The sequence below is a fragment of the Bombus pascuorum genome, chromosome 1 (assembly GCF_905332965.1).
Source record: "Bombus pascuorum chromosome 1, iyBomPasc1.1, whole genome shotgun sequence".
Taxonomy (NCBI): Eukaryota; Metazoa; Arthropoda; class Insecta; order Hymenoptera; family Apidae; genus Bombus; species Bombus pascuorum.
The window spans coordinates 2,771,816-2,828,836 of NC_083488.1; the positions used below are offsets into that span (position 1 = coordinate 2,771,816).

Consider the following 57,021-nt stretch of genomic DNA (forward strand, 5'->3'; position numbering starts at 1 on the left):
GAACGTTTGTAACGTGTTTCGTCGACCGCTTCTTTATTCTTTCGGGGTGAGAGGACCGTCGAGTTTACAAGGTCACCTAATAATACGCGCAGGAACCGACGTTTAGAATTTATTTTTGATATTTGTTATCGATTTGTTGAAAAGCGTCGATTTGATTTAATTCGTGTGTGGTTTTGGGGAAAGTTTTGTATCGGTGAAATTTCATTCCGTTTGAACTCTAGAATTACCAAATCCGCAAACATTGAAGTTATTACGTTTTATTCTTTTACAAAAAGACATTTGGGTATTTTTGATAAAATTATTATCGACTTTTATTATTCAAATAAAAATGTAATTTGAATTCGCATCATGTAAATATGCGCATTAGTTAAAAGTATTTTAATTAAAATCACCTATCTGTACGTAAAATATTTACTGGTTTTATAGAATAAATTGAGTTTAATGAAATTTAATGAAGTTTGATATTATGAAATTTAATTTCAACAGATTGTTTGATATTAAACTTGATTTACGAAATAGTTAATTATGTAAATAGATAGGAATAAAGTAACGAAGAGTTGAAGTTCGTGACACGAAGAGTTAATCTTACGTCGATACTTCACAATCATAAAATTACGCAAATGTTGTTATACGTTAATTATAATGAATTTGTGTTTCGTCTTATAGGATGAAACATTAATTGCGTAACTTTGTATTTAGGTTTACGAAAGGATGAAATATAACTGCATCTGGTTAAATACATAATTATAGGTTAGTCAATGTGAAATTGCGAAACGATTACAAAAGATCGTCAATAAACGATACGAACGTTCAATCAGATAATTTTAGGAAACAGTACGTCAGTCATGGTTAATATATAATATTTGTATGGTCTAGTGGTTACGCCATGTCCAATAACTTATACTTTCTTCGACATAACTGATACATATATTTATAGAACTTTCTCTCGATTATGAACACCATTGGAAATCGCTTCTTACACAATTCCAATGTACGTTTTCGCTATTATTAAATATCATTTTAAATCGCCAAGTATCAAAATATAATTCAATATAATGGTATTTATTTGCTTCCATTAATATTTCGTACCATTGTTATAGAAATTTCTAATTGAAAAAAATTACAAGGTTGACGAGTTAACATATCGTTTAAACGTGTCAAGTTCGTCGGTAGCTCTCACTCCATGCAGCAGTAGCGCTTTACAAAAGAATCGCGGGAGATCCCAACGACTTTCTCAAGGTCTTTCGACAATGCGAGTTTGCTGGTGCATCCACGGTCCCAAATTCGGAGAGAGCGACGATGGTCGCGTTCTCGAAAGCAAACAGAGTCTCCGTCGGCGACGTCGGCGTCTGTGCACATAGACGCCGAATACGAAGGGCCCAGGCGGTACGATGGTAGCATCTGTCTGTCCGCGTTTTCTCGTTGCGCTGTAGTTTGCGCTTCCCAGGCTCCACGGGATGCACCTGGTCTTCTCCCTGGTGCCGGTGCATTTGCCTTCTCCCCACTTCTCGCGGCTCTAGCCGAACAGAGACATGCTCTTGCGAACCTGAATAGCGCGATGGTACGACCCTGTTGGTCGGCTCAATGCCGGCGCGGTTCGTTCTACAGGCTCTGCCCATCGTTCTCGAGATTTATCTGCTCGTTCGTGAACCACCGGCGAATACTTGGAGAAGTTGTCGACGCTGCTCGATGTGGAACGGTCCAAGGGGGATGCTTTTCGCATTCGCAAACCAAGAATCGACGATTCGAAGCGGACGATTCTTCGAAGTTCTGCTCGGTTGGGGATTCCGGTGATCGATGGAATTTCGACCACGGGAACTGAGTTTTCGTCCGATGCTTTTCCAACTGGCGAACGATGATGCTTCTTCGTGTTAGGTTTGGCAGAAGTTTGCCGAGGGTGAAATCGCGCGGGATGCGACGCGAAGTATATTTAGCTTCGAGCGCGACACGATTCTTCGCATAAGAAGGCGAAGCGAATGTAAAATCTATCTAAGAATTGGTACTGGGAAACAAGAGCTACGCTTATGCTTGCGCCGGCTTAGAATTGTGTACAGGCATTTTCGTTCCGACCTTCAGTAGCTGTGCAGTTTAAGGTTTCGAAGAGGAAATGCGAGATATTGTTTGAGTATTCGCGGCTGGTCAACACATGGTCGAAAAATGTTAGCGTCGCGGGTTCTTTGAATTCTGGCTTTAACGAGCGTCCTTTTGGCAAGAACGGAAGCCGACAAAACACGGTGATGTTGAAATTTTACAGTGACGTAATTTCTGTTTAATTTTATAGTTCAAAAGACCTACTTGTGTCTTACGTCAACAGTTTTCCTATTAACAGAAGCTCAATTAGAAATTATAATCAATTATCGCTACATCGATGAATCTCCATATTTTCGTAAAAATACTTGTACTTATTTTCACGCACGAAATGTTATTGTTTTATTAAAAAATCCTATATACGTATACAATAAGATCGATTTGAAAGGAAACGATCAGGAGTGCAACTATTTTAAACGTTGACAAAGATTGATTAGATCGTCGATGAGTTTTACGTGTCACTCAGTTACCCCAAGAATTCAACAAAAGGGAGAGAAATCACCCCATCGCCAGATTTATTTAATACAGCGCCGAGCGAAGGTGGCGTGTGGGGTGGCACAGCGGTGCAAGTGTTGGGAGGTGGGGCTTGGGATGGCTGCAACCTGTTGAGTCAGACAATATCGCGTTTTTACTAATGCCACATCGCCGTCCCGTCTAGGGGATTCGAGGGGGTGGCTACATTTTTGCCGTTCCGCACGGGAACCTTTGAACGAGATCGTTATTATCGAGCTGGAGATTATTAACCCTTGAAAACTCTGGTAAATTCTTGCACTTTCGCAACATGCGACTTCATCGATCGATTTATCGAAATAGATACTCGAGGATCGTATATAAGTTCGATAATTATATCGTTTTATTTTGTAATTACTTGTAGTTTAGCACCCCGCTGGGGGTAGCCACCCACATGCTATATTTATTCTTATTTTATTTTTTTTCTTCATCAATAAGATGTAACACTTTACCAAATGTCCATGAGGACAAATTGTAAAATAACCAAAAGAAAAAAAAAAAAAAACTTGGTTTACTTTAAATTACAAAATGATGGATTTAACACCGGAGCTATCAGATCCATTGAAACGACGAATTTCGGATTTCGTTTTTATTTTCTACAATTATCGTTTACATGCAAATGTTTTCGATAAAGTTAACGTTGATTTTTTATTGAAATTGAAACATGATTATTTTACGTCATAAACGTGTCACTTTATTTGTAATCGTTTATACAAAATATTGTATAAGTATTGAATTAAAACATCATTTTATGTCCAAACGAATTTCACCAACAATTTTTTCGCAGATTTCCTTTCCACGTCAGTGATGTCTTCTTGAACGAGGTTGAACCGCCCTCAAACAATACTTTTTTCTTATTTCCTCCGCGCGCAAATACGGCATCAGCGTCGTTACGAAAGCGACGTGCCATGTGTAATCCACAAGACTTGACGAGAGCGAAAATCCCAATCAGCTGCTCGCCAGATCCTCGAGCAAACAAGGGATACCTTCGACAATGGAATTGTGTGTCGGTCGTGCGTGTGCACGTTGTACATCATAATGCGACACACGTGTATTTTGCTCGTATGGTACACACACGGACGCGTTTGTCCATTTCCTCGAATTTCACGTTCCTTCTCTGGTTTCGTCAATAATTCTGCCCTAAAATTATTTATTATACAATTAGTACATCTAGTAACGAATTTTTCGAATAAAAAGATTTTTGGTTGATTTTATTCAGTTTCAGAAGGTACGAATTTTTCGATAATTTTCGTAGCATCAACGATCCGATCCTTCGCGAAGCATATTTTGTCATATCATTTGCGGAAAGAAGAAGAAAAATATTTGAGCACCGGTTATGTATGCATTTTATTTATGCAACTTGATTCTGTACACATAGCGTAGTTGTTTTATGCTTCAAAATGAAATTGTTGGTTTCGAAAGTGCAAATATTGTTTCTGACAAAACACATTAATGCCGTGTATTCAAACATTCCTCTGTATACAACGAAACAATATATTTCTGATGACTCCCGAAACAATTAGAATGTCGTATAACTTTTTCATATTTTTCCTGCATATTTTCATAGTGGCAAAAACGACGATCCTAAGAATGCTTCGCTACATCTTTTTTTAAATCCGTCATAATTCTAAGCTCATAAATTTCCTCTACAGTAATAACGGTTTTTTTTCTACTTGTTGAAACTTCCAAAAATACCTGCGTAATTCGTGAAATTTGACGACTTTCTTCGACACGAAAACGTTCGATTCTCCTGCGTAATTGAAATCCATCCTAAAAAAATATTTTCCCACATGACAAATCTTTCTGCCCAAGATCGATACAATTTATTTTTCAAGAAGAGTTTACTTCAAAAATAGAAAACGACCCTACGAGAAAGCCTTTCGCCTAACCCTTTTCTGTAAAATCTGCAAGATCGCGCGTTAAAAAGGCAACTCGCTTCGCCCTTTCCTCGAGAGCACAAATCGCGCGAAGAAGAGGGCCGTTTACCGCAAAAATTGCCTTCTTTTCTACGAAATTTGACCTATCGATCGTCAATTCTCGCGACCCTCGTCGATTTAATCTTGATACGGCGAACCTTTGGCCTATTCGCTGCGGAGGGTTTCAACCCTTTCCTAGTATGATCGGCAAAAACGGTCGAAACCCTTTTCGCGGCAATATTTCACCTTTTCTTCGATAATAATTCGCCTTCCTAGCAGTCGTTATTACATATCAAAGTCGTGCAAATTTCTCGAAACCTTCTCTAACGAAGTCCAAGGGTCGTGACACGGTTTTCATGAAAGATTGAAGGGTGAATAAAAGTACCACTGTGATTTATGAGAAATCGTAGATGGAACCGTAGAAGACTCCAAAAGAGATTTAGTGTAACATTTTTTTCGTTGTCGAACGTTAGACACTTTTTCGAAAGATGAAAGATAAATATACCATAAATTGTTCGTTTGAAAAATTTATCAAAGATTTTTATTAAAGACGATCGTGTCTTCGGTTGAACTCTCTTTATACCATAGTTTAATGCCACTTCAAATTATTTCTGTAATAGAGTTCATCCGAATATACGATTAACGGTCTAATATTAAAGAATTCATCGATCTCCAATATAAATAATACCTACCATCGATTCTTCCATGGAAGATAAAAAATCATGCGTTTCTCCCTTAATAACGATCTTACCCCTCTCGTCGATCCCTTCGATATAAATGCCTGAACACACAGAGAAACAGGAGGAGCGTTTTTCCTTTTCTTTAGGAAATCCAACTCTTGCTTACCTCTGCTAGTCAGTTCCCACGGAATTCTTTCTAGCGTTTTCACGTTAAAATAAGTTTCGACGGTGATGTGTCGTGCGCACACATGTGCCTGTTGCAGGGGCTTGGTTTCGCCCGGTTAAAGGAATCCGTTTCGACAGGAAGCTACGGAAAAAAGGCTTGCACGCATTGTGACGATAGGGGTTGGACGAGAGGAGATCCATTTTGCGGGCAAATCTTGACGGACGTGAAAACGACGGGTTCGTGTTTGACGATCGCTGTTTCCACGCTAGTTTTAGGGGGTTTCTGGAAAAATATGGGATACGCGATGATCGTTGCCTTTTCATCTTCTGTATGTCCCAGAACTATTAGGAGTAGATGTAGCAACATATAACGAGAGATATAACAGAAATTATTTTTAAAAGATATTTTAGCACATATTTCGAAGGTTCTAACTAATGACTTAATAAATAAAGAAATAAATAAAACATTAAATTGTATAGAGAACACATAATTCTTATTTTCATTTTGACAGTTTTATTACAGCACTGAAGCAAATTGTCATTCAGGTCATATTCAACCGTAATATATCATGCAAGTCGTTTGTACTTACTTCTATCAAGATTGTAAAAGTCTTCCGGATGAGATACAATCAACACAGACCCTTGTAATGAAGTGTCGTTAGTTTTCCGAATATTACTTGTATTCTCAATTGACTCGTTAAATTTATTTCCTTCACCTGCCACTTTCGTACTTTTCTTAATTTATTTACGAGACTTGTATCGCAACTATTAGTTTGTATATTTATTGCATAACTGTTTGTATATCTATTCATAAAAAGAACATATATTACTCAAGTTCGTTAAAATGCTAAAATTACCATGACATACTAAACTGTATTCCTTCAAAGTTACTAAAGAATTTTCTCTCAAGGTTGTTGCAAAGTTTCTATATAAGAATCAAACACCTAACAGTATTACTATCCCTGAGACTTCAAGATTTTTTCTTTTTTCACAAACACGACCATATTTCACATTTTTCCACGGTAACATACCGATGCTGAGCATTCTTAGCGCATTAAATTCCGTCACGGATTTATTCGTCCTGGTCGTAGCTACGAGAATACCGGCGAAGGTAAATCTCACCGCCCCCGAAAATTTAAGATGACAGTTGTTGCGGCATACGGCGCTCGCAACCCCTGAAATCATCGAACCGGAAGGGGGTGTCTCCAAGGGCGGAGGCACGACGCAAGTGCACAAGATCCGAAGGTCAGGTCCTCGGGATTACTCATTCATAAACGCACTTTACGCTCCTTCCTTTTCTCTTCTGTCCCTTTTACCGATCTATAGACAGGATATCCTCCATAGTCTTGAATCGATGACCTACATCCCATGAAAATGCTCTCTTCTATTTTTCTTGCTTCTCTTTAGCAGCTCATGGGAACGAGAAAAAGAGCAATCAAAATTTCTTTTCGATCGATATTTCTATTATGTCATTTAATAGGTTTATAAATTGGCTTTTATTTAATTAAAATATATTTGCCGTAAGGGGGTGTGTTACTTTGTGAAACGAAAGTTCATATTTTATAATTTCCAGAATAACATACGGATCATATTTTATGCAATCGTTTGCTGTAAATGCAAGTTGTTGTATATTTGTTACAGACTTCTATTTTTGTCCTCATTGGTATTTATTAATATTTATGAAAGAAGTTTCCTGCAAGGTAGATTAATAAGTTTTTTTTTTTATTTTATTTTGTTTTTTTTTACAATTTGTCCTTATGGACATTTGGTAAAGTGTTATATCTTGTTGGTGAAAAAAAAAAGAATAAAATAAAAATAAATATAGCATGTGGGTGGTTACCCCCAGCGGGGTGCCAGCTTCGTTTTTTCCAAGTTATATCTTTTATGGTTTTTAATAAGTTAAACGGAAATTCGATACGAATGGAATACTCGAAACAAGTTACAATTTGCACTCTTCCAAAAATTGATAATTCTTATCTGCTTCGATCAATAAAGGAAACTTCTTAGAAACTCCTCTCTTCATTATCTACAAATTGTTTCGGAAGATTCCACTTACGTATTTATTGCCTTCTCGTTCCTCGTCATTTACGTACATTAAGAATCTCTAACGTTTCAGTCATTTGTGACTCTTCAGGGAGAATATGTTGACATAGGGAAGAGAGATACCGAATGCAAACAGTATTGATTTTACGTTGAATATTTTAAATTCTGTATCGTTACCCTCTTTCCTATTCTTATCACTTATTTATGCATTGATAAACAAATTTGTGGAATGTATAGTATAAGATTACCAAAAAGGAACGTGGTCGATACAAATGCACAGAGTTACGTATAAATTAGTTCGAATAAATATATAACATTTTCACGAAACTACACACACGCATGTGCCAAAAATTCGATTTAAACAAACGATTTCGTTCGTATATATATTTTTCGTCCGAATACGTTCAATCCACGGAAAGAGGCTTAGCTGGCAAAAACTTCAAACGTAAACAAAACAATTTCACTACAGTTCAACGACGTAAACAGAACGTTTTTCTGTCCGTAGCAATCATAGCGATAATAAGTCACGTTATTTAAGAGGACGCAGTTCGCGTCGTGGCATGGAGAACAGCGGAACGTTTATGCCGAACGCATCGCGATACAAAGTGTCCATCGACATGACTAGTGCAGTGGCCGTGGTTTATCGACAACCTGTCGTCCCGACCTCGAGACAACGTCGAAAGTGCAGAACCCTTTCTGTTCTACGCGACCTGACGAAGTTGTTCTACGCGGTAATACGGGCGAGTAGAAGTTTTGTTCAAGTTTGCACGTCGACTTCGATAACATCGTTCGATGGCTTGGTATCGCATCATGTACGCGTACCATTTATCTGACGTGAGATAATAGATTAGCGATGGAACCTAACAGTCTTGTTATATAATGTGGGATACGTACTCGTACGTCCCTAATTGCAAAAGATGGTTAATAGTTTTGTGAAAGAGTCAGTTATAAGGTACGTATGATAAAGTTTCGACGATTGAAATTTTTATAGATATTGCCTGAAAAGTGTCTCTTTTACAGAAACCTAATCTGTCGAACGTTGTGATTTTTATTTTGATAGAACAAAATGGATCATACGTAATTCGATAAAATAATATAAAACGGGAAATATCGTGCATCCATTGTTTCCTTATAAAACGAAAGAAACGTTTCGAACGACCTAATATTATGATTTTAACATTTTTACGAATTTCCGTGTCGAGGGTAGAATAGGTTTCTAAATGTATGGAAACTAATAACGTTAAAATATTTGGAAAATAAAACTGTGTATCACTTGGAACATTATCTAGAAAATATATTCTTTGAGTATCGTTATTTAGACAATTATTTAGAAAATGAATTGTTGACACGTATTTGAGAAAGTTTTTCAAATTCTGTCGAAGATTAAGATTTATTTTTCTATATATTTTTTAATAATATATTATATAAGGTTTCTGTTTGCTTGGCTAGAGTGCGTAGTATAAAGCTATACCAAAGCAAAACGACAAATTCAATAGTACGTTTTCGTTAAATTAATTTTATACTGATCGACTCTATTCAAACGGGACGTTCAAAACAACTACCTTGTTGCAAACAAAATTTGATCTCGGTGGCGACCAAATAAAATGCAAAATAGTTGTTTACTCGAATCCTTATACCCACGAAGCGGAGATAAACATATGAAAGGGTAAACAGAACGCGAACATACACGAGCTTGTTTACCATGCTCACGATAACCAGTTTTCTACCATGAATTATATATTTTTTTGAAAATACGATAGAACGAACTGACATAGATCGAACTGCGCGCACAAACCGTACATGTCCACAAACATGAACAAGTATTTATTGTTACTCGCTTTAACTAGCCGAGATGTACAAACATTCTCGAGCAGAAATGTATCGGAAATCGTTTACCAGCCATTTCGCGTGAAATCGTGTGCCATGCTTCTCCGTGTTTTCAGTCGCCTGCAAAATTTACATTTACTAAGTTTACGGTTCGCGGAGTATCCACATATTTTTAGTTTATGCTACCAATAACGCGAATTTCTAACAAATATTTCTAATGTAATAAATCAATCAAAGTATTGGAATACCTTCGAACGTTGATAAATGTATTTATATATATCGCATAGAATATAGTTTTCTTAACTGGTATTTCTCTTCTAATATTCTCCGCTCCTTGATGAAAACTCTAATTTTGAATCATTCCACGCGAGACGCCAAAATATTCAACATTCTGTGCCAGCAAATTAATCTTTGATTAAATAATATACACAATTGTATTCAAAAAGAAATATATATATAAGGAAATGAAATTTGAAAGAATAAAGTTACGCGAGCGTGTACGTCTCTAATAGAGCGCACAACGGCCTTCTTTGGCTGCTCTTTATCCGTTCATGCACAAAAGATCTTTCCTGCAAGGAACTGCGCGGCACAATACCCCTCGCTTCTACCCTTACTGCCGGAAGGGTAGTCGCGACAGCTTTCGAAGGCTCGTTTACGTCGATTAACCGAGCTGTTCTCGTTACAAGCCGTGATCCGCGAGATCGCCGGGACGTCGTCGTTGCCTCGTCCGGTTGCCACGAAGCTTATCGACAAGCTGTCTACCTGACACGACGGCCACGGGCAAGGAAGCGCCTTCGTCCAATTGATCAACGTTAACGGAAGGTCCGAGGTTTATGTTAAGGAGGCGAACCACCGACCTCGTTCAACCTCACCGACCCAAACGAGAGGCACACACCATGCAGGCGTGTGTGACGGCCACGTCGCATCCGCCGACCTTTTTGTCACCGTACCTCTGCGGTTCTCTGGTCGCGTGCCGGACTATAATCCGTCTCTCTTCCGCTCACGAACGTTCCCCTTTTTTCCTACAATAAGATGGTCAGGTCAAACCTGTGCGCAAAGAAGGGTCAATCGAGGATTAACCTGTTTACCACAGAGGGACCATATAGGAAATGATACAGGTGCCTTCCGGGTTTTAGTGAAAACGAGAAGCGAACGATGTTGACGCCCTGTCAAACGGGCGGTGTTTATTTCTTAATCCGTTTTTTCTATTTCTTTTTACTCGATCGCTGATAGATTGCAAATATTTTTACAAATTCATGCTTCACGTCTGCCACATAAAAGATATAACTTAGAAAAAACGAAGCTGGCACCCCGCTGGGGGTAGCCACCCACATGCTATATTTATTTTTATTTTATTTTTTTTTCTTCGCCAATAAGATATAACACTTTACCAAATGTCCATAAGAACAAATTGTAAAATAAATAAAATAAAATAAACAAAAAAAAAGTCTGCCAAATATTAAAATTCTATGATCCTCTCGTGCGAAGAGATCCCTTTTAACAAAGATTTTCCGTAATATACGTACATTATAAATACGAAACCTCCAACTTTCTATAAAAACTTTTCACCCACGTTTCCTGTCTACATTTATCGGTTTACGGAAGAGAATCGTTAAAAAAACGGAAGAAGATACGATCAGGGAATCGATCATGCGCCATTGTGCTATCCGACCGAGATCAACTGCGCGTACACTCGCAGGTGTCGCACAATTGCAAGGAAGGATTTGCAGGTGCAAGAACACCAGCTATTCAATTTAATTTCAGGAATAACAGTATCCTGGGGTTACCATCAGTATGCTCGGTCATCGACAGTATCTAAATTACAAGAGTAATTTCTGAGAGAAATAAAGATCTGTGAAGCTACGAGCTTATCTCTTGACCATACTTTGTAATTGTTCATGCTAGTCCTCTTTATTTCCAACGTAAACCATTGCATGCTGAAAAAACTTTCGACCCTTGGTGTACTTCGTTCGTGTCCTTTGCGAATATTCGCCGAATTATCAAGGAAGAAGAGAAAAAGAGAGGATTAACAATGGAATGGACGACGATCTTTGTGTAAACAGGTGAGTTCTTAAACGCTCTCCTCTATTTTCTTCTTTTTCTTTTTTCCTTTAGCCTCGTCTAGCGCTTCCGACGTCGCTTTTTCTTACAACCAGGGAGCACAAATCGTTGGGGCTTCCCTGGGTACTGAAAACTTGGTGCTGTTCGGTGTACTGTGTTGGCATAAAATTTACGAGGGTCCGGTGAAATCGGTTTTATTGGTGTGCAGTTAGACTCTTAGAAATCCCCTGGCAGTAAAACAATTAAAACCTTGTCCTTCGTCACACGTACGTGCACTTTACGTGCTACAAAGTTGACAGAAGAAGATACTTTAGGAATGCAGTTTAGGATTTTCCGATTTTTCGGAAAATCCTAAGTATCGAAGTACATAAGGATTGTAACGGCTTACGAATCGAGAATTGATGAATATACCCGTGACTGAACTTACCGAACAGAACATCATGAACCTCGACAACTTGCTAACTGTACTAGTGATTTATTAAATCCCCTTGTAGACGTGTCGGTGTAAAGCAACGCTCCGACAAATTTGCGCAGTAAATTTGCCCAGGAAACGAAGATAAAATGAGAGTGAGCGATACCTTGCGATTTACTGTCCAGTCGTAAAACGTGCGTAAATTAGAATTACTTAATTTGCGTGGTTATAGAGATAGCTGTTCCTCTTTCCAGCTGATATTTCGCAGGGAAACTGAATTTTCCGTTGACATTTTTATTACTGGAAAGCCGAGATTCGTGCGCGCAATATCAAGATTTAGATCTTAATGGGAGAGGTCGTAAGTTTAAAATAAGGGGCATTCTAGAAACACGAGATAACGATGTCTTTCGCAGATAAAAGAAGTAGCTACTTCTCCAAAATTATGCGACGTATGAAACGAGATTTTACTTTCGGGAGAAATTATTTACTTTCCGAAGAACTACGTCGGCAATGCTCGTTTCGAAGTTTAAGTAATTATAGACGATGGTATATATTCTGCCACTAACATCAGGAATTTTTCAGCAATTGGAATTTATCTATACGTATATTTATATCGTCCAAAACTTGTTCATCGACGTATAAAATTTGACACAACACGCTTTGTCAAGTTCGTAGCAGACGGAATTGAACGAGAATTGTACAGTAATCCCAGATGAACAGCTATATATTTTTCATGCGAACGAAATAACCGGTCGTTACCAATTTTCGAGGCACAAAAAGGGAATCTTTAATCCTCGGCTCGGCGAGCGATTTATTTTCATCAGGGAATCGCATCGTCTCCGCGATCGAACGGCAGAGAAACGTTACGTTACGCTAACAAACGTTAATTTGTGCCCTCACGGTCGACGTATCGAATTATTGTAGCTTTCAAGAGATCTTCCCTTGCCGTTTCCCCCGTACACTTAGGTCAATCGTGAATCAAATCGCATTAGCCTCGCAGATGCATATTCATGGGAAACGTATGGCAGATTACACAGGTTTCGTTGCACCCCGCCTACCAAGAGGGGTGTTTTGCATCCCTTGAAAAAGGGTTCCGAGCATATTTATCGAGGTAAAACGACGTCGTAAACGCTCACGATATCGTCCCTCTCTCCTTTCGTTACTTTCACCCCCCTCGCCTCTCCTACTTTTATTCATACCGTCTTACGTTTTTCACGTTTGAATCTCTTTCTTTCTCTTTTTATCCTTTCGTCTTTTTTCTTCGCATACGTAATCCCATTGATCGTACTTTGTCGTCGGTCGCGTTCCAACGGATGGAATTTGATCGACTTGCGAGACCCTCGAGCGTTACTCGTGACGAGACAACAAGCTTTTTCATTTCTTCGCGGGAGAAATCGTTTCTTCGTGATGGGACGTAACGGCTCCAGGGATCCTCGTGTTTGATACGGAATTTGACAGCGCGGTAATCGTGCTATCAGACCGACAGACGGTGAAAGCGATGGGGAGGAATATGGACTTCGGAGCGTTGCGTTGGTTTTATAATTTGATCGTGTACCACGGTACTCTTCAGGATTTTCGAATGGTACTGTCGAAATCTCTCTGTTTAAAGACACTTAGAAATTCTTGGAATAGAAATTTATAAGCTATCTCTATTAACGCGTTCACGCTACCAATTGCTCGTTTCTTAATTAGAAATTTGTGCGATCATATTTCGCACTATTAAAGTCGATACACGCGAATCAATCGAATAAGTCGATCTTAACTCTTCTATTATTGATTTCTAATATTATTGATTCTAATATTGATCCATTTTATTCTATTACTACAAAATGGATCATACATAAATCCATAAAATAATATAAAATAAAAGACCTTGTGCATCTACTACTCGCTTATAAAACGAAAAGAACTTTTAGGACAATCTAACACATTTCCCAAGTTTATTCTCCCATCTTGCATTAAGATATCCTTGTTACTTAAGGTATCTCAAAGTATCCTCATACACGTCAAAAGACCAAAATAAAAAATTCTACGGGACGAAACATATTCGTTGAATTCGCACAGAATCCTCGCAAAAGCGTTCTCTGATATTTCCGAAACTACGCACGGAATGTCTGCAACCCCCGAAATTAGTCACGGAAACGTCTGCCTCGTCGCCACCGGGGAAAAGTTAGATTGTTCCCCTCGGAAGAATGGAAAAGAAGTCTGCGCGAGAAAAGGAATCAAGCGACGAGAAGAAAGAGACAGAGGGGGTCGGATGATTATCCGAAGTTCATCGGTCCTCTTCACGAACTCGTGAGCCTGCTAAGCTACGCATTAGAAACATCCAGGCGGAGTTATTCAGGTCGTGCGACTCGTTTTCTCCTGGTTCGCGCGCGCCGATTTCTCCATCGCACGCGTACGTGTACGTCGCTCTCTTCTCTGTATTTCAATCTGTCCGTGTCCGTAACTCTCTGCATGTGTGTGCGTGATAAGTCTGATCGTGAATGCCGCTGGAGGATTATGGGGTGCGAGTGTGACGAGTTCTTCGAGGACCATCCTTGTTCTCCGCCTTCTACTTCTTCTTCTTCTTCTTCCTCTCCTTCTTTACACCTCGAGTCCTTACGACCGACGGTTACGCGAACATTGTGTCACCGATGGGATTATCCCTGCTCCCTTTTTTCAGCACAGGGAACAGTATACACGATTTCTCATCGAAAGCACGATGAGTCGCGCTAACCATTCCGAAACAGCAACAGCTTCGTTTCGTGCCGTCGCTAGGAGTCAAACTTAGAACGTTTCTTCTTGCGTATTTTAAAGGATGTTGGAGAAAAGAGAAAGCTGCGCAATTGATAAATTCTTGATGTTCTTCGTGGACATATTTTATACATGTTGACTTTACGGGACAATTTTTAGAATCGTTGGTAGAACGTCTTCGTATTTATAGTTGTGATATCGAGTAGCTTCTTACGATGTTATGAGCCACGGGTAAAAAGTTGCGAAAAGATCGAAGACGAAGCTGGCACCCCGCTGGGGGTAGCCGCCCACATGCTATATTATTTTTTTATTTATATTTTTTTTTTATTCTTCACCAACAAGATATAACACTTTACCAAATGTCCGCAAGGACAAATTGTAAAATAACCAAAATAAAATAAAAAAAAAAAAAAGATCGAAGAGAATAGAACGATGTTCTTTGAAAGTACATATATTCACTGTAGTTTAAGTAGCTTTCGTTCGTGGTATAGAAGAAAGTAAGTGTAATTAAATGTAAATGAGTGTAATTGAAAAATTAAAAAACAAATTGAACGATGACTAATCATCGAATAAAGAAATAGTTTTAATCGCAAGTTGTAAAGAATATTCAATAGGAAAATCACTGACAGAAAAATAGAAACAATAGGAAAATTACTGACAATACGTTTCGAAAAGATCTTGTTATTAATATAATATTAATATGGAGCTCTTTGGTATTAATATAACGTTAGAAACTCAAGAAAAGTAATAAATTTTCCTTTCTTAATACATGTCGCCCAAGATTATTCGGAATTATGATAAATAATAATTAATGAAACGTCTTTCAAATCCTCACACCGATACAGTCTTTTTCTAAATTCCTTTTGTTAAAAATTTATTAAAAACATTCGTTTTGTTAATTCAGTCATTAACGCAGACGCATAAGCAAGAAATTACTTGGTCCGTGAAACAGTCATAAACAAAATAGAATAAACGGAGAAATCCATAAAGGATGAAAAAACAGTTTTAGGAGAACCTTGGATAGCTTCGAGGTATATACGTTCGAACAGCGCCTGAAATAATATTTCGGCTAAAACAATAAAGATTTCGAAGGGACGCACGAACAATAGACTTGGTCGTCTACCTGCAGAATTTTCGTGAGGATTTCTAGTGTCCGAAACGAGCGACGAGCTTTCAGGGAAACGGTAATGCGATTAGTTACGCGGTGCAAAGTGAAGTATACGCAGGCACTGTTTGTTCTTCGACATAACTGTTAATTCTCTACGAATGTTATTAGTTCGTTCAGGGTGCGCTTTCAGCAGCCGCATTGCTTTACAATCGTAGTATTAATGTTGTTTGCGGATTAAGGCTGAGCCGATCGAACGTTTAGAAATAACGTTCTAACTATTTGTTAGAAATAACAGATTCGGATTTGACTAATGCTTTGTTATTTTCTATGAACTTTTGTACTTTCAAATTTTTTACAATTTGTCCTGAAGGACATTTGGTAAAGTGTTATATCTTATTGGCAAAAAAAAAAAAAAATAAAAATAAATATAACATGTGGGTGGCTACCCCCAGAGGGGTGCCATCTTCGTGTTTGCTAGGTTATATCTTTCATGATTTAATCACATTTAAAATTCATTAATATTTTTTTTTTAACTATCGGATCGCAGATTCCATTTTCATTTTCATTTTCTCTGTTCGCAACCTTAAACACGTTAACGCTGGGTCACATTAGCCTGTTCGACGCGACCGCAATTTTTCAACTTCGACCTCAATTTATAGCAAAATTACAAAAGCTATACGATTCCTGTTGGGTTCAATAAATCCCGTGGACTTCAACTAATTCATCGATATACCATAGTTTGTCGATATCAATTTGCATATATGTATAAATGTTAAATAAATGTGACGGGACCAGTTTTGACCCTAATTTTGTACTCTTTTCGATTTTTCTCAAAAAGTAGAGGTCTGACGCGAATTCTGACCATCGCACGCAATTCTGTGAACATTTTTCTATAAGAAACGTTCATAGCGCGAATCGACAAATTTTTCAATCAACAGGAAAAAAAATAGTCATGCATGTCCGTCGGATAACAACGCGCGGGTAAGCAACATTTTTTTTTTATAGTTTGATTTGGTTTTTTTACAATTTGTCCTGAAGGACCTTTGGTAAAGTATTATATCAGTTATTAGGAAAAAAAAAAAAAAATAAAAATATAGCATGTGGGTGGCTACCCCCAGAGGGGTGCCATCTTCGTGTTTGCTAGATTATGTATAATAACATATTGCGATCGTTGTAAGAGCCAGCCGGCACTCTGCCTAACTAGTTTTAAAAAATTGCATGAAGGAAGAAAATAATTATGTTAAGTTTATGATATTGAATTGTTATGATTTTACTATTGTATGTCTGCTTATAACGTTGAGATAAAATAATATAAACCTATTTTATACTACCTATTTTGTGAAATATATGTGTGACCCACCGTCGCCCCTCGGAACAGACACATTTGACCCACCGGTGGGTCGCGTCAGCGTCAACGTATTAAAATACCTACAGTTAAAGAAGAAATATTCAAATTCAGTAATATCCCTTTAGATCGAAGCATTAGATTCAACTAGAATCAAACATACTATGAACTCTTATAATTCAAGTTACAGTACCACGCCAAAATAATTTACTTATAATTCTCTACTTGTAAATAGTCTACCAAATAAAAAAAATTCAATAATAGACATAACATAATAATTAACAACCACCAAAAGCCACTAGTTATTTAATTAATTAACACGATGAATCAGATCCGTAGATTAAAAAGATATCACCCTCTATATTTAAACATTAGATTCAGCTAGAACTAAACATACGATAATCATTTATTATTCACGTTATAGTACCACGCCAGAATAATTTACTTATAATTTTCAACGAGAATTGATTGTAAATTACTTCCAAAAAAGAAAAAAATTTTCTCTGTAATTTCACGTTTCTCCCTGATTTTTGCTGGGTCTTAACTTCAGCTGGAAGCATCGATAACCTCATGTCATGCTCAAGTCCACCCCGACATCGTAAATACTTCAGAATGTTCGATGGTCGTGCATTCTCTGCGCTATTGTTCTACGCACCACGGGAGGTCCTTCCTTTTTCGCTAGTTTATCCTAGATCGTTTTCTGTGTCGACCATAAGTCCCTTGTGTTCTCCGTTTGCGTTCATGGAAGACCTCGTCCTCGTGCACGGAATTTTTAAAATGTCTCCAGTTGGAATCACATGCTTCCACGAAATTCTGTTACCAATATGACGTGCCCACTTGAATATGTATGCATGTTGGCGCATGCAGCCGAGAGAATGCGCAGACACTCGTTCATACCAAATAGCGGATATTCGTGTTTCATGAACGAGACGGCGCGTTTCAGAATTTTGGTAATTGATATAAATTTCAATATAAGGTTGACTAAAATCGAATGACTTCTAGCTTTGAGTACAGGAAAGGGAAGGAACGAGAATTTCTATAAACGTACAGATATACAGGTATTAAAATTATAACTTAGTCGAGCTTTGCATATTCGATCAATATAGTTCACATTAGCAAAAATTCGCAACAAGATACAGAGTAAGAATAGAAACACACCCGAATCAGCTGGCAGCTGAAACGTGCAACACAACAAAGATCGCAAGAAGACTAAAAAGGAAACACCCAATAGATCTCATAAAAGATATAACTTAGAAAAAACGAAGCTGGCACCCCGCTGGGGGTAGCCACCCACATGCTATATTTATTTTTATTTTATTTTTTTTCTTCACCAATAAGATATATAACACTTTACCAAATGTCCATAAGGACAAATTGTAAAATAACCAAAATAAAAAAAAAAAAAAAAACATTAGCAAAAAAGGTATTCCGTCTCGAACGATAGCAACCGCTAGGCGCGTGCCATTCGCGCGAGTTGCTTTCGCAGGAAATATTCAGAATTCAATGAGTTAAAAGGATCTTTCCTGGAAGAATTTTCGAATCGAACATTTATTTTCTTAAGAGAAATTTCGTTAGAAGGATGCTAGAGTAAAGTGTATATCTGCTTCGAAAGGAATTTTTTAAAAAGTCGGGAAATCACGATCAGCTACACTCTACAATTTTACATAATTGTTATACAAATATTCATTTTCCTCTTATTACGACGAATAAAATCAGATCGCAGTACATATTTAACCGTGGTTAACGGGGCAGATTTTCCGGGCGTTGAACGAATCTAAAAATTGGTGGAAGTAAGGAGTCGTTAAGGAGGACGAAACACTGTCAGGATTACAAAGGGAGAATTAACGCAGCAGAAGGATAAGAGAAAGAAACGTGAAAGAAACGTGAAAGAAACGCTTATGTACAAAGAGTCTCTCCTGGGATACTAATGAAGCTAGCCTTTAATGAATCCATACCGAGCCCTTGAAGATTTCAAGATAACGCTGATGGATACTCTCGCACCAGGAACTCTTCCACAAACGGAGATTACCTTACTCCCGCCAGGACTTTCTCTACGGTCTTTCCTTGGTCGGACAGTGTCGCTTTGAGAACAGCCACAATCCGGGAATTTCGTTGTCGTCGAATTCCTCCAAGAACCTTACTTGCATCTTTTTGCATACCAAAGCAAGCGTCGATAGATTTACGACGTGCTCTGTCCGGCAATTATCACTTGTCACGATTTAACCAGGGAAATCCGTGGTTCCCATAGCGACATTTCTTCTCTCCTTAACGAAATAATCCGAACCCTAATTAAGTCACGATGCACCGTGCGCCGACTCGTTCAACGAACGAAAGTAACAAAAGAACTCGAAGACGGTATCAATTATTTCGTAGACTGATTCGTACTGGTAGAAAGTTTGCGAATTACGAGAATTTTTATATCCCCAAACTGACCGTTTTTATACTGCAGCGGCTATTTATGAATTATGATGTAAGACGAGGTACCAAAGGGATTCTTAAAGTCAACCCTTGCACAATGTAGCATGAGAGAGACTCGTCAAATACGCTATAAATTACACGCTTTAAATATCGTTACATTTAATGCAATTATGATTAATGCTTGAGTTACTCAACCCATTTTCGCGTAATTGAATCACACCCTTAGCTAAACAATATCTCTTCGTCCCTTTCCACTCTAATTAAGAATCAGTTCATACGTCGTGAAATTCCGGGCGGTTCGACAGACGGCGCTTAATCGATTGTTACGAGGCCAGAGCGGGACTTCGTGTAAACTCGAGGGATTATTATTCCCGTGGACGTGTTGTTGGTCCGCTTTCGTAGCGAGGTACGAAAGACGAATTTCGTGGAGCTGTGGGTCCCGCGTTCGCTACGTAGCCACGGATCCAATTACACGATCCACGACGATCGACGTGGAACAATCGGCGACCAGGATGGAACGTCCAACGAGGAGGAGAGTCTACTGGCAACTCTTGCCATCCGCCTCGCCAACCGTCTCTCTGTTATTTGCCGAGCTATCATCGGGAGAAGTTTCGCGGAGGCAAGGGCCCAGGCTACGAGATTGCTAGCCTTCCGCGCGGCGTAATTACCAAAAATCAAGCAAAAGGACCGAAAAGCCATCACTGTGCTTCGACGGTGTTTCTGCAATTTTGGCGCGGGGCCATTGACACGCACTCGGCCACTCGCCGTTTGTCTTCGAGACATTCTCTGCACCGCGGCGATTCCTCGACGCGAACGTCGTAAACCCAGCGGAAAATACGTGGCAAGAAAGGAAACTCTCTCGTTGCATTTATACTCTGTTAAACTCTATTAACCTGTTGGTTGCATTGTTTCTTAATTAGAAACTCTTTTGGGCGGAGAAGCATAGATTTACGAAGGTCAATTGATCTTGGATAGATTGTTTTTAGACTGGTTGTTTTTAGGCTGTAATTATCACGTCGGACGGAAGAATGAAGTAGGTCGAGAGTAACGTAAATTATTTTTAATTGCTAGGCTGATTTATTCGCTACGCGGTCACTCGTGAATAATACTATGGCCGGTATTTATCCAATATATTTCTCGTTTTAATATCACATGTTATATTTATATCTAAAAAGAACCATCTTTCCTTGTATAGACAATTTTTCGTAGTTTTATTCAATTTTCCTGATTTTTCTCCGTACGATCAATCCCTCCATCCGTCCCTATCACTCGCATCGGCTGGCTCGCAAAAATTTGCCACACTATTCCGCTACGTCCAGATCGCGGACATTCTCGAATCCAAAAGAAATTACCCTGTCACCCCTGGAAGCGCCATAAATCGCGACGGAGAAGCCAATTAAGCAGGAGAACGAGTTAGGGAACAGGTCTCGCGGAAGGCGAAAGTGAGGCTCGCGCGATCGGCCGACGAGAAAAACGCCCGGCAGAGTAAACAACGGAAAAGTGGAATGGCCCGAGACAAAGAGGAAGGCTCGCGCGTACCCGCCTGCCTTCTTCGATGCGGTACAAAGCGACAGAAGATGGACAAAGAAGAAGCTGGCTACGGAAACGTGTATAATCTTCTTGGCTTGCACCGAAAGACAGACAGAGATTGCATACCACCTTTGCGTTCCTTCGGATACAAGACAGAGATGAAAAGAAAGAGGAAGGAAGACAAGGAGTAAAACGGGAAGAAGAAAAGGTAAAAAGTGCGAAGAAAGAGAAACGACAGCGTATACAATGCGCGGGACGAAGGAAAAGAGGAAGAGCGAGAGAGAAGCCTTCGTCGTTGAAAAAGGTTTCGGCTTAGCCTTTTGCCACCCCCTTCTGACCTCGGTGCAGCCCCTCCTCGGGCGAATTTTCTACCGTTCGCCACCCGCTGCGTCCCTCCTTGCTCCACGGACAATGCTTGTCCGACCGTTCACAGCGACAATCGCACGGAAATCGTGACGGTTTTACCATCGCTGGAAATCCATGCCGAATCTACCGGCTGCATTCATCCGGCTACGTTTTCCTCTATCTGCCTTTCCGCATCTCTCGTCCCTCTACACCGAACGTTCTTCAGAAGCGCGTCACGACGCTGCACCGACGGCCAGAGGGTGCTCTTTGCCGAGCAAAAATGAAAAATGTTGTTGGTTCTATTCCATGTTCAATAGATGTGAGGCAATCTTTAATGGACTAAGGAATTTGGGAGAATTTTTATGGTTGTTAAATGATCAGAATGAAGTCGTAGAACAGTGATAAAAGCATCTTTTTTTTTAGTTAACGTACTAGTCTGGTGAAATTGAAAATATCAGAAGAAACATCTATTTTTCTATGGATAAGACAAGAAGGAATATTAATACAATGCGATTTACAACTAATACGACTTCCATCTATATCTATTTGTTATATTTTTATTCTGTTGTTTCTTTTTTAAATAACATTCGAAGTATTGCGAAAATGTGTTTACAAGAAGAGAAAAATTCTCCGTACTTTCAATCGGGTTTCATATCGAATTTTGAAAAACTGTTTAATCTTTCTCGTTAAATTTAAACGAACAGCCATCAACTATTTCGTATACGTTTGATACATTTCGGTGATGTAACGCATACCTATTACACCTACATAATTCTCGACTTAAAAATTGTGACAACAAACGCAGAGAAGACAGAGAGCGTTCTGCGTCGTTCGTAAATATTAATTCGAATCCTGGCCGTATACGGTGATACACAAAACGCGCAGGATTCGCATTTCCCCATTGGAATTGACTCCGTTACATGAAAGCACGTTTGCGGGGGTAGGTGGTGGCAAACAAATCCCGGGATCGTGGCACTCTTGGGACAACGTCCCTTATTCTCGTCCGTATACGCGGCGATTCCGGTCCCCTTGATTTTATACTCCTTTTTTTCTGGAATATAAGGCTCGTTGATCCTGGACACGGTATAAATAATTCCTCGAACAAGATCCCAATGAATCACCTTCAAAGGAATTTCGTCGGATTGTCGCGACAGCTACGTAGCGAACTCGACATTTCCAAGCAAATCGTACAGAGTTTCGTTTATTGGAATACGGCAAAGGGAAGATTCGTTTCTTTTCCATTCTCGTTTTATTCGATTAAATAGAAGTATAATAATACGATAAAATATAAAATAATGTAGAACGTTTTCGACGGTGAAACAAGGGAGAATAAATTATTTCTTCTATCGAATGGAAAATTTACGTTCCATCGATACATCGAAATTCCAGGCAGCGGTACCAGTCATCGGTAGCCATAAGTAGCTAGGATAACGCGTAACAGCTTCATAATGACGCAGTAGCGAAAATGAGAAAGGAAGAGCTACTCTCGCGGCGTGATAATAAAAGTAAATCACGTGCAGGCCGAGTAGCACGTGGTTGCGGAGAGTCGTGGTGCTAATCGTGATTTCGGGAAAGCCCAGCCACCGCAAATGCGGGGAAAACTCGCCGCAATAAAAGCCAAACGGGAGAGAACCAGAGAGAAAGGGAAAAGGTGAAGGGAGAGGACGATGGTACAGAGAATAAAGAGACAAGAGGCCTCTACCGGGTAGAGAATCGGTGGCACGAGAGAGAAGGATGAGAGAAACGACCAAGAGCTAAAGCCAAAGAGCAACGAAGGCAGACATACGATGAAAAGTAGTAGGCACACGGTGAGTGCATGTGTTCGTTCGAAACGCGTTCTCGTTGCAGACGGAACCAACGGAGAGAAGAACGAACGGTACCAGAAAAAGGCGCACAATACACAGTTGGCGGGTCTGTGCGCGGCTGAAAAAAGCATCGAGGGTTGGTCAGAGGGTGGCTAAAGGTGGCAGGCACCATTTTTCTCGGGCAGTGTGCGAGAGCAGAAATATGCCTGCATCGTCGCAATTAGTTGCGCGCCACGAAAAAGGAGAACGTCGAATGGCCGACGGACGGACGGACGAGCAGGAAGCCGCTGTTAATCTTTGCGGGTCGTAATGGCGGGAAGTAACGCCTCTCTTCGCGGGAAAAGTGCACTTACTTGCAGCAGGCCACAGCCATGTAAAAAATTTTGGCCCGTATCAGCTTCGAGATAAATCGTAGCCTACCTCCGCTTTTGTGCTTCATGGTGAACATTGCTTAAACGTGAATTATGAGTTACCCTTATAATTGGACGTGTTGAAAAAGTTAGATTAAATGCTGTTTTCAGTCGTGATATTTTAATCAGGATAGAACGAGTATCAACATTTCGAATGTTAGAAAGATAGGAATCTTGTAGTCTTGCTCGCTCTATAAGAGGAATGGCGATGTTGCGTAAATTGGGTAGATTGGTTGGAACTGCTGAATTCGTTCGAACGCAACGCTGGGAAAATCCCAATTAGACCGGTTGAACGACAGTCGATGCTAATGTCGGGCGATTTTGGAAAGGTCGTAGCGGTAGAGGGAAAATCTGGATCGGAACTCGCTGAACTGAGCTCTAATCCCTGCTACCACCTGAACAAACACCGGTCACCGTGGTTCTCTTGTCAAAGAAGACTAATGATTCGATGGAATTTCTCGGTCGTCGCGTAAAACTAGTTCGGGGAAATTGTGAAGAAGCTCGAAGCCAACGGAAGTATTCGTGAAACCACCAACTCGTGCAAGTTTTATATACTCCATCAAACCGGTTACTTCAGAGCTGTACTAAATTCCTCGGCATTAATCGATCTTCTCAGACAAACCTTTCTTTCGCCATATCTTATCCCATAAATCGAATCGTTTTGGGTACCGCGATCTTTAACCCTGCTGCGTTCTTTCGAACATTTTACATTCAGTCGTGTTTTGTTTTTTTTTTTTTATCGTTAGAAAATTCCTCTAGTTCGAGGGTGTATAGAAGGAGGTACGAGAAAATTGTACTTGATACATCGCTTCTTGTTTTCGACGCGTGACAATGTTTTCTTTGAAAACATAGCTCGTTAAAACTGAGGTAGGAGAAGGAATACAAATTGGAAGATTTTAATCAAAGGTAATCAAATATATATACATATAGCTTCTTATCGGAGTATGCATTGCGATATTGGGATGTTTTATTCCTGAAAACGTCAGCTCTTTCGAATACGCATCCACTGTAACCATAATCCTACTTTCCGAATGTAAATTCTATGGAACGACAGGCAAAACGCTTTGGTAGATTGGAAGCTCGCCGAGTTATCCAACATAGGAAGAGTCCAGGCTTCGAAGGTGGTGGCGGACGTAGTGTGTGGCTATCGATCACTGGTCCACCCCTGTGGGCGATGGTCTCCTCCTAGCAAATTCTCTCTTCGTCTTTCGCTGTTGGTCTTCGTCGATTTTCCTCTCGCTCAGCCCTTGGCAGAACCAGCTCCTCTCTCTTATCCTCATCCCCTCGAGTTACACCGAATTTACCTAACGTAGGCGCGGTAGGTCGGTTCTCTTCCTCTTGTTCCTCTATCCGTCTCGCCTTCGAGCTCGTCTCTTCCGTTCTCTGGCCTTCTCTGGTTCGCTCCCCTGGTGCCAACGTCTCCGTAGCCCTGGACCCTTTGAGAGCTTTCCTCGAGGAGGCCTAGAGAGGCTAGTGCGAGGGAGAGATCTCGAACCGAGAGAGCAAAAAGAGGAGACGAAGCGTAGACAGAGAGGAACGAAGGGGGGAGGGAGAGAGGGAAAGAGAAAGCTTGTTATGGACGTGATGGACCCTTCGTTCGTCGTACATCTGGGCAAGTAGACCGGGCAGAAAGGGGGAAGAGAAGCTTTTAGAGCTTGGAATATTCACGAGGCCGTGGCTTGGACAAGCGAAACACATCCCTCGATATCTGCTCCTTCTTTTGACGTCACGCCCTGAAATCAAATCGGTTGAACCGAAGACACGGCCAAGTTGATCCCTGACTCCCTGAGAATCGTTCTCGTTGCGCGCTGGCCGCGTATCATGCAACCCAATGATAGACATCGATCTATCGAAAGCGACGAAATATCGTTTCCAATAGCTTCAACGTAGTTTAAACGTTTCACCGTTTCGTCTTATGTGTCGTTCTCGCGTGTTCATCGAAAACTTCCGAAACTACATGCGGTTCGTCAAACTAAAAATTTCTACAGAATTACAAACTATCTAAATCCTTTCGTCTAGAAATTTTCTTTACAAAAATTTGATCATCCGAAAATGTAGCTGTCAGAGTTCTTCCGTAGCTGTTGAAATTTCAATGAATGTCCAATTGAATTTCCGCGAAACTTAAAGAGCTTGTTTAATAATTGCAAGGTCACCATTAAGCGTCCATATGCATCTGAGCCGCGTTCAAGCCGAATATTTGAACTTCGTGGGCCAAGAACTTGTGCGCGTCCACGGACGCCTTTTGATTTCGTATTCAGGGTACGTTGTCCTCCGTGGCGCTGAGCATTGCCTACCAGCAGGAATAGCAAGGTTCTGGAAGGACTTCCTCGGCAATCAGCGATGGTCCGACGTCGGTGTTTGTCTTCGCGCGTGATTGGCGCCTTGCTTTGCCGCTTCTGTTTGGTTCAACGTTAAGGTGCCTCGGCATTCCGGTCTACGCGACTGTTTATTGACATTTAACTTCGGTAACGAGCGTACGTAGAGCTGACATCGTTGCAGGATTACTCGTGAAACACTGGTTCACAGAGATAAACACGTTTATACGTGTTTCGTTCATTTCATCGAAACAATTTACTCTCAGTTCACTGAGTAAATGTAAATTGGAAATGCGTTAAGGAAAGTAACATATACAACGTTTTTATTAATTACGTTCGATTATCACTATTGCATTGAATGATTTACAAGTCTCAGGACCAATAAAAATCCCCATCGTACTATTCTCGTGTACTATTATCACGCGCATTATCTTTACGCTCATCGACGAATAAACACCATACGTAGGACACGTGGCGACTCACGATAGAAACAGTAGAACGGTTAATAACAGCGCGCAAATCATCAGGAACCTTGACGAATTCCCCTCGGTCCATGTGTTGCAAAATTTATGGATTCCCTTCGCTAGGGCTGGAACAATTCACAAGCGTGCGAGAATTTTCCTATACGCTATCTCCCGCATGTGCGTTCATCTATGTCGTATACACTTATATGTATATATACGTTTATTGTATATACGAGTATATATACATCGACTATAAAAAAGTATTGGTGCACACCCTTATTTTCCAATGAATCGCTTTTTTATCGGGCTCTATATATTTCATTTTTGTAGTATCAAATTTTTGTAGCGATATGGGAATACTACTGTACGATATGAAATTTAATATATTTGAATCTAAGCAATCATTATGTAAATATAGTATAGTAAATACGATGGTACGCTAATAATTTGTATATCTACGGTATACTTACGTGTATATACATACATATACGTGTATGTGAATTCCTACATATATACACGTATATGTATGTATATACACGTAGACATGTGAAAGTACGTATACGTATCTGCGCGCATGTATGCGTAGGCATGTTGGTGCGTGCGCGCGTACGATATGAGGTCTTGTAGGAATTCACTGGCGGGCGTAAATTCTCTGCCTCTCTCCCGGTCACCCCTGCCATCTAGTCGCTTTGGCTCCCCTTGGGTGGACTCTAAAGTCCACCCCCTTAGCTGGCTACCACCCCACGACCAGCCACCCCATATCTCTCGCTCTTTTTCCTCCGTCGGCCTCCCTGTCTCTGGTGGACGCGTAGCTTTCTCTGACCACCGTCGCTGCCGCCTCCAGCGACAACATTCTGCAGTCGGACGAAGGGTGGCCACCCCTTCACCGAGAACAGAACGGACTGAGGACAGTGACGCTCAAGCTCGAGTAACTGATCACCACGACGATAAGGAACGTTTCTTTTTTTATCGTCGAGTCTCTTTTTGCCGCGTTACCGGATCCCTGCACGCGACATTACTTCGGCTTTATTGCTTTTAATCACCTGACGCGCGCAGGAGAAGCCACCAGGCGGTTGATGCAGGTCGAAGAAATTGTCGAGGGATGATGGCTTTTATGGGGAACTCAAAGTGTTACGCGAGTATCTTCTTCGATGTTTCCGAGACGATACGTTCCTTGAGTGACGTTGTTATACATTTTTTGCTTGGTCGAGGGCGGCATTTATACACGTTGATGGCTTCAGGTAGAGGAATATTCATTTAAAATTCGATAGAAAGTGATAATCTTTAAGACGAAATTTTAGAAAACGCGCGGTTTAAGACCTCTTCTTGAAAAATTAAATTCTCTGCATTTAAGAAACTTTCTGATAATAAGATTTTAATATTAATCTTAAAGCGACAATTTCCCAAATAAAATAATAATATAGCCGTGTCGTTTCGCCCCAGGCAATCATACATTTTAGATGTCTCTGTAAATTTCTAGATTTCTGAAATTTTGGCCCAGCGATGTGATATTATCTCACAAGGTCGACGAAGAATATACTTTATTGAAAGTTTCGTTTACCCTATATAATCTTCGATTCTCGTTTCCACTCATTTATTCGCAATGGAAAACAAAAGATCCACGAAATTACAATCTTAACGCGAATAAACTAGGAATATAATCGCATGACCTTATCGGTGCTTACAGATTCCACACACGTACGCACGGAGAACATCCTGAGCCCGGTAAGTGGCGTATGGAGATATCCGAAGGGGGTTGGATAGCTCGAATGGTTTGCGAGGGTGCCACTGAAGGGTGGTACTGTGCCAGAGAGAAGGGTGAAAGCAGGTGGATGGATACGGTGGTGAAGGAGGACGGAAGAGATGCGAGGACGGAAGACGATGCGGATAAACGAGAAGCAAGGGGGAAAGGAGAGAGGGTGGAACAAGGAGGAAGTAGAAAAGGATCAGAGTCAGGGAAGGTAAAAGCAAAGAGTGAGAGTGAAGGTAAGGACAGCGAAAGGGAGAAAAGAGAGGGGATTAGGTAGGGTCGAGAAAACGTGGACTTGGAAGATGGTTCTCTGGACCATCCTTTCAACCTCCCCTTTTCCTACTTGCCTCTCTTTTCTCGTCTCTTCTCTTTCTCGCACTCCCGGCATTCAAAATACGTCGATACTACAAGAGATTTTTCGTGTTCGCTAAATCATTTATGGAAACAAAATATTGGTCGTGGTAGAAGAAACGAAAAGTGTTTTTTCTTAGAGCGTGTAGTATGTGTATTATTGTACGTACGAGGTCGAAACGTACGAAACGTACGATTTTTAACGATTCTTGTTTCACCGATGAATTCTAAAATAGATGCGTTTATACATGGAAAAGTTAAAGTAAAAAATCATGGCTATACGTGCAAAAGAGAAAATTCTAGACTTGGAAATGATATACAAAATAATATATAAGAATGAAAGATAAGCGGATTAATATAATAAAACGAAAGAAAATATCTAAGCGAGTACGGTATCGATGACTATAGGCGGAACGATCGAGTCACAGAATCGGTTGATCTTCCGTCAATTACAGCGGCGTCTCGATCCTGTGAACGAAAGGAGAGCCGCTCCGGAGAGGAATGGCCAGTCGTTCGAAGGACGCTTCTGCTCGCGGGCTAATTCCACGGTTGAGCGACAGCCGGCTAATTTTTGCTCGGGGCCAATTCCGGCCGCGTCCTTGGGCGCGCTGTTGCCGGTTTAATAATGCAACACGCCACTGTGTCAGTGTGCCAATCCTTGCTCGGGTATTCGTGACAACTGACAAGTCGCTGCAACAGCAACCTTTCCGCTTTGGAACCTTTATCGAACGTGCCGGACCTTATTCCGCCTGCTTGACCGTTACTCATTTTCGGCGACGAAACGAGCTCATCCCGGAATGCGAGCGCTTCAGTGGGGGCGGGATCATTCGGGGGTCTCCCCGTCTTGTGAATTATTCCTAAGGTGACTTTGGGCTACTACTCTTACATTCTACTTTATCGCGCCGACATTCGCGAGCTTTAATTGCTCCGCGACGTACGTGCGTCTTAGAACTTGTAGTAAGCTGCGGAGGAATCGTGGAACGGCACAACGTAAAGTTTCGATATAATTCCGTAGTTTTTTTATTAAATAGAATAAAGAAAACTTGCTCGAGCGTCACTGTCAAAGGATAGTCTTGTAATATTTATTTGGACAACAGTAAAATAGATGAAACATGGGTTTACTTTAAACGCGACATTTTTGATTGAGATGGGACTGGAAAGTAGAGATTGCCGCAAAGAAATGGAATTTTTAATTACGCTACGTAAATTACGAGACATTGAGGAATTATTCAGAGCTGCATTAAGAGTTTAAAAATTTATCAAGGAAGAGCACTCGGTCGTTTAGATACATACATCCAATTGTTGGAACATATAATCTTTTATCATTGTATACTCGTGGCAAATGATGTTTATATTAGAATAGAACCACAATTAACACGTTCTCCTCTCTGCTTTAGTAGCTGTGAAAATTTTGAATTTATTTATCTCACGACTGAGCTCGAAAGGCAGGCTCGGCACTCCGTTGTTTGGTCAAGACAAAGGAAACGTTCATTAAGAAAACGCCATTAGGAGTGAACTTCTCTGTCTTCGTCTTCTTCTTCTTCTTCTTTCCTCTTTTCTTTTAGTTCTTTATCTTCTACTTCTCATTCGACCTCTTTGAGCTAATCCGTCAGATGAAAATAGAAATGCCTCCATACTAATTAAATGGAATTCTGCAGTGATCCCAAGACAAGATATATAGTATATTGCATAAATATGCATTATGTAGGAACACTTTTGTAGAAACAAAAGAACCCTTTCTACATTTTTTCAAAATCCTCTATTAGGTAATTCCTTTCTCCATTCTCTTCAACGGCCAAAGCGCGAAAACATTGAAAGGCATTACACCCAACAATATGCAATTGTACAATTTTATTTCATTTTATTAATATTTCTTTTTTTATAAACGACTCCAAGATTATATCCCATCTCTACATTTCTTTTCATTTAAATTTCCCGTACGTGCACAAACAACTAACGTCTACCTTTCAATCGCGAAGATCTAAAAGATCGAAAAGAGAAGAACATCGATCATTATTTCTCCAAACTTCTTTCAAAAATTCCAAATTCCATCGTGGAAACGTAGTGAATAGATCATCGATTATCAGCGGGTGTTTTCCGGCTAATTCGCGATTCGTAGCGCGTCGGTAATCGACAGACTTAATAGGGCGCGCCGGAGGAATATTCTGTTTGTGGCGAAGGCGCGCGCGAACGGTGCGAAAAAAGGGGTGTAGGACGAGAAGAAGAGGACGGATAAAGAGATATCAACGCGGATTTACTCTCGGTATCCGGGGCTAGCAGCGGGAAGTGCCTCGTTCCTCGATCCGGCCCGTCTCAAGGATGGAAGGATCCTCTGCAGATATTCACCTTCGAATCCTGAAGAAACGAGTGGCCGTGCCGAACTCGATCGGCCATAATTTACGACGTCGACGTACCAGCCGGAACGTTATCGCGCGATTCTGATCAGCGGCGAGAGACTTCGACCCCGCGATACAAAAAACCGTTCCGAGATCTCGTCGAGGTCGTTACTCGAACGCGCTCGAGTAATGAGGGGCTATCGAAAGCGAAGGCAAAGACGCGAGATTCGAGCGTTGCACGTGTTTTCTGCCCTGATCACTCATTAGTTAGCGGCGTGGATCGCGTACAACAGAAGAACGGAAGGAACTACGTCAGGGAAACGACGGTAAATCGAGCTGATTCGATTGTTTCGACGATCGCCATTATACTCGTATTTATTTTCTGTACTTTCCATTCCTCTTCTTTCCCCTCCGTACATTTATTTGGACTCTGACTTGTTCGCGAGATGCAATTGAATTTCCTAATTCACGATATTCGTTTATTTAAATTATGTTCGTTAGAAACTTAGAAGATATTCTCGATAGACGTGTTCTAAAAATAATCTTTTTCAACTAGCAATAATCGCACCTCGGTAGAACCTCATTGGTTACGATATCGACACTGCGCAAAGCTGTTCTAAAAATAATCGTCTAAGAATTCTCATGTTCATTTTTATGCCGTCTTCTGGCTCGTTTATGCGTATATGCGACATTTGATTGATATATCGTACATAGAAAAATAACAGATTCAGAGACTGAAAGTTACGATGAAAATTTAAAATCGCTTCACTTTCGCTTATTTTCCCATTTGCTCGCGGCTCTGTACCACGGCGAAAGAACAAGAACAAAAATCAATTCCCCAACTCGATTTCAACGCCAATAAACCATCAAAAGTCCTGGAAAACAGCTCACAGGCTGAAACTTCGAAAGTTCTACCCCTCTCGTTGTTTGTTACCGATCAAACGTCGTACTTTCTCTGTATCCTTCCTTGGATATCAAAAATCGCTTGAGCATAGCTCGATTTCCGCTTCGCCAGCAAAGTTCCGAGGCTACACGCGGAAACGCGTTTGTTGTTCTCGAAGCAGAAATTTAGAGATCATTCGTTAGCGTTCAAGCAACTCGTCGTTGTTCTCCCCTCGTTGTTTTTCAGTGATCGATCATCCGTCTATGCAACCAAAGAGAAAAAGAGAGAGGGGGGGGGGGAGGGGGAATCGAGGACAGGTGAGAGTTTTCTGGAGTTTCGCTTTGTCCTCGTCGTTTCTACCTGGCCCTAAACGTTCACAAGCAAGTGCATCAGCAGCATTTTTCGAAAAACTATTTGGCGAAACCGGCGTGGCAATGTTCCCAGCGGGAGATCCTTTCTTTTTTTGTCTCTTTTGAAACTGTGCGAGTAAGAAGCGAACACGCCTCTTTCTCTCCTTAACAGATCTTACTCGTAGATACCCCGACTTGGTTAAATTCATTTTCAAAGACCTCGTGTAATTAACGTCTTCTTCCATTTGTCTTCTGTCGTAGTCGTTAGGTTTCCTGGAAAAACAGCTTTCTATCTCGCTGCGATTCTTTTGGTTCCGGACTAACATCGTAGACGTTTCGTTGTAACTGCTGTGCTTCCTATTTGTGAAATTGTTTATTATACCAGATTTTGTGTGATAAAATCGAAAGACAGTTTGTTATGGCTGCATTGTTTCAACCAACTTGACGATGTAGCTAGATATTCGTGAGCGATTAGTATTCTTCTATTTCGTGTCATACGACTAAACTCAGTAAATAAGAAACTATTCGTAATAGTAAACAACATACATGGTTAACTCATTAATTTTTGACTAATTGTTTGTTGATAATCGTTTATGGAACTTTATCGTGTTACGAATAAACATTAGAATTTTGCACTGACAAAGTTTGTAGCGTAGATTATGCATGTGCTATAAATATATTAAATATGGAAATAATGAAAAGAAATATTAAAAGTGGTAAAGGAAGCAAAGGTCATAGCGAAATATTTAATTGTCGTCGTCACTTACGCTAAGAGAATAAATTAAAACTGTTAACGCGTTCGACAAAATTTCGTTAAAAGTTACAGAATTTATAGATCTTCGGAATTTACAAAGTTCGAAATTTAGATCTCCAATTGGAAGAACCTAAAAAGTTCATAAATTTTCAACTCGGTACGATTACGCGTCTGGATGGTGAGAAATAGCAAGGATATCGAACAGATCGATTATAAAAGGGAATAATATTTCTGCCAACTGTGTTCGTACGTCAAATCGCAAAACAACTTGGAATGATTTTTTAATATAATTATAGTCCGAATGAAACGGACTAGGCGAAGGCTCGTGTCTTTTGTTATTTATCGATGGGCAACATGTCATCCGACAGCACGGTGTAATTAACGTTCCAGACTAATTCGGCTCCCATTGTCGGAACGGAGCAGCGTCGGCCAAAGATAGATAATTTCCGTGTTTTGTTATGCCTTTTTTCAGCCGTCCATGGAACACGGGGGTGGAGCAACGTGGACTGACGTTGACTGACGTTCAACAGACGTTTCCCATTATTTTGAATAGTAGAAAATCGACGAATCTTCAGAGCCATACGTCGCCGCTGAATACACCGCCGTTTCCACGAAACGTTTTCAGTTTGTAAAACGTAAGACTCTCGTCGTTGTACGCTAATATTTTCTCGGAAATTCGTAAGCTGATTGAAGTGGCCTTTGAGGGTGATTTGCTCTCGACGCATCAAACGTAACACAGTTCCCAAACGTTTCACTTTCAATCGTGACAGAATTTCATTTTATTAAAACCCTTTGTTAATTGATAATACACAGCGGGAATCGAAAGTGACTATACGTTTTACAAAAATCAACTTAGTACAATATTGGCTTACATATAAATTTAATTATAATTTTTGCTATTAATTCCTATCCTCTCGTACTCTATATTTTTCAATCAAGTTAAATTATCAGTATGTTAAGTTACAAAAATTAACCGTTTACATTCTTACGTAGAAATGATAGAAACTTGCCAAGAGAAGATTCAAAACTATTCAAGCGTCACGTAGCCGGTTTCGAGGTTACGTGTTTAAAATCCAGCTCCTTGACGACAGCCGAATCTCTTTGAGGCTAAGAACGCAGCGTCATAGAAAATCAAGGCCTACCATTTATTTTTCAGTAGTTTTCAGTTTGACCGACAGTTCGCAATCTCCAGAGTGAATCTACAGGACACGGTTTAAGCCTGTTCTCTCATATTTCGTGTTCAGGAAAGGAAAAACACAGGAGAATTGGCGCGCTTCTTTTTCACCCCTTGACCCCCTATACCGACAGTGGTACCATCTTTTTTCCTCAAAATAAACTCGAGGCCCCGCTTCCGTCTACGTTGGAACAGGACTCTCTAGGCGGTACATATATTTCTTCTATTGTCTAGCCCCGGAGTTTCCTATTGTTTCTAGAAATTTATCGCTTCACGGGAAGTTTGGCCACGCAGAAGCGGGTGCTTTCATCTTGAGCTAACGACGAAGGGTGGGAGAGAGAAAGAGAGCGTGTGAGCAGGCCGAACGAGAGAGGGAAGAGATATAGATTCAAAGCGGAGGCGATAATTAGTACTTCTACAAAATTATTTATGCCTGAAATAAATCAAGGGAAAGCTTAATTGCTTCCCTCTTTGCGCGTTCTCTATCCGAGCTCATTTTTTTTCGCTTTCTGTTCTTCCGCTTTTGTTTCCCCCCTTTTATTTTTTTTTAATGCCACGAGATTCTTGTCGAAACTCACGCGTACAAAAATTTATCGTGCCATTTAGCTTCTAATCTACCAGATTCCTTTGTGGGGGAGGAAGAGGGTTAGAGGTAGAAGCTTGGACGATCTTGTTTTATTTAGATTGCAGTGTTTTAAAATATTGAGAGCGGCATGAAAGTAGGTTTTGATAAAAGCGTTTGTCGCAGATGGGTAAAATGAAATTTTATTTTATTTTAATTTATTGGGAATATTATCCTTTCATTAGGTGTTGTTATTATTCGTTACAATTTTTCACTCGAGTTACTCGATGATTAAGTAACCGTATGGTGGCAAAAGAAAACGATATAATTACATGGAAATAAAATAATTCTTGAAATGGACGAACAGATGGGTACGAGATATACGTTTCAAACCATATGGCGTTATAGAGGATTCGCTGCCAAAATACTAAAACATCCGATTATCATATAGAATTTAATATTTCATATTTAATAAAAAAAAAAGGAGTAACTCCTATAAACTTTACTTAACAACCAACTATATCAAAGTTTTTAGTAACCGAACTGCATATACTATAGCTTAGTTTCCATGAATCCAAATAAAGTCTAAAATCATACCTTCCCACACCTACTACACGATCACGATGGTCGATTACAAAGGCATTCTCGCGTTTACGAATTCACGAGAGAGGAAAAGGCGAGAACAGAAACGAAAGGGGTGGAACAGTCAATTTACGTTCCACAGGAACGATTTTATTCCGAAAACCATACGGAAGATCAGGGTTTTGTGCTGCAGTCCATTCGAGCAGTGACGGAGGAGAATTTCAAAAGCGTTCGCTGTAGGACGAAGGGAGGGTGGAGAGTGGATAAGGTGTCGTAGAAGCTTAGAACCGTTCGGAGAGAGGGGCCTGAAGGCTTTGGCAACAGGTTTCATCCCCGTGGAAAGCCGCCATGTTTCCGTTCCTACGAGCTTTTCGAAAAACGTCGGTTTTTCCAGCAACAGAGAAGAAGGATGGCATGTCTGGATCTTTTTCTCGTACCCCTACCATTCTTCTTTCTTTTCCTCCTGCTGTCCACGCGTTTTAGCTGTCTTTTTCTCTTACCCGTTTCTTTTTCTCTTTTGTCTTCCTTCTTTGTCTTACTCTGGCTGCGCAACGGTGGATGAACGAGAAGAGGACCCGTTTCTGCGTTTTGCGGGAAACCGGTTTCTTTCCTACGTTAAATTACAAGACGGCTCTTCAACTTTTCTTCCCCCAGGCTCGTTATTTCTCCTCCTTCCGAAGTTTATAGGAGGCAACGTTTTATTTACATTGTAGCCGGGTTACTTCGAAATCGAAAGTCGCCGTGGAAACAGGATCGTAAACACGCGCGACTTTTAATATCGCTTCGACTTTCTTGAAATGTAATTGTCTTATTTCTCACCACCTCTTCGTCAGTGGTCATTCACGCGAGTAAAAGAGAGAACGAGATTCTTTTTATTTCCCATTTCGGTAGATAATTCGCCGTGGCCGCTGCAGGATTTCACGGCCCACGAACAAGGAATGTAGCGTTTCGAAGGGCCAAAGTGACGTTGCATCGGTTAGAATTGATTTGATGGATTTCACTTCGTCGATTATCGAATGCACTAGGATAATATTAAATATAGAGAAAATTTTACGACCACCGGTATCTAGACCGTTTTAAATATAGCATTGACGTATATGAAAAGTTAGAAAATAAATGAACCGTTGTGCCTTGAAATTAAAATTTGTTAAAAAAAAAATTAAAATTAATTCCATCCATCTAATCCTATAATTATCTACAAGATATCGTGGGAAACGCCAATACACCGTTCCACCGTTAAATCTCAGAAAATGGGCAGAAGTGTGAATTCGTTTAATGGAAAAAAAGCGTCAACAGCAATAGAGATAATTTTTTTGCCGTTCAAGATATTCTCGTAAAGTGCGAGGACTACCCGTCCTGCCTTTTTTTTTTCGCAGCCAGCGGTATGCACCTCTTTGAAGTGAAATTTTGGGAAACAGACGAGAAAATGACAGAAAAATTGGAAGTAACGCGTGAGAAACAAAGATGGCCAAGAGTGAACCGATGCCGACATTAAGGAAGCCTTGGTTACAAGATCGTAACTCAACCACTTTAGAGTTTCTCGGTCCGTGGCACGCCATTAGGCATCCTCTTTAGAAAAATAAATCTTCCCTTCCAGGAATTCCACCTAGACGTCGGGAACCTAGTCTCGAATACGCATAACGAGTCGACACCCCCGTGTCGAGGAAAATGGACTCGTCCAGCAAGGGTGGTCACTATGAGGCACCACTCTCTTCCCTTCCACGTTTCCCTCCGTTTTTCGTTTGTGCTCGCCTCTGCTCCGCTTCCATTCCACAAGCGGTTCAAACGCGTTTGAAATGCCGATCAACCGTCGATCGTGTTGCCAACGTTTTCTCGACGAGTTCGAAAATTCAAACCGAATTCGAGAGTGTTACTCTCGAGAGAGATGAGACAGATTGCAGAATAACTTTGAATGCTTTAATTTAAAATTTCAGATATATACGATATACACTAAATTTATAATTTATACTTTATTATTATAATTTGTTATATATATTAATAAATTTATACTACGCTAAATTTATAATCCGCAAATAATACAATTTTGCTAAAAATTCAAAATGTCCTGAAATTTTTGAGCGCGGATGTATGTAGTTTATACGTGTTCTTTTTTTTTTATTTTGGTTTTTTACAATTTGTCCTTATGGAAATTTGCTAAAGTGTTATATCTTATTAATAAAAAATAAAAAAAAAAATAAATATAGCATGTGGGTGGCTACCCCCAGCGGGGTGACAGCTTCGTTTCTTCTAAGTTATATCTTTTATGATTTTATACGTGTGAATAAAAATATGGATAATAGTTTACACATTTTTAGAAAGATACCTATAAAGATCTTCGTAATTAACTGTAAATATGTACATACGCCGGAAACTTTTTTCAATTATATTCCAATATTATATTATGTATATAATAAAATATTGGAAAATTGACAAAGTTGGTCGCTCGATCAGATCGTGCGTTTGAAACAGAAGCAGGAAGGCCAGTCGGATAATACGAAGAAACAATGTTAGAAGAAACACGAGCCAGACGAAGAAGACGGAAAGAAAGGCAAAGGAAACAATTCGGATCCGGCTGCGTAGCTGTCATCAAAGACGTCCCGTCACGATTGCTAGTCACGAAGGAGGAGACCGAGCAAATCCACGTTTTAAAAGAGCTGGAGAGGAGATGAACGAGCGATACGAGAACGAAGAAAAGCATCGGCAATCGTGGTTCTCCAGTGAACCGTTTCGCGAGAAGAATCTGAGTGGACGTCTGGACAAAAGCGCTAGCAACTTTTCCTTGGCCTTCTCCGCGTACCGGAAAATTCGAAAAATGGCCTGCTCCCTTCCTCGCATCCTCCTCTATCTTCGTCTCGAATAGTTTTGTGACCGGTGCGTCGTTTCGTCTTCGACAGCGAATTTTCAAACGCGAAGCCTCCTACCGGTGAATGGAACGCACACAATCGACGCATTGTAGCGTTCCTGGGAGAGCTCGATGCACCTACGGGAATAATATTTACTTCCGGTCGACAGACATCCGGTCTGGTCTCTCGCAACGTTTCTTCAGTGTGTAACACGAAACCATGACGACCAGCAACGCAGTTTTTCTTGCCTCGATGGACCGTTTCGCGACGGGGTATCCCTTGAGGGGGAGGTAAAGGAGAGAATAAAGAAAAAAATTGTTACTTTCCATTGATGAGGTTACCGCAAGGAGCAAAGTAAGGGAGGAAATTACACGTTACGCGTTTAATCGAATTTGAGAGGGTAACGACATGTGCCACAAATTACGTGACGCGACGATGACTTCGATTTTTTATTCCACAGGGGTCGAACCCTTTTCCTCGAACCCGTGCTTGGTTCACGGTCTGCAACTGTCGAGTTTGCTTTTTATGGTTCGACGTTTGGACTCGTTTTGTTCAGGAAAACGCGAATCGATTCGGTGCTACGTAATTCGGGGCGTGTTTGAAATTTAATCGCGTCGAGGAGACTTGAACGATGGTGCAAGCAACGAAAGACTGTGCGTTTTTTCGATTCCAATCGAGTCGTAGAATGAATGTTTAAATGTTGTAAGAGGGAGAGTTTTGGAGTTGATTAAAAGTAGTTAGAAATAAAAATACTACGTTAAAAGAAATAGTCGTTACAAAGTTTGCAAGTTGACTTGTGATTTATCCTGATTCCAAAATATTTATTTACAAATTGTAACGTTGATAACACAATATTTAATTTCGCGTTTAAACATAAACTAACTCGTTCAAACATATCATTGCCAGGGAGATTCAACATTCGACGAAAGTAATCGTTTCACGGAACTGGGAATACGCGAAACGCTCAAAAACGAAGGTTTCTACCGTATCGGTGCAACGATTTCGCAACGACACGATAATTAGGCGACCTTGATCGAACGGGGTAAAGCAAGGATCGCGAAGAAGACGGATCGGGGGAGGGTTGGAGGGAGGGAGGAAAAAAACGACGGAGGTAAATACGAGAAACGAAGAAAGGTAGGTTCCAGTAAGGCTCATTTACTGTTGGCCTGTTGCAAAAAGCATTGATGATCCCTCGAGGCACAAAGAGCAATGATAGAGAGCAACAGATAAGTGCAATCCGAGTTGCAAAACGTTGCGGTGCATGAAGAGGCATTACAGCTCGCTCGCAAATTACTACGCGGGGTAATCATAATGCGATCGTAATGCAACGCGAATGACTTGATTTCGAGCGTGAGCCTCGCCGTTGCGAGATAAGACCCCGGCCATTACGCGAAATTAGCGATTATCGGACGGTAATTCATAATTATTGTTCGTCGTAAAGCGGGCCCGCGAACAGAGGACCGCACGGAACAATATTTCGAATCGACGCGACTCTGTGCTCGGGAATTTCAACGAGGAAACAAGCGGGAAGCGTGACTGACTATCGAACGTTTTCCTCGATAAATAACGAGTACGTTGCTACGCTGCCATTTATTTAAAAAGAAAAGAGTCGCCGGAGATCCTCCACGTTCTGTTGCATGTTGGAACCTTTTGGTCCTTATTATCATGTTGCCAGAAAAGTTTATTTCGTCTTATAAGGTGATAATAGATGAACAACAATTTCTGTTTTATATTATTTTATTAGATTTAAACATTGGATTCAGCTACAATCAAACATGCGATAATCACTTATTATTCGCGTTATAGTACCACGCCAGAATAATTTACTTATAATTCTTGTAAAATACTTCCAAATAAAAAAAAAGAAAAAGTATTATTTTATTGAATTAGGCATATCCATTTTGTTCTATTTCTATCATTATGGTCCTGCATAATTCAATGAACTAATATTTTTTTTATATTTGGAAGTAGTTTACAATCAATTCTCATTGAGCATTATAAGTAAATTATTCTGGCGTGGTACTATAACGTGAATAATAAATTGTTATCGTATGTTTAATAAACTAATATAAAAAAACAAAAAACATTGTGCGACTATTATTTCCTTATAATACAAAAAAACATTTCGGGCAACCTAATATTAATAAAATAGACGCGAAAGCGGTGTACTATCCTCGGAGAATAGACGACGATAGTTGTAGATACCGAGGATTGTTTTCTAATCTTACGACTGTCGATTAAATCCAAATTACGAAAACAAATTCTACTAAAGAAATATCTACTAGTCTCAAGTATTCATCATTCTCGAAACATCAACAAAGGCTTAAAATATTATAAAAAATAGCACGTAGCAACTGTAGATATTTCATGGAAAAATAGAAAAAGAAAAAAATTTTTTTTTTATTTAATAGATTATTTACAATCAATTCTCATACAGAATTTTAAGTAAATTAAAAAGAACAAACTGAAAACGACGCAGTATTTCCTGCAGATGGTAGCCATCACGTTTCTTGGAAATTTCGGCAGCTAGGAAAATGCAAGGCTTTGAGGAAGCTCGGGACATAACAATAGTATGGAACCTGAAGTGAACATAAATTGTAGGCACCACGTGTTATTTGTGGACGAACGTTTTTGGATTGGTTAGTATGGTCGGTCGAGACGAAGAAAACGAGACGAAAGATCTCGTGGTAGGAAACGAGAGAGCAAAAGAATTGAAAGAAAGACCTTGGAAGGCCCGCGTGCACCTATACAAACAGGCCCTGCTGAAAAGCAAATATTTTGTTGTGATGCAAGAATTCACAACATTAATGGGGTCCCTCGAACTGCAGCGTTCCAAGTCGATCAGTGTGCACAGGAAATGAGCTTTTTCGCGTTTCGTTCCTTTTAAACACTGCTAATGATAATAACAATATGAATTTGAGTGAGAGAAATAACTCTAACTGGTAAACACGATCTGTCTTAAACATCGTTTCATCTGACTAAAATAGTTTTTTTTTTTTTATTTTATTTTGGTTTTTACAATTTGTCCTGAAGGACATTTGGTAAAGTATGGGGTAGCCACCCACATGCTATATTTTTATTTTATTTTTTTTCTCACCAATAAGATATAACACTTTACCAAATGTCCTTCAGGACAAATTATAAAAAAACCAAAATAGAAATAAAAAAAAATTTGGTACAGTGTCATATCTCATTGGTAAATAAAAAAAGAAATAAAATAAATATAGCATGTGGGTGGTGACTAAAATAGTGACCAAAATAATGTGACAAATACCTAAGATAACATGACAAAATATCTAATAGATTTAAGAAATCGAAGCATTCGCTGAAAGAAGTAAATTTGTTCGTTACTTCTTTTTTCAAATTATAATTTACGTTTTTATCTTCAGACATATCGTTTTCTTAAACATTTCCATTCCCTTTTTTTTAATTTTGCATTAAATAAGAAGAAATAAATACTTTTTATGTTACTTGCACTTTTTTCTATTCCAATATAATATACCAGATACATTATGTTTTTCGAAAATGTAAGTGTACCAAAGATAGCTCAACGTTCAAAATCGTTGTCGAACCTTTTTCTTTCTTTGTGCTTGAACATGTTTGGTCATTCTCGTCGATGCAACGAAACGCTCGACATTCTTCCGTTATTATTGTCCAAACTGTGGCAATGGAGAACTGTTGCAGTACTTGTAACATGTAACAATAGGTTTAACGTTGTCACCACCCTCTTTTTCATCTTCCGCTATCGAGGTGGTACCAAAATTCAGTTCAACCATTGAACGACTTTTCTTGGAAAATTGCACCTTTCAGGTAGCAACTAAAAACGATAAATTTCTTCTGCACCATTGATCGAGTTTCCTGGGTAGAACTTTTTCTTGATAAAGCACCCAGAAACGAGCTTTCTTTAGGAATTCGCCAAGAAAATATGCTTGCACCTTTTTTAAACTTTCTTGATAGTTCGATCATTTTTTTCATACTACTTCTAAAAATATCTCGATATAAAAATTTAATACGGAAATTTTAGTACGAAATATATTAAGAATTTTATTTAAAAATTCAAAGAAGCGTAAAACGTAAAATAATTCTCTCCTTGAATTTTCTAAAATTTTCCAATATCTTAACATTTACGATCCAATATAGAACGAAAAAGAATACATAAAACGATACTCTGTCTAAATTTTCGAAAATTTTACGATATTCTAATATCTGATTTTAATAGTCTCTGCGAAACTCCAAACATTACGTGTTTCTCATGCAGGAAAACAAGTTGTAAAAATGGAAATTTAAAACGTACAGCCCGACGAAGAATTTCGAGCTGCAGCTTCTAGAGAATCGTAGAAGATGACAAAAGCTGGATAAAGCCTAATCGACGAAGGAATGCACCTAGTACGAACAGGTTTGGAATATTCATTAGAAGGAGCAACTGATTTGAAGGCGATTTAATTACGGGCCTCCGTAGGCTTAATTAATTTGGCCGATGGTTCGACAACGATTAAAGCTGCACCGTTTCGTAACACGCATTTCCAAACGATCCATAAAAGGTTTCTGCAATGTTCCGATAGGTTTGTAAAATTCTTTTCATAAATATGCATGTTATCCTTTGTTTCGTGCTGCATTTTTAACAATCGTTTTATACATACAATACCCTTTGATCGAGACTATCCTGTATGAATTTTCTTTATGAATTTTTTTATCGATTATTGTTTCAAATAATATAGTTTGATATTGGTTTTTAGAAAGAATTTTCCTACGATACGATAGATGAATACTTTAAAGAAATTTCACAATATATATATGTACTAATTAAATATAACGACTAGAAATAGTTCAAAACTGAAGACATTTCTTACATCAAGTTCTAACGGCACAATTTACTGTCAACATTATACAAGGTACTCAAGAAGCTTTCCTAACAAGTTGCGTCTACCTCTTAATTAAATAAAACAATAGAAGATAATCTAGCAACTACGCTCCAAAAGCTTCGCAAGAAAGATATAATAATCAAGCAAAACAATCGGAAATACCATTTCAACAAGCAAATTGAACATAATTGCTTCGATGAAATTCTATCAAGTTAAATGTAGGTGCGCGTATAAAAATTAAATATACATATAAAATTATCAACGCAAGTCCAACCGCTGGCAAGAAGGAAAAAACGAACAAACACGTAAAGGGAATATAAATCTCTTATCTCAACACGTTGTTAACACCGTAACGCGATGTCTCTGCAAAGAAGAGGAGGAAAAGCGAGTAATTCCGTGGTATCGCGGAAACGTGTAGCACGAGCTGCTTCGCTAATTTCCCGGCAGCTGTTAATTAAATAAAACGGTGGAGAATAGCGGCGCGTAGCAAAGCGGAGACTAACTTGCCGAAATGATTCTGTTCCCATAGGGAGCCAGCTCGTTTAACAAAGCAGGACTTATTCGGTTTACTGCATGCGTAGTAAATGCACCGGGGGTGCCGGTGCAACCTGTTGCCGGCACACGGTGTAAAGATGTCGTAAATGCGCGGTAATAACGCGAAATACGCGTGGTGGAGTGTCGTTAGCAGTTTCAAGCATGCCGTGCTAGCGGGACGCCTCGTGCACCAGCCCCGGCTATCGTCATTTTTATTGTATCTTTTACTGACGACGTTTGTTTCAACTTGTCTGTTCGTCCATTACACTACGAATTGCCGCGAATCTCGCGCTCGATGAAGATATCACTGTCCAAGCGCAAAGAAGAGAGAAAGAGTATTACGAACGAGATAAGGAAATGGGTTTAAGTCGAAAAATTAAGACGATTAATTAGCATAACTTGAATTATAGCAAGGCACTCAAGATACATAAATCGGATTCGAAATTTATCGTCTGTTGTTGCCAGTCTATGTGTATATCGAGGGTGGAATATTTATTGCTCTTCTATTTTCAAACAAATAGGAAAAGTGTATAATAGTAAGAAGATGCAATAAAGTGAATTTTGAGTAAACAAAAATTTTAACGGTTTAAATTTACGATTTGTCTAGAAAAGATGTCATAAAATATCGAATACGTTAGCACGTTGCTCAAGCGAAAGTAATTAAGTTGGCTGAACTTTACAACGGCACTTACAGGTTTACAACATCTCGTCTGCGCATTAGGTTTACAATTGAACTCACAACATACACATTTTTTCGCTCCGTGTCTGTTTCTTTTCCTTTTACGACGCAATACGCAAGTACTATTCGACGAATCAAACGTTTCGACGAATTTCAGTGTATTTTGCAGTTACAATTTGATAAAACGTTTTTGGCTAGCTGGTGGTGAAGCAGTTTGAGCGATCTCAATAGAAATTCGTGTAGTCACACTAAAGATTTTAATCGCCGTTGGCTACGACTGACTCAGTAAGATGGAACTCGGCTCCGTGGAACGTGAGATCCCGTGAAACGCATAGCGTACGCTCGCGTTCCGAAAATTCATCGCGATACGCTCCCATAAGGAGCCATGATTCGACTAACAATTACGAGTAACATATAGCATTCTGCCTACCTACGTCTACCTACGTCTACCTCTACGTCTACGTCTACCTCTGACCGATACCTATCACCTTCGTCACTTCGTTTAATAACAAAAAAGAAAATTTTCCAAAAAGCATAAAATTTATTTGAAATTATATATGAATTTTATATATGAATCTCTCGGAAGCTAATCCGATGAACTTTACCTTAAGAAAATAATCACGTTTAATCTAGAGTACGTATAATGTTCTCATAACGAATACAGAATTCATTCAGGATGGAATGTTTAATGACTGGTGCGGGGAATTAGCACATTCTCCGGAATCCTTAAAATTCCGACAAAACATGCTTCTCCATTTTGAAAGCAAGATCGAGACAACGTTTTAAAATTAACCGTGTCCGTGAAAGCGTCTCCGATATACACGTAAGGCACGCCAATTCTACTTCTTTCCTTCTTCCACGAGTCATAAAGTAAAATTTAAAGCTCCAATAAAACGTCTGCTAAGAATAATCCAGAGTCTCGGCCAGCGATGCAACCGAAACCCACTCGTGGAAGTTCATCGAGGCGGTGATAAATGCACGAATTGTTGTCAATTTTGTCGACGTGAATAGACGCGAAGGAAGAACAGGACGTTAAAGAAGAAAACGAAACAAACGAGGCAGAAGAAGATTTTAAAGATAAAAAGTTGGGGGAAGAAGAAGAGGAACAAGAGAAGAGAACACCGAAGGGAGAAAGAAACTGAAGAAGAAGCAGACGAGGACGAGGAAGAAGAAGAAGAAGAAGAAGAAGAGGACGAGGAAGATGGAAAAGAAAGAAAGAAAGAAAGAGGAAGGAGTAGAAAAATCTCAAAAGGGTGCCGCGTGCACGCGGAGAACGCATTATATATGCGATCAAAGAGGGCAAGAGACGCGAGTACACGAGAACATGTGGGACAATGCCTGTCACCTCATTCACGTCAAGTGAGCTCGAGGACTACCAACTTCAGCCCCGTCGTTCCGTAGTGGCAGAAGAAGAACCTGGGCACGGATCAAATTGCATCTCGATTCGTGCATCGACTTCTCTTTTTTAACGTTGGCCTCGTCTTCTTCTTGTTCCGCCGCGCGCTCCGTCGACCCTTCCCTTGTTCTTTGGCTCATCCTCCCTCCCTGCGCGTCTCTTTTCGGTCACCCTGCTGCTCTACTCTGATCCACCATCCCCTTAATCGTGTCTTCTACACACACGGAGGCTCGAGGCGTTCGCCGGTAGATCCGGTCAGCCGTAGAAATCGAACGAGTCCACGGCGAGAGGAAGCAAAGATTCCCGGAGGCGTCGCGTCGAGTCGATTTCGTGGCGATTCGCGGAGCTTGCATCTTCGTTTCCGGTAGAACGGGCAGCATCGACTGGGATCACGACGTCCCTTGGAGAGAACGATGAAGTTCGATGCGATAGCGAGAAACGTGGGTCACCGATGCTAGTTCGTGCATGGAGATTCGGCATCCGATACGGAAAATTAGAGGTTACGAGATGCAAAGATAATTTTTCCAGGGCAGGTAGATCGAATAGAGCAGATAGAATAGTTTCGTTTTGCTCTTCCCTTGTCAATAATAATGATTGTTCGTATTTTTTAAATTTTGTATTAAAAGTTTATTCGATTATTTCACTTGAAACGTTCCATAATGATTATTAATGTGTTTTATTCTATTATCAAAATTTTCCTTCGTTTAGCTTTTGGAATAGAGTACACGCTTTCAAAAATATCAGTACGCAGTGTGGCGAGAATTTCGAGTAACCTACGGAAAAATCGTTGGACGATCGAGTGATACACATTACGAAGGAGGAGCAGTTTCGCTTGAAAAGGTCGTTCGCATTGGAAAAAAGTATAGTCAACTGCATTCAGCGTGGAAAATGAACTCCACCCCCGAGAGGCATAATTCCCGTATTCCCCTATTCCTTCATTCCGGTTTAGTGGAATCCCAAAGATTTGCCAGTTTCTCGTACCGAAGTTCTACCACGAAATTCGATTTTTTCTCGGTTTCCTTTCTTCGTTTCTTTTCGTGTATTTCTATTTTTCGTGCAACCGGCAGATGGGGTACACGCCGTAAATTGAAACGCTTCTCCGAAACATTCTTGCCGTTCCTCAATCTTACATAATATGTGGCTCGAGGAATTTTTACCTAAGTTTAAAGTTCCATGTTGTAAAAAATTATGCTTGTATTATTATAGAAAGATGGGCAATTTAATTTCAATTCTAATGTAACCAACCAACCGATATTTATTTCATAGCTGATAAGCATAATTTTTTTACATTATTAACAGGCTAGACTCTTCTTCGGCCTTTATCCGTATTGTTTGCGAACATCTATTGTCAACGTCTATTGTAAACACCGAGATTAGAATAAAAAGCGTTTAAAGAAAAAAGAAAGAAAAAAATTGATTCCCTATTAGACATAGTAGCTTACCAACGCAGCTACAATGGATACATTTCCAAGATAACATCGTAATCACAGCATTAAATCGATAATCCGCTATCGGCAAGGAGTGCCAGTCATCCTGCTGCAGTCAATAAATATGCAAAGTGCGGGTTAATTTAAAACCTAGGTACGCTGCATGTAACAGTATGATTAACGACGTAGTAAAACTCCATTTATCCAAATTTATAGTTGAGGTTCGTTGATCCTCTGTTCCACCTATAACTTCTTGTTCGAACGATAGAAATTGACATTTGTAAAACCAGGACCGAGGATATCCATTTATCCTCAGTCTCAACTACTATGTATCTCGGACTATCTAAATGAACCTTTACGGGATTTGAAGAATACAATGGAATAATTTAAAAATGTAGGAATATACCGTTGATCCTGATCCTTTAATTCATCTGTTCGTTTTGTAACTAACTCGACGAAATATGTTCATTATTAGATGGATAAAAATTTATTTGCAAAAAGTATTTGTATTTCGTTGGTTTAACAGCCAGAAACTAAGCCGTCTTCTAAGATCTCAGATTCCTTTCTGTATCGTTCTGTAAATACGAACAAACTTGCTCATTTTCTATTCCATGTAAATAGGATACGTTATCGTACCTTGCATGAATTAATTAAAATAAATGAAAAAGAAATAAACTGACCTTATTGCAAAAATGTCTCATTTATCATCCGATTTACATTCACCGATACAATTAAACGTTTCTATGGGCACTGAAGCGACGCGTTCAACACGATCAACAAGTCTCGCGGCGGAGAGAAAGAAATCCCGCGGCTGCATTAGATTTCGATTATCTCTTGGTCCGACTCGTTCCGTTCACCTTGCACTTTTTCTTCTTCTGCGGGCCACGTCGCGAGTCGAAACACGTTCTCGGAACGCCTATTCATCGTGCCGAATTTTTCAACAGTCCAAAAGCAAACAAGAACGCGAATCCCCCCAATCAGCGCCGATTCAGATTTCCAGTTCCAGGCGGCGCGCCCTCGTTGCTTTTCCAGCCCGGTTATTTCTACGCGGTCGGTTCATTAATAAAGACATCGACGCAGTTTAAGCCGACTCATGAAAATCTTCCCCTCTTCCGAACCGCCTTTTTTATTCGAAGTTTTCAATAGCGAGAGCGAAACAGTATTTTAATTACAGAAGTTGTGACATGGGCGATTTGGGTGAAAGCAATTCGATCGAGACAAAATGGACTTCCATCGAGGAAAGTATGGTAAACGATTATAGACGATGGATGCAAAAACATTCATGATGTTAGTTTTTCGTACAAGGCGAGGAATGTGAAAGTAGTCTGCGAATTAGAACATTTGTATTGGACACAGAAGGAGGATAGAGAAGGAAGTTGTAAGAAATGGAGTCTGCAAAAGTGTCATACTCGTGATTATAGGTATTATTTGTAATAAGAGGTAGGATTAGCTGAATGTTGTAGGTAATAGCAGGTTAAATTAGGTTGCGGTGTCGGTATATCGAAGATGGAAGATACTTAACATTTAACTCGATGCAACATAAAATTAAGTTTTGATGTTTAATTACAGAACGTTTTCCTCTTCTCGAAGTTCATTTCCAACAGCTGGTAATTAAACTTCTATTTAGAAATTCTAGACACGAGTTTATTTTCTCGATTCATATTCTCACATCAATCAATGTGATTGCGTAGATCGCTGACATAGTTGTAAAAGATTTGTAATGATAGGATATCGGTAAGAGAAATCTTTTTATTACGTGCGTAGACATCGCAATGCACGTTACATGAATTTACGTAATACCGCTTATCAAGAAATTTAGTATCTCATTACAGGTAAAGTATAACGAAGATTGGTTACATCAACCGATATATTTATAAATCTCGCCCTCTAAGCTTCGAAACTGTCTTACGAAACGGTAGTCCGCGAAAAACACATGGAAAGAAATTTTCACACGAAGGAAAGAGTAGGTGGCGTCCGTCGAATTCCATCGGGTCCTGGCTACGATCGGTAACTCCCTGTATAACGTCATATACCGCGTGGCGCAAAAAAGGAAGCGCAAAGGCACGAAAACTGGTTTCGCTCTCTGAGTCACCGTCTATAATGACGGGCCGCCTGGAACGCGCTGGAGATTCACTCGTTGGTCGAAAAGTTTTCGTAGTGGATTAGAAGGGCCGGTGACTGTAGGTGGGAGAGCACGAATGAACACGAGGAAACACGGCTAATATTGCGGCCACGTTTCCGGTCGTTAAAGTGTCGAAGCTTGTCAGTCTGGCCGACAGATCCGAGTACGTGTCTCGATGCGATTATAATTTCAATATCAGAACGATCTCCGTCGATTCGGATAACTCTGTCTCTCCTATAATATCGACAGGACTCAAAACGTTGGATGAATATCTTGGAACGAAGGATACCGCGATATTGTTTCTCCTGTTTGCTTTTTCTAAGTGCAACATGCGAGTTGATCCAAGGAAAAGAAAAAGTTCTTGAAAACTAACGATCGTGTCATGGTGTAAAGCTATAAAATTGATATGATATTGTAGTATTTTAGTATTGTATTCGAGAATTATATAGACAGACGAGGAGGGAAAACGGTAGCAGAACGATCTCCGTCGATTCGGATAACTCTGCCTCTCCTATAATATCGACAGGACTCAAAACGTTGGATGAATATCTTGGAACGAAGGATACCGCGATATTGTTTCTCCTGTTTGCTTTTTCTAAGTGCAACATGCGAGTTGATCCAAGGAAAAGAAAAAAGTTCTTGAAAACTAACGATCGTGTCATGGTGTAAAGCTATAAAATTGATATGATATTGTAGTATTCGGGAATTATATAGACAGACGAGGAGGGAAAATAGTAGCAGTACAATTTTTCGAAAATTCAAACAAGTGCAAAAGCTGCTCATTTATTCTTGTATCTCTTGTATCGCTTGTTCACGTTTGCATACTTTTTACAAAATGCATGAATTGCTCAACAATTTTATATTTCTTTAAAGAAATCTCTGTTACCCTTCCTCCTATTCTTGCTCGCAAATCGTACCTAAATGTAGCTCTTATCCTTCCAACGCAATATGAACTCCAAACAAAACTGCACAACCCTCTCAGCCCACCCTAACATTTATTCAACAAATTCCTCTTCAATTTCTGAAGGACAATCAAGTGCCTTCGACAGGCAGTGTATCCCAACTACGGTTCGTAGTTGCGCTACGAATCTCTTGGAAGATTAGTCGAACGGGGAAATTGCCGCCAGAAATTTCTATTCGGCTTGAATATTCGTTTGGAAGAAGGAGGGGAGGGGGATAACGGTGAATCATCCCGATGTCAGAGCACCGGTAACTGGATACCGGACGAAACTCGTTCGAATTACTCTGGGAAATGAACGACTCGTCGAATAGAGGCGCGCTCCCGATCTTTCGAACGAAGCCAGTTCGAGTTTCATGTCTATTGGCCGCGCGTTCAACTGCTCTATACGTCGACTTTTCTTTTATACGGCGTTCACTATTTTCTTGAATGGCGCCCGTTATGGCGCTTGCAACGTGGATCACGGTCCCATATCGTGGGAGTGAGTCGAAACCGAGTCCCGTAGCCGAAGATCCCGTTAGCCTTCCTAACCCTTTTTTCCATCTCTTTCGTACGATTAACCCTTCTCTTCCAGTGTTTATGGAATACTTTCAAAAGATTCAGTCGGAACGTTCGATGTTTGCGTGGACGCGAACGAATCGTGAAACGATTATAGAGAATTTTGAAATTATCGGTACGAAAGCTGAACGATCGTGGAATATCGATTTAACGATTGACTTGACAAATATTTCGTGCTTCATCGATGTCGTTTTACCTGATTTTCTATGCTTACTGACCAGTAATGGTCCATAAAGAATGTCATTTACGATACAGATTGAAAAATTTATGAATAGCGCGAGAAATTATTACGATTCCTGAAAACAATTTTTTCTCGTATAAATTTATTGCTATAAGCAACTTTGTTAATGTAATAAAATATCTTCGTTCGCTGTTAAAAAGACTCCACTTAATCCGTTTAATGTTGCCTCCGAAAGAGCAGCCGTAACAGCAGCAGTAACGTGACTATAAATCAGGATAATATAAAGGGTCTCTGTTTATGTATTAATTTCACAATTGTAAATACATGTTTCGAGTGGAGTTGGCAACTGAAGCGCCTATAAAATTAAGCGCGAGATCGTTTTAAAAGCTTATACACGGTTATTATGACAAACCTGCAGTTGGAATAATGTCGCGGTCTCGTTAATGGGATTGCGACTAATTGAAAGGAGAACCAGTTTTAGATTTCAGATTGTGGCTTTAATCGCTATTGAAACTGCATCGAAGTAGATACCGCGTTGCTTTCTAACACACCGCTGGCTCTCGTTATCAAAATTGATTCTCACGGTGAAATTAATAAATATATTGATACGTGTTCCGCGTATAAACGCGAATCAGCCTCAACTACCTTTCATTAAAAAGGGGCAAGAAAATCTAAAATGTTAAACCGCACGTCGAAGGAGCCTCCTTCCATCGGTAATATTTTAAACACGCGAGGAAACTCGAAATGAAATTCAAATAGATTCAAAGTATCGTGATTATTCCATCGATGGAGATCCATCAATGATCGTGACAACGTTGTCGCGTGATCAAGAAAACCCTCGTCAAGCCACCTACGATTTACCAGCGAACGAAGGAATATTTAAGGATCGCCATGATGGCTGGCCATGCGATAATTTCATTTTCGAGACGCTCCGAGGGCCTGGTGGTTTACGTGGATATTAGAAAACCGCCTAAGCAGGGACATTAAGGATACGATGCACCTGAGGGAAAATTATCGATAATGGCGCGCTCGTTTTCTCTCATTCATTACATGTTATCGTGAAGATAATAATAGTACCAGGGTCGGGTAATAGCAATAGCAGGACGTCAGGATGTTTACCTTATCCTTCGAACGGTGTAACTGGCTCTGCAGCTATACCATTTGCTTCATGCAACAATTAATACCACGTGCATCGTACGTACACACGCGTGTAACCCTTGTCGTTAGGTTGTTACGAATATTAATCATTGTTATTCTCACTTACTTTGTAAAGCCGTGTACGTCAGTTCGCCTGTCACGATAATAACGAAATATTGGCTGACACGTGTAATTTACCGTTCAACAGATGCATCGGCGGCCACATAGTCATTAGAAAGAGACTTCGCAGCAGATCGAGACGGGACCGAAACGTGATCATGTATCGACGTGAACTTGCAGATTTCCATTCGCGTATTTAGCTGTCGTACGTTTCATCGAACCTCCTTTCGCTTGGGAACTGCAACCTTTGATTAGAAGTTTCTTGATTTTTCGTCTAAACGGACAGATGCTACAGCGATTATTATTATTAATTTCAGAAGCAGTCGAGAAACGAGCAACAGTTTTCACAAGAAGTTAATAACGTTTTAATAAAATCTTATTTAACATCATCGTTGATATCGTTAATTAGTAAATTATCGTGCAAAATGGTCTTTCTGTAACAATATAACATCGTTATAATTCTGACACACGAAAGTCGAGGACGGTGCACAAATTATCTAGAAAATTATTGACTATTAAGGCGGACCTATAATTGTAGAATTACTTTAACCAACGAATGCGTTGAATTTTATGGTGAGTATAAAAAGTCTCGCGGTAGGAATGAGCCGATGGGGCAACGTCTCAAAAAATACTGCTCGCGAGGATGAGTCTTGATATCCTTGTTGTAAATTCAACCTTATCGTCCATCGTGGATCGAGGTTCACGAAAAAAAAAGCGAAAAATCGATGAAAGAAAGAAGAGATAGAGAGGGGCAAAGGGGGGGAGAAGATGGAAGAAGAAAGACAGGAGGAGATCTTTCCCGAGAAATCGTGCGAAAGTTTCGCCTACGACGACGGCATAAACACGTCGTTACGGATTACAAGGAGGAACCGATTTCACGAGTATCCTGCCTAATCGTGGGGTGTTCCTCGTGATTCATGAATAAAATATATGGGCGCCGGCCACTCGACTACAAGTACCCTGGCTAAGTGCCCTTCTAGGAGAAGACTATTAACTGATACATCATAAACTGTCGTTTATGGCGTCATCGGTGTATTATTCACGAGCCAGCTCGGCAAGACAATGGCGCGATACTTAACAGGTGTAATGAATTCCTTTAATGAATCCTTCGTTGTGATATTTACGATGACAAACGTGAGAATCTAAAGAACGTTAGATAATAATAGTAATAATGATGTTGCATTTTTATTGATTGCTCGTAATCCATCTAACAAGTGGCGAATGAAAGACGGGAAATGGTTAACGATGCGAATAATACATGGAATAATAAATCTACATCATGTATTAAATTGAATTAATTATAAAAATATCTATTTTTTTTTATTTACTCGAAGAACAGCGTTAAATGTTGATTAATAACAACAAACGTGGTTATTCGTGAATGACACACCGTAAGTACGACACCGGCATTAAGGAACTATCGATTGCCGCGAGTTAACGTTACAGTGCAAATCTGTTGTCTGGCTTGCACAATGATCTTCACGACCGTTTATATACCAGACGAGATGGCAGATCACGATGCATAAGTATCCGGGCATACGATGCTGCGAGGAAAACGTTGTTACCATAATGACTGTAATATTATGACACCGAGCTATGGCAGGTTCGTGTTTATCAGCGATCTGCAGTTGCACTCGCTAAATGGGCGCACACAACCAAACAAACGATCGTGTGTGCGTTCACACTATAAATTGCGATTATATCGTGCATACTGTAAAGCATTTAGAGAATTTTTTCTCTCGGTGATTAAAGTAATCAGCAGGTCCGTCGTGACGATAGAATTTTTTGTGCTCGCTGAACGAGTCATTATCTGGATTTTTTATCGTATTTTCTTTTTTCTTTCCTCCCCTTTTTCCTTTTTTTTTTCTCGACTTGTTTCTCTCCCTTTTTTTTTATCAGTAGGAACGTTAAATTTGCTTGTGAAGGGAATCTAATCTAGTGTTTGCGGCGACGCGTGTTTGCATTGATAAACTTCCGTGATAATGTTTGTTATTATCGTTATCGACGGATAGGCCGAAAGCGCGGTTGAAACTTTAATGCACCTCGGCCGTTTACCAACTGGATTATCTTGTCGAGTTCCGGCAGAGCTGTGCAATTACATTCTACTTTACTGTGTTTTCTTCTACTTGCCCTGTTTTTTGTATCAACGTTGCAACGGTTTAACACAATAATTACATAATTTTAGTCGATTTCACGGTCATAATTGTACTTAATACCAAACACTGAGACTGTTTAAAATACCATCAAGCTCGAATTACCTGTATTATACAAATTTTATAGGTCAGTATAAAAATCAACTAATATGCTAACATACATTAGAACCGTCCACTATAGAAATTTATTGCGTCAATGACATAAAAATGAATTGCAACAGGAACGCTATCAACCGTTCCATTCAGTTATTACAAAATTTTAACGGATTACACGATAATAATTATACGCGTAATATCGAACGCTCGGATTGTTTAGAATACCATAGACTTTAATTTATTTGACAAAAATTATTTTCAAAATTAGAAATTTCAAAATGTTTCGTATCACGCGTATAATATATTCGTAAAATATATTATATTTCGTAAGTCTGTATCTATATCTTTACAACTACACACCGAAAACGTTTACACGTAATTCAATGGTGCCTGTAAGACGGTATCCGGTAAGACGAGTAGCAACGAAGAAAGTTTATCCTCGAGGAAGAGCATCCAGGGGGTCTCAGGTATACGTATACCTCGAGCGGCAAGTCACATTCCAACCGTGTGTGCGCGTTCCGATTTTCGCGTGCAGAACTCTCCCTTGACGCTGTGGGCTGAAACGGTAGGAAGGAAAGAGCAGTCGCCCCGTGGCACGTGGCGGCCACGTATTTCAATAATAGCAGGAATTAAAGTCCAGCGGGGCTGGTCGAGTTGGGAGGAAGGGTTCGTTTGGCCGGCCACCCGTTCCGTTTTCTTCTCCTTTCCTACCCACTGCCCTTTTTTCCGTCTCCGTCTCCGAGGCCGCAGTTCTTCCACTTGCCTTCTTTTTTTTCCTGCCCTTCTTCTTCTTCTTCTTCTTCTTCTTCTTCTTCCCTTCCGGGACACAATCGGATTCTAACGCGTGCCCGCATGCAGCAGGCCGACCGCGACACCTTTTACCTCGCTTTCTTGCGGACATCACGCGCGTTCCTTCTCTTCCTTCCTTCCTCGATGGCGCTCCTTTCAGCCCCAGCCATCACCGACACCCAGGTAGCGCTACTCTAGCATCCTGATTATGCCACCGACGATCCTGAACACGATGGTTAAACTGCCACCTACCCCGTTACTTCGCTTTACTCAGGTAGCCACGAGATTTTTATTGCGACAGGTTGACCCATTGATCTGCTTCTGTGGCCGTTCCTTTTCATTCTTTTATTTGGATTGCCTTTTTTCTTTATTTTGTTCTTTTTTCTTCTTTTTTCTTTTTCCTTCTTTTTTTTCCTTGGTCTTCTTCTGTGCAAGATGTCTCGAGTCGTGGGAGATCATACGAAGGAATCGTGTTCCTGAGCTTGTGTCTCGACAACTTTATTCCTTGTGACCTCGTTCAACTGGCGTCCTCGTTCGACTCGATGTGAACGCCGGAACAACTTTATCGCAACAGGTTGCATCGACCGTCTATTGACCCTGGTAATTCAAACTCCAATCGGTTCGAGTGCAATAACGCGGGACTCGCTTATCTCCGAAGTTTTGTCCCATTGTTTCGATATTTGGTCACGAAGAATTCCGCTCGAAATTATAAGCAACGTTTAATTAGATACAAGAATTAACCTTTAATTGAATCGAAGCGATAATAGATTTTTAGTTCAGTTATAATTGTATGTCGACGAAAGAAGAATTACAAAAGAGTTAACTAATGAATTAATAACTAATAATATTCAGGTCAATATTGTACACATATATATCTAAAAATACTACGTATTACGAACTTGGACCAACATCCTACACAGTAAACGTATTAAACAGTCGAAACACGAAGCGAAACCCTTCAATAAACCATACTACTCACCCAGAAGCACCTCGGACGCAACGAAGAAAAATGGTTATTCCCTGCAATCAAGGTCGATCAATTGCCAAGAGATTTATATAGCGAACATCATATTCTTATCACATTTCTGTAATGACCTCGAATCCGTGTCGTGAGCTATGGGGACGGCGGTGTGTACGCGCGTATACACACATGCATAGACAGCATACATATATACGCGTACGCAAGTAGAAGAGGCGGGAGTTCCCTTGGCGGAAGAAAAATTGAACGGGCGCCTCGGAGCTTGTTCCTGGAATTGAATCAAACAAGTGTTACCACCCTCTTCGAGTATAATATATCTTCTAACATTCTGCAGAGGGACCGAGACGGATAGCTGCTGGCCTGTTCCAGGATATACCTGATCCCACGTAGAGATCTACGTCCGTTTCGAGATTTTCTTTTTGCGTCCCATGTTGCACGCCCCCAGGACCGAAATTGATGTTTGTACTGCTCAAAATCGCCGAGATACCCCATTCCATTCTCCTCTCTCTTTTTCTCTCTTCCTCTCTCTCTCTCTCTCTCTCTCTGTTCTCCCTTCTCCTTTACGCGGTGTCACCGCTTCGAGAATGTTAAAAATGATTTCGTGAGAAAGTATGACGCCGCTCGGACCTGGCTGAACGATGATGTACACCCTCCGGTTACTTTGTCGGTCGATATAGCTCCGAACTGTTCGTTTATTGACTTCTCCAACTTTTAATTTGTCGCTTTCCTTTTTATCGAATCCAATGAGTCATCGATCACTACATCGCGTTAAAGACAGTTCATACGTTGAAACTTTATCGTCGGAGGGCAGCCAATTCCGTTTCACAGAAGTTTGATCAGCTCTGTTCTCCGTGAAAATTCTAATTTTGCTACGATTAATGTTCGATTTCGGAGGAACAAACTAATTACCTGCGTAAGTTTCTTTTGCCGATCAAACTGTATCGGTAGCACGTTCGTAATTAACAGTCGAATATAGTTAAAGAACATGTTCCACCGCGCAATTTGACAAATGTCTACTCCGCCTCGTTATTTTCTTGAAAGATGCAGAACACGAACCAACGACTACACGTTCTGCAAAACGTGTAGTATGTAAAACTGAATCACGACGACGAAAGAGTGAATCACTCGTATCCGACGATAGGAGAGAGAACCTTGAGCGATCAATTGGTATACCGAGCAAGGCATCGTTTTTGGCTGTACGTTTTCCATGGTTGAAGATCACCTTTCGTGAGGACGAAAAAGCGGCGCACTACGCGTGTCGCGGCCG

The 57,021-nt window shown here is 40.1% G+C and overlaps 1 protein-coding gene and 1 non-coding gene across 6 annotated transcripts; both read right to left on the bottom strand.

The window, feature by feature from the left end:
* Positions 1–3,225: 3,225 nt before the first annotated feature.
* On the bottom strand, positions 3,226–56,547 carry LOC132916131 (uncharacterized). 5 transcript variants are annotated; one of them, XM_060975935.1, is made up of 4 exons: positions 56,131–56,547; positions 55,871–56,022; positions 55,755–55,795; positions 3,226–3,738 (listed from the first exon to the last, which is right to left on the bottom strand). In XM_060975935.1, exons 1-4 carry the CDS (start codon positions 56,249–56,251, stop codon positions 3,489–3,491), a joined length of 564 nt encoding a protein of 187 aa, XP_060831918.1. In that variant the 5' UTR covers positions 56,252–56,547; the 3' UTR covers positions 3,226–3,488. The 5 variants fall into 5 exon arrangements, 1 of the variants encoding a protein (XP_060831918.1); XR_009660017.1 differs by lacking the exon at positions 3,226–3,738 and adding an exon at positions 53,022–55,363 and having other exon boundaries at positions 55,871–56,547; XR_009660016.1 differs by lacking the exon at positions 3,226–3,738 and adding an exon at positions 53,022–55,372 and having other exon boundaries at positions 55,871–56,547.
* On the bottom strand, positions 31,108–31,228 carry LOC132916140 (U4 spliceosomal RNA). Its single transcript, XR_009660023.1, has one exon. It is a non-coding gene; the product is annotated as a U4 spliceosomal RNA (small nuclear RNA).
* Positions 56,548–57,021: the final 474 nt, after the last annotated feature.

Bases quoted from the DNA above. Each gene is read 5' to 3' on its own strand.
- LOC132916131 (XM_060975935.1), bottom strand. From the start codon at position 56,251: ATGGAATGGGGTATCTCGGCGATTTTGAGCAGTACAAACATCAATTTC. The intron at 55,796-55,870 runs GTCATTACAGAA...CCTTGATTGCAG, and splicing joins GCTCACGACACGGATTCGAG to GGAATAACCATTTTTCTTCG. The intron at 3,739-55,754 runs GTGAGTAGTATG...AAATAATTTTAG, and splicing joins TGCGTCCGAGGTGCTTCTGG to GGCAGAATTATTGACGAAAC.